The following is a 72,089-nucleotide window of genomic DNA, read 5'->3' as shown; positions in this document are numbered from 1 at the left end:
CAGTTTTCTTGTGAAGTTGATGTTTTGTTCTGCATGTCTCTGTCTTTGCTGTATATAAGTGAAACATTGCTTGTCTACATTCCACACATTGCAGGGAGGAGGTCAGGGACGGTGAGTCGACTGTAAACTGTAAACCACGTTTACTAAGGAGGCATTTGGAAAGTTGCTGTGATGTCTTGTTGAGAGCACATCTGAAAGCCATGGATGGAAGTTAATCTCACTGTAAGAAACCTCATTACAACATCTAGATCTATCCAGTATCACAATGGCTTGCTTTATGGCATGAGCACCCCTTCCCTAAAATTCATCGTAAAGGGAGTATCTGATTATGTCTGGGAAGGGCAGCAGGGTTTTCTATCATTTGACAGGAGATCAGATAGGCTCTGAGATCCTTCTCATTCAGCAGTCCTCTTGCATTAAGTAATGCAGTGCTGGGAGCCCATAAGATAGTTACGTTCTTTGAGCATGTTTTGTCAAATGGAAAAAACCTACTGTTATATTGACTTATTTGAACATACAAACTGTTTGATCTACTTGTCTTTGTCTTTCTCAGATGCTTATAAATTTAAACGGAGAGAATATTGAGTCAGAATAGGTGTCAGGATATCTTCATCACACTTGGATTTGAGATACATTTCTGACTATAGAGCATGCTTATATTCGATGTTTTAATAGGCTCCTAGATGTCAAACTTAGTTTAGAAATACTTCTTTTTAATCACCTGGCAAGTGGTACTGCAATGTTATTACTATAGGTTAGGTCAGCATCATTCTTCATCAGTGGACTCTACAACTTAAATCATAAAGTTCTGTCAGTAAAAAAAAAATCTTGGCTGTACTATCAATGTAAATATCCATAAATTATATGCACATACTTCCATTGTAATTATAAAGCAGTCACAGGATGAGATGAAAAACATTCTAATATTTTCTTTTTGCATCCTAGTGGATCAACTTACATTACCACCTGGGACACACACACCTCACTTTAAACCATTGCTCTTTGTCGTAGAACCTGTCATAAAAACCTTGTTTTTAAGCTAAAAGGTTTTTTAGCAGCTCACAGATACATAGATCTTTATAAGTCAATTAAAGCAAATGAAATGTAGTAAGGGTCCATGCTGTGTAAAAAAATACTCTGCAAAGCATGTAAAAAGTGTACCCTTTCTGCACTCAGATGTTTAATAGATGTGTGTTAACCTGTTGAGTTTCATATCCTGCCACCTTTAAAGTACTGAAAAAGCACACTGGTAAAGGGCACATGGCAACATATTTTGAACACAGCATATGTAGTTTGGAACATGATACTGAGACTGGAGAAGTCAGGACTGGAGTGATTTGTATAAAGGTGAAGTCTTAGGAACATACCTTTAAGGCTGTATGTAGTGAAAAGAATAAACAAACCAAAGTTAAAACATTGGAAAGCCCTCACTAAGGGATAGGTAGAGAAGGAGCTAGGAGAAGTAACTGAAAGAATAGTCAGAAGAGGTAGGAGGAGCACCAGGGTCATATAGGTTCTCAGACATGAGAAGAGTTTGGGTTTGAGGCTGGGTTGTCAGGGTCATGAACTACCATCCGTTCACTGAGTGTCTGCTTTGTACCAGTGTGTGGATTAAATACATTCTCAACAGTGGTAGTCAGCATCCCAAATGCTTCCCTAAGGTCAAGAGAGTATGGTTTGGGGAAAATAGGAGTGGAAGCTGAGGGGCAAGGAAGGAGCAGATACAGACCCCTGACTTGAATCAAGTAGTGTCACACAGGGAATGGCCATATATATGGGGTCAACGCTTCCTTCCAAGAGGCCTAAAGCACTGATTACCAATTAATAAACCTATTGTTTAGCAGACATGCTCACAGCTTAAAATGTACTGTGATGGTGTTAATTTTTTTAGGCACAATAAGCTCAATTTATATTTAAAACATTGACATAAGATACTTAAAAATCATTATGCCATATTTACATATAACATCTTAACCTATGATCATCAGTGTTGTAACCCTAAGTGATTCTATTACATGTTTACATATTATACAGTCATGCCTTGCTTACCCATGGAGATATGTTCTGAGAAATGCGTTTTTAGGCAGTTTTGTCATTGTATGAACATCATAGAATGTCTTACATAAACGTAGATGGTATAGCCTACTGCAGACTGAGGCTATATTGCTCTTGGGCCACAAACCTGTACAGACTGTTATTGTACTGAATGCTGTAGGCAGTTGTAACACAATGCTAAGTATTTTTGTATCTAAATACAAAAAAAGGTACAGTAAAAATACAGTGTAGACCAGAAGCGGTGGCTCACGCCTGTAATCCTAACACTTTGGGAGGCCGAGGCAGGCGGATCACCTTAGGTCAGGGGTTCGTGACCAGCCTGGTCAACATGGCGAAACCCCGTCTCTACTAAAAATACAAAAAAAATTAGCCGGGTGTGGTGGCAGGTGCCTGTAGACTCAAATACTTGGGAGTCTGAGGGGGGAGAATTGCTTGAACCCAGGAGTCGGAGGTTGCAGTGAGCTGAGATTGCACCACTGCACTCCAGCCTGGGTGACAGAGCGGGACTCTTGTCTCAAGAAAAAAAAATGCAGTGTAAAAAATACAAAATGTTAGACCTGTATTGGGCACATACCATGAATGAAGCTTGCAGAACTGGGTATTTGCTCTGGATGAATCTGAGTGGTGAGTGAATGTGAAGGCCCAGGACATTCCTGTATACCACTGTAGACTTTATAAACACTGTACACTTAGGGTACAAATATTTTTCTTTAATAGTAAATTAACCTTAGCTTACTGTAACTTTTTTTTGAAGTTGTGTAAGTTTGGGTTTTTTTGTGTGTGTTTTTTTTGTTGGTTTTTTTTTTTTTTTTTTTTGAGGCAGAGTCTCGCTGTGTTGGCCAGGCTGGAGTACAGTGGTACGATCTCAACTCACTGCAACCTCCATCTCCCGGGTTCAAGCGATTCTCCTGCCTCAGCCTCCCCAGTAGCTGGGCTTGCAGGTGCTCACCACCATGCCTGGCTAATTGTTGTATTTTTAGTAGAGATGGAGTTTTACCATGTTAGCCAGGCTAGTCTTGAACTGACCTCAGTGATCAATTCCCTTGGCCTCCCAAAATGCTGGGATTTCAAGCATAAGCCACAATGCCCAGGCTTAACTTTTTTACTTAATAAACTTTTTATTTTTACTTTTTGACTCTTGTAATAAAACACAAACACATTGTACAGACAGCTATACAAAAATATTTATATCTTTATTCTCTGTTTTTTTTCTATTTTTAACATTATTTATTTTTAAACTTTTTTGTTAAAACTAACACACAAGCACACATTAGCATAGACGTACAGAGAGTCAGGATCATCAGTATCACTGTCTTCGTGTCCCACTGGAGGGACTCCAGGGGAAATAACAAACACAGAGCTGTCATCTGTGATAACTTAAATGATGCCTTCTTTCGGAATACCTTCTGAAGAACCTCCCTGAGGCTGTTTTACAGTTAACATTTTTTTTTAATAAGGAGATGAGTACACTCTAAAATAATGAAAAGTGTATAGTATAGTAAGTACATAAACCAGTAACAATTGTTTATTATCATTATCAAGTATTACATACTGTATATAACTGCACGTGCTGTGCTTTTATGACTGGCAGCTGAGTAGATTTGTTAATACCTGCATCACCACAAACGCCAGTAACACATTGCACTACAATATTACAAAGACTGCAATATCACTAGATTATAGGAATTTTTCAGCTCCATTATAATCTTAATGGGACTACCATTCTGTATGTAGTCTATCATTGACCAAAATATCATTATGCAGTTTATGACTCATTATGTATAAAATGTAACTTTATATATAAATTATATAAAATGCATGTAAACATGAAGTAATATTTTAAAAATAATTTATAAAATTATAAAATAAAGGTATAAATTATGTTAATATATATAAATGCACTGGATTTTATTGGTAGCATGAAAATAGAACTCACCTTGAGCCACTTACTCACTGTTGGTTGAACAGGAAAATAATACTGACCTTGTGATAACCTTTCTGATCAACAGTTTAAACCCTGAGATCCATTTTATTCTTTTCAGTCAAAAAAAGTGATCGTGGTTATTTTCTTGGGAGAATTCATAGACATGAACTGTCTGGGTTAAAAGTATGCACAAAAGCTTCTACACTGGTAGAAGTAGGTTGGAAGGCCAGGTGTCTGTGGGAAAGGTTTTTGTATGGGGAAGTGATAGAGGAGCCATTCAGAAGCTGTCATTCAGTTTGTCGGCAAGTGGCTAAAGCCTCAAAGGCCTAGGTTTCTTAGCTTTAAAGCAGTATCTTCTCCCATCTCACGGCACTGTGAGGAGGACTTTTTTTTTTTTAAGTTTGGAAAAGTGCTTTTGTAAAGTGTAAAACCCTTTGAGGTGTGGTGCAGTAGTTCTTCAAGGAGGTGTGCCGTGCACTGATGTGTGGCTTCTAGCTATGGAAAGAAGTTATCTTTTTTTTTTTCTTTTTTTTGAGGCGGAGTCTCTTTCTGTCACCCAGGCTGGAGTGCAGTGGCTCGATCTCGGCTCACTGCAAGCTCTGCCTCCCAGGTTCACACCATTCTCCTGCCTCAGCCTCCCAAGTAGCTGGGACTACAGGCGCCCGCCATCACACCCGGCTAATTTTTTGTACATTTAGTAGAGACGGGGTTTCACCATGTTAGCCAGGATGGTCTCAATCTCCTGACCTCATAATCCACCCGCCTCAGCCTCCCAAAGTGCTGGGATTACAGGCATGAGCCACCGCGCCTAGCCCACGCCTGGCTAATTTTTTTGTATTTTTAATAGAGATGGGGTTTCACCGTGTTAGCCAGATGGTCTTGATCTCCTGACCTCGTGATCCGCCCGCCTTAGCCTCCCAAGGAAAGAAGTTACCTAATGATCATTTTAAATTACTGAAGTGTATAGACTTATAAGAATGGGTTCAAGGTTATCTCTATAAGAATTAATTCAGTAGCATTTCAGTGTACTTTCTTGAGAGGGGAAAACAGAGTTTGAGTTGCAGCCAGCAAGTTGAGAATCCTATGTGTGACCCTAGATACACCTTCCTGTGTGTCAGTAGCAGGAAGAAGATATTTTAGAGTCACGGAGGTAGAGAAAATAGCATGGACTTTCTCAGCCAGGTACACTTAGGTTCAAATTCATCTTTGGCATTTAGAATTTGAGTGACCTGGAGGAGTAAACTCACTTCATGTCTCCAAATCACATTGTTCTCATCTCTGAAATGAACTGCTTTACTGAGTAGTTGTGAGCATTTAGCTCTATAGCTGCACATAATAGAAACTTTTTATTTTAAAAAAAGCTCATTAGTTATCTAAAAGGTAATACTCTCTGGAAGGGGTGGTTATGAAAATACGTTGCTGCATCGGGGTGTCCAGTCTGGAGAGGTATAAGTGTTCAAAATACTTGAGGTTTCTTATATTTTGAATTAATAGCTATGGGAAATGCCTTTCTTAGCTTGTAAATACTCTGGAACTTTTCTTCATAGTATCTCATTCTTGAGTAGTCATGTTGGGGGTAGTTTTTACTTATAAAAGTAATACATGCCTGCACTTCAGCCTGGGCGACAGAGCGAGACTCCGTCTCAAAAAAAAAAAAAGTAATACATGCTTCATGGTTAACAATTCAAACTATGCAGACAACTATCAAATAAGTAAAAGTCCCTTATGTTTCCATTCATACCGTGAAACTGGTTTTCCGTTTGTTTTGATTTTGATTGGTTTGTTATCTGGTGGGTTGATTAGTTTGAGTTTTGGTTTTCAAATTCAAACTGCCTTCATTTTTTTTTTCAATGATTTCTTGCATCATCCAAAAGGAAAAATTCCTATGACCAGTGACCATCCTACTGACAGAGATTGCTTCGCAACTAAACTAAGCTTCTGTGATTTGAGACAGCTTAAAAGCTCTAACTAGAAAGCTCACCAACTCAATATAAAACCAGGTTTTAATTGACTTGGGTTATGAAAGGCTCTAATAATAGAGCCTGCCACTTTAAGAAAATGCCATAGCCCACTGGCATATGCAGAAGCTCCTTGTGCAAGGGAGGCGTGCCTACAGCTGATGTCATAGCCCAGCCTTCTAATGCCATTTGCATAAAGAGTATTCGATTGCATGATTATATAAAGTGAGGTTTACTGGTATTTTCTTGTTTAGTTCTTGAAAGTCTAATTATAGACCTAAGGGAATAAATCTACCACTTGAAGAGGATTGTTGTGGCTACTGTCAGATTCCAGGGAGAAGACAGATTAAAAGCAAAAATTTGAATTTCAAAGAAAATACTTTAATGCACCAACACAATGAAGTGAACTTTATGTCAAAATATAGAGGTTTGCCTTTCTTGTATTCTAAACTGGTTCTTCATTAAAATAACTTTATCTAAAGAAAAACGAATGCCAGCCACAGTGGTTCATGCCTGTAATCCCAGCACTTAGGAGGCCAGGCGGGTGGATCACCTGAGGTCAGGAGTTTGAGATCAGCCTGATCAACATGGTGAAACCCCGTCTCTACTAAATATACAAAAAATTTAGCCAGGCATGGTGGTACATGTCTGTAATCCCAACTACTCAGGAAGCTGAGGCAGGAGAATTACTTGAACCTGGGAGGCGAAGGTTGCAGTGAGCCAAGATTGCACCATTGCACTCTAGCCTGGGCAACAAGAGCGAAGATCCATCTCAAAAAATAAAGAAAAATGAAGGCTCACTGTCAAACATTTTCACTTAAAGCGTTGAAATTAGTGCCTAGTTAACCTGTATCCAGAGCTGATTTTTAGCTACAGAAAGCACTATGATTGTGCCAGTGACCGTGTGGAAATACTTCTACCCAGATGGGAATAAGATCACAGGCTTGACCCCAGTGGTTACTCCCTCAGCCACCCTGTCCCCTATTTCACCCCTTCGAAATCCAACAACTGAAGGGGTGACACTTGGCAGAGCAGGACGGTAGCTGGATTGTGCACCAGCACAGGGTGCAGGATCTACTCTGATTGGCCTGCGCCCTGCTGATAGTGAAATACCGTGTTTTGAATGTTCATCTCTATCCATGTTAACTTAGCTAAAGGCACCTCAGTGGATAATCCAAAAACCCACATTTGGCTTTTTTTTTGTTGTTTCTTTTTTTTTTTTGAGACAGAGCCTTACTCTGTCGCCCATTCTGGAGTGCAGTGGCGCAATCTTGACTGCAACCTCCACCTCCTGGGTTCAAGCAATTCTGCCACCTCAGCTTCCCAAGTAGCTGGAATTACAGGCATCCGCCACCACACCCGGCTATTTTTTTTTTGTATTTTTAGTAGATACGGGGTTTCACTGTGCTGGCTAGGCTGGTCTCAAACTCCTGACTTCGGGTGATCTGCCCACCTTGGCCTCCCAAAGTGCTGAGATTGCAAGCATGGGCCATCGTGGCTGGCCTTTTTTTTTTTTTTTAGTCACAGGTATGTGACATATGAATTAAGTGGTCAAATGTAAAACTAATGGGGACACCAAGCCTCAGGAAGAACATCCCATGTTTCTGTTTAACTCTCTTATGTGTTATACTACCTTCCCTTTCTCTTTCTTATACACATAGATTTTCCTTAATTGCAGCCCAAGAGGACACTGCCCCATTTTGTTTTGTTCTTTTGTCATTGGGACTTAAAGTGGGTGCCTCAAGTCTTTGGTAACAGTTTTAACAGAACACTGACAATGACTGGATATCAGTCAGTGTTGCTCTCCTTCCCAAGCTACTGTCTGAACACTAAGATCCTTTTTTTTTTCTTTTAATGAAAGGTAAAATAAATTCTGCTCTGTGATCTATACTTCTACCAGATTTGTTTTATTGACCTTTCATTAGTCTCTCAAAGATGATACACCGTTTTTCTTTGTTAAATGTTTGGGCCAGTCACGGTGGCTCACGCCTATAATCCCAGCACTTTGGGAGGCCAAGGCCAGCGGATGGCTTGAGGTCATGAGTTTGAGACCAGCCTCGTAGCAAAACTCTGGGTCTACTAAAAATACAAAAATTAGCTGGGCCTCATAGTGCAGACCTGTAATCCCAGCTACTCAGGAGGCTGAAGCAGGAGGATCACTTGAACCTGGGAGATGGAGGTCTCAGTGAGCTGAGATTGCATCACTGCACTCCAGCCTGGGCAACAAAATGAGACTCCATCACTGTCAAAAAAAAAAAAAAAAAAGTTTGTAGGAGGAATGATTGTTTCCTATTGTTGGAAAAAAAGCCAAACGGAGTGAGAATTTAGAGCATGAACTTTGAATGAGTCCTATATTGTAGTTTCAGCCTTACCCCTTCCCTGTATGGCCTTAGGCAAGTCACTCTACCTGTCCAAATCTGTTTCATCATCTGTAAAGTAGGGGTGGTAGTAATAGTTAACTCTCTCTCAAATGTGATAAAAATATTAAGTGCTTAGAGCAGGGTTCACCCTACTGGTCCTTGGCCTGTTAGGAACCAGGCTGCACAGCAGGAGGTGAGGGGTGGGCAGGTGAGCGAGCAAGCGAAGCTTCATCTGTATTTACAGACACTCCCCATGGCTTGCGTTACTGCTTGAGCTCCATTAATCCAGTGGCAGCATTAGATTGTCATAGGAGCGCAAATCCTGTTGTGCACTGTGCATGCAAGGGATCTAGGTGGTGCACTCCTTATGAGAATCTAATGCCTGATGATCTGTCACTGTCTCCCATCACCCGTAGATGGGACTGTCTAGTTGCAGGAAAAAAAGCTCAGGTTTCCCACTGATTCTGTAATACATTATGGTGAGTTTTATAATTATTTCATTATATATTACAATGTAATAATAATATAAAGTGCACAATAAATGTAATGTGCTTGAATTACCCTGAAACCATACCCCCCCAACCCTGTCCATGGAAAAACTGTCTTCCACAAAACCCATCCCTGTTGCCAAAAACACTGGGGACCACTGGCTTAGAGTATTCAACAAATGTTAACCAAACAGTTAGCAACTGAATTTTCTGACCCTGTCAGACATGCTCCTGGAATATTTGGTGTCTGAATTATTGGAGAGTACCAAGTGACCTTGGAAAAGTCACTTGATCTTTCTGAGTTCCAGTAAAATGAAGATAATACATATACCTCCCAGGGTTGTTTGAGGCTAAAATGAGATAATATGAAAGCATCTATTTGATAATTTGCTCAACAAATAATTATGGAGTGCATTCCATGGGTTATAATGGTGAACAAAATAGACAATGGCCTTGGTATTCATGGCACTAAGGCAGAGCAGGAATAAATACTGATTTTCAATCAGAGAAGGGGGAGAAGTGCCACATCGTACAAGTTACAAATTAGAATGCAGTTCTCCCTCTGATGAAGAGAGCAGGTTTTATTCTCCACAAAATTAATGAAGCTCTCTAGTCACCAGCAGTTGCAAGATTATGTCACTAGTACCAAGACAACTGGTAGTGGTTGATGACTCACTGTTTATAAACCCTGAGTATGAACTTGAGGCTGTCTTTCTGGAGCATGGGCCTGAGAATTGCCAGAATGTGCTGTCTGCCCGTGGTTACCCATTCTGCTGACTCCGGTGGGAACACATGTTAAATGAATTCTGGAATGTATCTCGAGTGATCAGAGCCCTGGGTGGTAAACCAAAGGCTCTGGGGCACAAGTGTTTTTTGTGTTTTGTTTGTTTGTTTGTTTGTTTTAATCCCTTCCAGTTGAAGGTCATGTCTGGAAGAGGTATGGGAAATGAACAGATGGTTTTATACATACTATCAAATAAAAGTTAGCTTTTCTGGACCATGTTTTATGGTATTGATATTTCAAGGTTCTAAAGCACCCCTGGGAAGCTGTTGCCTCAACTGGATTAGAAATGTGATAGATTAGGGGACACTTTTGAAAGATAAAGGGGGAGACAGCAGGAGTAGGCCAGGATAGCTTTCACACCCTTGTTGTAGTTCTCACACCTGTGAGGGGAGAAAGAGAGAAAGAAGGAGGGGCTGGGTGGGAAAAGCCTCAGATTGCAGCACAGTTCTGAGAAAGCCACTGATGGGCCCCTGGTGTCCCCATGCAAAAGTTGCCCAAGAGAAGAATCCTTGCAGGGCAGGGATGGGCCAATAATATACCCTCAGTGCTAGGTCAGCAGCTGGGGAGAGGGCAGGGACCTGGACGGAAAATGTGGCCTTAACATGAAGACAGTGGTGGGTCTGAAGGGGCCAGCCTCCACAGCTGGCCATCACATTGAAGGAGAGCTAAACAGCATACTGAGTGGTGCAGACCCCAATTTGAATACCATTTTTGGGAACTGTGGCATATGAAGGTAGATCCTTAGGAATCCAATGTACAAAAACACCCACAACTAGATATTCTTTCAGTACTGATCACCTAGGTGCCAGGTACTGGGGATGCAACCCTGAGCATGATAGAAGGGCCCTGCCTCATGCAGTGTATAGTCTGCGAGGGCAGGCGCAGGGCACCAAGGAAGAGCCCAGCAGGTGTATCCTACTCTACACAGGGTGGTCATCACATTCCTCTTAGGAGGCTTGGTAACCTGAGCTCTGTAGGCATTAGGAAAGCAAGGACAGAGGCCTTGAGGCAGGAAAGAGGGCCCAAGTGCCAGAGTGAAGGGAACACTCCAGGGGACCAGATGGCATGGGATGAGGTTTGGAGCAGAGCAGGAGCCAAATGCGGCAAGACTTTGTCAGTTATGGTGAGGCTTTTGGACTCTATTTTAAATGTGATGGGAAGAGCGGCAAATGTCCTGAGCAAGGGAGCAGCGTGGTCAGATTTACATTCTGTGAAGAGCACTCTCCCTGCTGTGCGAGGATCATTTGGAAGGTGGCGAGTGTGTGCGGTGGGAGACAGATGAGGAGTAATCTGTAATAACAGTAATCCAAGTGGAAGATGTTGGAGAATTGGACCTGCTGATGGCTTCTGTGTAGGGGATGAAAGAAAAAGAGGAATCAAAGATGCCTCTCAGGTCTCTGGCTTAATCAGCTGGTAAGGCCATATACTGAGATGATAGAGAACATGGGAGAAGGAACAGATTTGGGAGGAATGTGCTAGGAAATTAAGAACTCAGTTTTGGATATAAGTTTGGAATGCCCATTAGCCAAGTGGCAGTGTCAGGTGCATTGTACTTGAAACACAGATGTCCAGAGGCATATATGATTCTGAGAGGGAGGTTAGGCTGGAGATAATGAATTCCAGAGTTGCCACCGTGTAGAAAGTATTTAAAGCTTTAGGATTGACGGTGATCACTTGGGAAAGGATTATAGATAGAAAACTGAGGGCCCAAGACCAAGCCCTGAGGAGCCCCTACGTTCAGAGGTTGAGTAGAGGAATAGGAGGCAAGAAAGGAGAGAAGAAGCAGGGGAAGGGTGTTTCTGGGGGAGCACTCAGTTAAATGACCCCAAGAGGAGGGCAAGCGAGATGAGAGAAAAGTCTCGGTAACCTGAGGGCATAGTGGGAACCTGAGAACATTTGCAAATGACTGGGGAGGATGCATGCCAGATTAGTGGGTTAAAGAAGGCATGGAAGATGGGAAGGTAGAAACAGCATGTATAGACCTCTCTTTTCAAAAGTTTTGTTGTGAAAGGCAACTGAGAGATGGATTAATTGCTGGAGGCGGAAGTGATCACTGGAAGGGAATCTTAAATTTTCATTTATTTGTTCGTTCATTTGTTTAAGAAAGAAGTTGTTATAAAAAGCACATTAGCACTAATAATTTTCATCCCACTTTGCCAGGATTAGACTCTCACACAAAAAGGAAGAACAAAAGCTATTCCCAGCCTCAGGAGTGGAGAAAGCCCAGGTCAGCAGGGTTTCCTCCTCAGTCAGGACGTTGAGTGACTGACTGGGAGACAGGTTTTCCATCAGCACATGGAAACCCTTGGAGGTTGGACCTGGGTGGTGTGTCACTTAGATGTCTTCTGACCTAGATCGGAGGTAATGAATCCAAAGTTCCTGTAAGAATGCTGAATGATAACCTGACCTAAACAAGGCCAGCCTTTGAGGAGGTCAATAAGAGAACCATTACAGTAGGAGGAAGAGGACTTCTCCCCACTCAGTCAATGATGGCCACAGCTACAGGGAAGACAAGGTCAGCAGTTAGGCCTCAGGGACATTAAGACCAACACTGAAACAATGTCTGTTTCTGGGTTACTGCCTCACCATTTACTGCCAATTAAAGCATCCTGACTGTGGGGCAGAAAGGCTTACTGGGTATTAGGAGCACAAAATGTCAGGAGCTAAAAATAAACTATTGTCATTTCTTTTGTAAGGGTTTCCCAAACTCTCGATTGCCTCTTGCAAGCAGATGACCTGGGAGCAAATGTTATGGCAGAACGATGGACTCCTAGCAAGGGCCGAAGCGTGCCCTGTGAAGACTGGAAAGAATATATGCTTGTCAGAGATTTGGTAAACCTCAAGACCTTAAACTGCAATTTAAGAGGGTGGAAAAATTACTCAAGTGAAACTATAAGCCCTGTTATTCGTAAGAAAACGTGTGACACAGAGCAGTTGGACAATCTCTTAATTTATAACAGGAGGAAAAAGTAAGGAATGTTACATCTGATTTCAAGTGTGAATATGAAGCAAAGGCACTTGAGATGTTAACACCTGAAAGAAATCAAGATTTCCTAGATACCCCTGAAACACAGGGCTCAGGACTAGAATATGGAAGCCCTGAGAGAACAGATAGCAGAGGAGCAGTATATGTCCAAAATGTCTGAAAGTGCACAGAAAGCCAGAAGCCTGCACGAAGAGGCGGGATGGAGAATATTTGTGTGGAGATGAAAGGAGAGAGACTCAAGTGATTCCACCATGGGAGCAGTTTAAAACCAGGGACCACAAGCCACTACCATCCATAGGCCATGTTTCCTAACCCCAGTTTCAAACTGCGAGAGGCAAGATGTAGTAAAAATGTTTTTCAGCTCTCTAGGCCTTTACTAGAATGTTTATTCTGCTCAGTGCATTCGGTAAATTATTGATTTGACAATTTCATATGTAAGAAAATGAATGAAAAAAAATGAGGGTCTACTATCTAATTCTCACCAAGAAGGAAAATTATATCATTGTTGAGTTTACAATTACATGTAAAAGAGGTATTGTGACTAGTAAAAAAGTGGTGTGAAAACTCAAAAAAGAGCAAAAGCTATACCCAGGTTCTAGCAGGGAGACCCTGGGTAATCAGGCAACTCACTCCAAGGTAGAATGGAGTCAGGCACTGGGGTCCAGGAGACTTAACTTTAATGAGATAGATAGTGAACAGTTCAGAAAATTATAGGTATGATTCTATGGCCAGAAACCAGAAGGGAATATGGTGCAAGAGGAATGGAGCCCTAAAAAACAGTTCTGTCGCACGATCACATATAATTGTCATGAGAAAGAAGTAGCTCAGGTACCTAGCAAGGCCTGGGATTGCATTGAGTTCTCCAACAGACAAGAGGCACTTGCAGGGTACCTGAACAGCACCAGCTGCTGGGAATTGGCTGGAAGGCCAACTCCTGAAAAGCTGAGGCTTTCAAATGAGTACAGGTCAAGATAAAGAGAAGTTATGTTTGGAGATCACAAATTTAAAAAGGAGTAATGTAAAGATGACAGCTGACAAGAAATGAACAAAACACTGCATTTGTGAGGGATTGGTAAAGAAAGACCTCAGAAATGCTGGGAACCTCAGAAAACACAGCTTTGTCAGCATCTGTTTTTCTGACCCAGGATAAGATCTTCCTTTTAGATCTGCTGGTCAAGGGACAGAGCTGAACTCTAAGCCAGCCCTGGTCTGCGAGGTTCTTGCCCATTCATGCCTAAGACTGAAAAGCTTTACTTTGAATATACTAAATCTTGCTCAAGGTGTAGTCCCCCATGCTTCTCAAGGCTGTGTGTCCCATTGGGTAAGGCTGTGGTCTTCAGAGTGGGACAGCAGCATTAGAACTGCTTGGCCTGCCTGCCTGTTACAAATGCAGGTGCTGGTACCCCTCCCATTACCTCCGTTCCCAAGCAATTTAGAACCTTAAGGAGGACAGCAAGGGAGCTTCAGAAATCAGCGTTTTCAATACATTCCTCAAGTGATGCTATCCAAAATTAGACTTTCAGAACCACTGAGCTAAGTCAGCCAACACCTCTTGTTGCTCAGAGCTTCCATGAGTATATGGGCTTACAGCCTGAAAATCCCTTTTTATCAAAGCTTTGCTGCATCCTAACTCATGGGACAACAGACAAGATTTCCTATGGAAATCAGGCGTTTAAAAAAAGAAATGTTATACTCTTCTAATGGTTAGATTTGCAGTAATTCTCAACTCTGCATGTTAGAATCTCCTGGAGAACTTTTAAAAACGCGTGTCCGTGCCCCACCCCAGACCAATTAAATCAGGAACTCTGGAGTGGGGATCAGGCATGATTGTTTGCTTGTTTGTTTTTGTCTTGTTTTAAGCTTTCCAGGTGGTTCTGATGTGTGGCCAGGGTTGAGAACTACTGTTGTTTAAACTTTAGAAAAGCGTAACACTTTTAAAAGCTTCTATTCCATGTGATACCTCTTATCCTTTCACATCAACAAATAACCCCTACTTTCCATTTCTTCTTCATGAAAGATAGTGTTCTCATTTCTCAAAATTAGAAGGGATGAAACAAACATGGTTAAAAGAGAACACAATATAGTAGCTATACAAAATATATATCTAGGCCCTAAAAATTTGCTTTTGGGGCACTGAAAAGATATGCAGATAAAATTGCGTAGCCATAAATTCTTAAAGCTTATGATAAATGAGAGTGGCCAAAAGACAGGAATTGAGGAAATGTCAACCCAGTTGTCCAAAAGGTGACTCATGGATAATAAATACCAGCTGATAAAATCGAAGCTGTTTCCTGGGAAAAAATTATAGAATGCTTAATTAAAAAGATAATTTGTGAGACTTTAAAAAGGAATCAGGAAAAGTAGACTATTCCTCTTTGGGTACATTGAGGGGTGCTGGCAATGGAGTTTAACCCTACATCTGACAAAATCACTCCAAAATCCTCACATTATATGATGGATATGGTGGAGAAATGTAGACTGGGTTGTTACTCTGTTTAGGTGAATATACAGCTGCTTGAGCAACCACATTCAAACCTCATCGATAGTGGAATGATGTTTAACCTGGAGAGAGATCTCTTGTTCTCTTTCTTGTTCTGATATTCTTTGAAACCTATAATTGTGAACCTCTTTATTCTGGAAGTGAATTTTAATGTAAAGAATTTTGTCCAAAGTAATGTTATACTCCAGCTCAGGAATGTACATATACATACACACAGGGGACTTCAAAAAGTTTGTAGAAAAATTGAAATAAAAGATAAAAATACGAAATAAAAATTTCTCAACATAAGCTCCATCAAGTTCAAGACACTCTTGTGAGCGATGATACTAGCCATCATTTAGTCCATCCCTAAAGAACTGAGGGACCTGGGAATTTAACCATGTCAGTGCAACCATTTCTTTCTTTTTCTTTTTTTTTTTTTTTTTTGCATTATTACTGAAGAAAAATGGGTGCCCTGTAAAGATTTGTTAAGAAATAAAAAGAAGTCAGAAGGTGCCAAATCAGGACTGTAAGGTGGATGCCTAACATGAAAACTCTCATAAAATTGCTCTTGTTTGATGAGAGGAATGAACAGGAGCATTGTCATGGTGGAGGAGGATTCTCAGGTGAAGGTTTCCTGGGTGTTTTTCTGCTAAGTCTTTGGCTAATGTTTTCAAAACACTCTCATAATAAGCAGATGTTATCATTCGTTGGCCCTACAGAAAAACAACAAGCAAAATGCTTTGACCATCCCAAAAAACTGTTGCCATGATCTTAGCTTTTGACTAGTATACTTTTGCTTTGACTGGAGCACTTACACCTCTTGGTAGCCATTGCTTTGATTGTGCTTTGTCTTCAGGATTGTACTGGTAAAGCCATATTTCATCTCTTGTTACTTCAAAGAAATGCTTCAGGATCTTGATGTTACTTGTTTCCAATTTTCATTGAAAGCTCTGTTTTTGTCTGCAGATGATCTAGAAGCAATGGTTTTGGCATACATTGTGGGAAAGTTTGCTCAACTTTGATTTTTTCAGTCAGAATTGTGTAAGCTGAATCAATTGAGTTGTCTGTGATGTTGACTATTGTTTCTGCTGTTAATTATCAGTCCTCTTTAGGGCATGAAAAAGATGAATTTTTTCCTCACAAATTGATGTGGATGGCTTGCCACTATGGGCTTCATCTTCAACATCATCTCATCCCTTCTTAAAACGAGTTACCCATTTGTAAATTGCTGATTTCTTTGGGACATTATACTCCTAAAGTTTTCATAAAGCATCAGTGGTTTCACCATTCTTTCACTCAAGTGTCACCGTAAACTTGACACATTTGTTCTTGCTTCAATTTTAGCAAAATTCATGTTCCTCTCATAGGGGCTGTTTTCAAGCTGATGTCTTACCCTTCTGGGAGCCTCACACTAGATTCTATTCAGACATGTTATAACAAGTTAGTATGAGTTTATCTGGCAAAAAAAAAAAAAATTTGAAATACATGCATAGTTTTCTCATAATATATATTTTCCATGAACTTTTGAAAACTTCTTGAGATATACACACAAGCCCAACATAGATTCTTCCACATTACTCTTTTCTAAAGCCTCTTTATCCCCATAATTCCATAAAATAATATATAACAGACTTGGCTTTGGCTTATTGGACTCTTAGTCCAACTTAGTTGTTTTTCAGCTTTAACTTTGGTGACTCATTTGTGCTCAGTTCTGATTCAGACAATGGAAAACTATTTTAGCAAGAGCTGAACTGATTTTTATTCCCCTGTTGATGTCCAAAGCTCAGCCCACCGTCATGCACTGTGCATTCACATTCTCTGTTTCTGCAAGCTTTGCTGGCCAAGTTCACCAACGAACGTTGAATTGACCAAACGTACTAAGTGCATTCTGCAGACATAATGGAAGACTAAATTTTGGAGATCTTTGCTTCCCAAAGAATCCCCTGAAAAAAAAAATTTTTTTTTTTACTTCTACTAAGTAGCCCAGTTTTCCAATCACATGAATTTTCTGGAATATTTTTGGAGAGAAGCAGATTTATTGAAGAGCTGTTCTTTTTTACCCCAGATATAGACAAAGTTAAATTTATTCTCTGAATATAAATCATCAGAGTAAGAAGGTAAGATTTAGTCAAGAAGATACTTTGTTGGACTATGGGTTCATCTGTGTGCAACAGAGACCTAAAGTTTCAATGGCTTAAGCAGTATTGAGGTTTATTTATCTTCCATGACAGCGTGAGAGTTTGCAGCCAAAGACTAGTATGGCGGGTCCATGGTGTCAAGGACTGCCAGGTATTTCCCATCTTATTGCTTCATTATCTCTAGGGGATGGCCCTCATCTGCATGGTCCAGGCAGGAAAGAGGAGGATAGGAATAACCCCACCCCAGAGGCTGCACCCAGCACTTCCCCTTACATACACACACACACACACACACACACACACACACACACACACAGACACACACACACACACACATTCCAGCTGCAAGGAAGGCTGGGAAATGTCTTTATTTTGTACAATCAGTAAAAACTGAGATTCTATCAATAGAGAAGGAGGGCAGACATTGGAGAAAAACTAGTAGACCTTCCAACATATTCCTGAAAAATTTTAAATTTCAGAAGGGGCTATAGGTGGGCCAGGCAGGGAAGAATCATTATCTCACCCAAAGAATGACATCGGGCTTCAAGTATCTAAGCCACCATCAAAAAGGCTGGTGCTCTTCCAGGTTTTTCTTTAAAGGGCATCTGTCAGGCTGGGGAGAACACTTCTCTAGGTGGCCTTGAGCCAGTATTATTGGCCCACTCAATCAGAGCTGCCCTGCAGCCTCGTTAGCACATCACGAGAACCCAGAGTGGAATTCTGGGATGGAAGAGCTGGACAGAAAGTGGAGAGAGAAGGTCCTCCCAGCGGCAAAGCTAATTAAAAGGAGAAACCTGTTTTCCACATGCACTCCTCAATATGCACACATGCTGCTTTCTTGTCATTACATGCCTCACTTGTCACCAAAGCATTTTCAATCAATTTCTGGGTGTTGTTCTTGTATCTTTAGATTTAGCACATTCTTTCTTTAGTGCTCCTCCCTTTTATTCATCCAGCTGCTTAGAACAGTTTTCTTCAGCATTTAAACAAACCCACATACATTCCCCTCCCCCCATTTTCTTTTTTAAACAAAGCAAATGCTGCTTTCTTTTAACCGAAATAAAAGAGCCATAGACAATTCCATCTTTTAGGTCCACATGGCAGATCTCAAGTCAAGCATTCGTTTTCTACCTGTGTGGAACTTTAATTAGTTTAAGTGGGAGGTCTGTGCCAAGAAACAGGCACCACATCACAGTTGGAATCTGTAGAGCAGATTTTTTTCTCTTAATAATGCTCTTTCAAACTCAATCCCGCTTGCAGTTTTGATACCAAAAACGTGTGTTAAACAGCTACGAGTCGTTTCCGGGTCATTCGCATTAACCATGAGCTCTCCTGACAGTCTTGCCCCATAACAGCAGACCTCTGTGTTTGAAGTGCTGTATGATTTACAAAGGACTGCACACACATCGTCGCATGTCAGCTGCACACTTAGCCTGCTAGGAAATAATATCGCCCCCATTTTGGTGATGAAAAAATTGAGTCGTGGAATGGTTAAGTGACAGAATGAACTGAAACTGGATCCAGTCTGTCTGTGTTGCTAATGTAAGATGTTAAAGAACTGTCTACGGTTAAAAGAGAATGAGTATCTATTTTTAACAATGTGCTAAATGTTCTTTTCTTCTTTCCATGGTCCAAGATTGTCCTAAACTTTGACTTGATATAATTATTTTCCACAATTCTCTAAGTCAGGCTTTGAAATTCTTCTCTGCCTCTGGGTCTTAGTTTGCTTTGAGGTAAGGATGGCCAGTGTGGATCTTTCTTATATAATCTCTAGGTCTTATATTTTAGTTTCCTACCTGAAAATTTGTGATGCCACTTTGAATCTACGACGGTAAAGGAAAACAATTTCTCTTATATGCTATTTAAGAGTTAGGTATTTAAGATTAAAGGAACTATGTATAAATATCACTTATCTAGAAGTCTTCTGAATATTTCATTTCTCATGGAAATGCTGGATGTTTTTAAGCAACATTATCCATTATAAAACAATTCGAAAAGGGGGAAGAAAATCCTACAAAGATAACAAAAACTGTGAGTTTTTTTTTTGTATGAAGTAGCCAATTTTCACAAAAAGTGCTGTTAGCAGTTTATAACACTGCTAGAAAATGTATTTTATATTAAAAATCGCTAACAGCACAGTCATTGTTTTAAAGATGCTTTAGAATGGGAAGAAATGTTCAATCTTTTTAACATGTATCGGCATGTATAGGGTGTACTCTTTTAAAGAAAAATTTCAAGTATTATAAAATCTAAGAAACTTTAAAACTATGTCATTTATAATGTAAAATTAATGCAGCTGAGATTCAGTGGTTGACTCATAGCTCCCACATTCATCTTCAGTTCTCTTTAGCTCATATGGTTTTCTTTAAAAATTAGTGATATCAGCTAAATGGAACTATTTTCCACTCCTACCCACAGAGAAAGGTGCTTTTGTGAACATGTCAGCTCTGTTCCATCATTACATGCCATCATGCAGTGCAACAGAAGCAGGCTGGCTGTGCATACTTGATAACCAATATCAGTACAGATTTGAGAGCAAAATCCAAAGAAGATAATACTGTATTTCCATCTATTTATTTTATGCACATAAGCCACCTTTTTAGAACCAAGGAATTTTATAGCTAGACAACATCTTGGAAGTCTTCCAATCTAGCCTCTTTATTTTGTACATACGGAAACTGAGGCACAAAGAGGTTCAGCAACTTCCCCAAGGTCACATAGCTGGTAGAGGTAGGCTGGGACTAGAACCCAGGTCTGTGTGACTCCAAAGTCTGTGCTCCTCCCACTATACTGCTTCACAGATAGGAGCTGATCTGCCTCAAATCTTCTGCCCCTTGGCCTTTCCACAACTCTGCATTGCTGCCATCTAACAGTGCCTTCCACTGGTGCCATGCTAAAGCTCCTTAGGAGGCAACTTAACATTGTTCTGTAAAAGCTCTACAGATGTAGGACGCTAGCTATCTGTTCTCCCCGGAAATCTTTTCAATTCAATTCTGCAAATAACTTAGGCTTTCCCAGACTAAGCAGTTCCTTCTCTCATTCCTGCAATTTGCTTTCCAGTTACCTTCCTCTGGACACATTCATTTCCAGTGCCCCTTCTGTTAAAATGGGCCCCACTAGAATCTCTGTTGCTGGGCACGATGGCTCACGCCTGTAATCCCGGCACTTTGGGAGGCTGAGGCGGGTGGATCACCTGAGGTGGGGAGTTCAAGACCAGCCTGACCAACATGAAGAAACCCCATCTCTACTAAAAATACAAAATTAGGCAGACATGGTGGCACGTGCTTGTAATCCCACCTACTTGGGAGGCTAAGGCAGGAGAATCGCTTGAACCCGGGAAGCTGAGGTTGTGGTGAGCCAAGATCGCTTCATTGCACTCTAGCCTGGACAACAAGAGTGAAACTCCATCTCAAAAAGAAAAAAAAAAATTGGCCCCACTCAAAATGGTACTCCTCCAAGTTGCTTTTCATCCTTGTATTCCCCATGGCCATTCATCCCACTGCTGTCCTTCTGTCTCCAAGTCCTCTTTGCCTTGCTTCCTTCCCTCTCAACCCACAGCATCAGAGCAGTTTCTCCCCCAGCTGACCCTCTTTCCACTTTCAGTGCTCAATATTTTTTACCTTGCCTGTGGAAATGGTCTCTTAACTGGTTTCCTTAAGTCCCTCCAGAAATGTTTTTCTAATCTCCAACAACTGTGCAAGGTCTAATTGCCATTGGTTTATCACCCACTGGACCCAGAAGCACCATCCTGGATTCTGCTTCTGCATACCCCTGTCAGCTCTGTGTCTTTAGGGACATCATTTAAACCTTCAGCTTCACTTTCTCCACTTATAAAATGAAGATGAGGAACAAGAACATCAATCTTTGAAATGATGCCAAGTCCAAGCCTCTGTGTGTGTGTCTCCCCACTCCAATTTGTCCAACAGACTGCTTCCAAAGAAATCTTCCTAAAACACTGACCATCTTTTTTTTTTTTTTTTTTTTTTTTTTTTGGCTGCAAACTCTTTCATTTCCTCATCCCCTCACATAACTTCCAATCTTCTTGGCCTGGCACTAAGGACCTACTACAGACTGGCACTGAAATATCTTCCCTACCTTATCATTCCTTGTGCTTCTCCACGAGCCCACTCTTCCCCTTCATCATACATGTGCCGACCTTTCCTGTCTCTTACTTTGCAGCACCAAATGCTTTCTACTTTGTGGTCTAGGAGGAACACATGTCACTTTTGTAAGCTGCTCGAAAGCAGGGGCCACACCTTCATCCTTGTTTTCCACACAACACCAAGCACTTAGTAGACACCCAATAAATCATTGCTGAATGAATGTATTCAGCCTGGAATTGCACTAGGATTTTTTGGCCAACACATTGTATTCTTAACTGATACCGGACTTCCAATCAAATAAAATTCTTAAGCCTTTTTCATAGTATTTAATTAAACTACTTCTCTTCCATTATTTCCCTTTGCCTACTTTTGAACTGATATTCAGAACTTTTCTGTTAATGTTTAATTTTCATCCATTATTCTTGTCTGTACAGATCTTTTTGATTTTTGACTCTCTTATCTAGTTTTTTTGATCTTTTTGATTTTTGACTCTCTTATCTAGTTTTTTTTTTTTTTTTTTTTGGCTTCCCGTTGTGTTATCCACAGGCACAATGGGTATATTGACTATCGTTCATTGAAGTTGTTGATACAAATGTTGAACAGGAGAAAAACCAGTAGCTTGCCAACTTGGCACCTCATTCTCTAGCTTGACAGTAATCTCTTATCTAGTAGTTTTTAGATATGGTTATTTAATCAAATATCACTAGCTTCTAATTTTGTTATAATTCATTGATGTTTACAGACAATGAAGAATCATCTTCTCTTCATTCAACACAGTTATTGGGAACCAATCATTGTCCAAGGCAATATGCTAGGCATTGTGTAATAGAAAGCGATTAAGATTTTACCCCTGTCCTCTTTGGCCTGCAAAGAGCAGTTAGATTCATGCACAGACAAATGTAGTACCAGGTAAATAGTGAGGCCAAACACAAGAGGCAGGTCAAAGGGCTTTGGATTCAGAGGATGGAGAAGCTCTTTCTAGGCTGGTGAAATATTTGCAGAATGAGTAGGCTCATAAGTGGAGGTGAGGTACAGGCTAAGCTGCTGTAAGAAACAGTCCAAAATGCAAAGGATTTACCACAATGCAGTTAATTTTTCTCACAACGGTCGAGGTAGGCAGGTGGTCCAAGTCCAGTTAATCAGCCCTCCTCAACACAAGGCTTCCACTTGTAAGCTCAGGATGACCGCTCCAGTTCTCATCATCTCCCAGGCAGAAAAATGGGAGAAAGAGAACTAGACGTACCACCCAGTCATTTTAAGGACATAGCCAGGCCAGGTGCAATGACTCACATCTGTAATCCAAGCACTTTGGGAGGTCGAGGCTGGAGGATAGGTTGAAGCCAGGAGTTTGAGACCAGCTTGGATAAGAAAGCAAGACCCTGTCTCTACAAAAAATTTAAAAATTAACCATGTGTGGTGGTGTGCACCTACAGTCCCAGCTACTCAGGAGGCTGAGGTGGGAGGATCACTTGAGCACAGGAGTTGGAGGATACAGTGAGCCATGATCACACCACCTCACTCCAGCCTGGGCAACATAGTGAGACCCCATCTCTTTAAAAAACAAAACAAAAAAACATCGCCAGGAAGTTGCTTACATGTCTTCTATTCCTATAACATCGGCCTGAGCTTAGTCACATGGCCATACCCAGCAGAAAGAACGTCTAGGAAATGTGGTCTTATGCTAGGTAACCCCAAACCCAGCTAAAACTGTTGCTTTTGAAGAAGGGTGAAACAGACAATGTGGAAGAGAATTACCAGTCTGCCACAAAGAGAAAGAATTCTATGTGAGGAAAACGCTTGAGAAGAGGGAGCTGATTAATTAATTATATCTCAGCCGAGAGGATGTTATGAGAAACACAGATTTGGGTTTAATAGAAAAACTTAGAACCCTTCAAGAAGGAATGGGCGGACTTGAGAGTGTCCTCTGCTTCTGAAAATGATCAAGAAAAATGGTAAGAATGTACACCTCAAGGGTGGATGGTAAAGGTCAGCCTTTAAGCCTCAATGGCGGTGTGGTTGTAGGTGGGGTGGGGGTGGAGGCCCCGAAGACAGGCAGACTACCACAGTAGCCCCGATGGAAGCAGTGAGAATGAACTGGAAGGAGCGGCTGTGGGAGCGACAACGTGATGAGAATAAACCCGGCTTGGCTCTGCCCTGTGGACACACAGGTGAGCTGTGTGCTCCCGGATGTGTCAGCTGGTATATGCGTCTCTCAGAAGGCAGCTGGGGAGCACTGTTAGCTCAGAGACTGAGAGGCAGACCCAGGAAGCCCTTCTTTGCATTGGTCAGGGTTTGCTGCATTTTCCCAAGCCCAGGAAATGGAACCCAGTTCTTTTTCTTTCTGTGTAAAATAATAAGCATCACAATAGGCTGTGCTCATGAGAACGCATTTTGTTTCCACAGAAATGTTTTTTCTCACTCTGTCCTGATTTTGATTTCTGTTAAACTCAGTAAACACATTACCAAATTTTAAAATAAGGTGACTTGTTTTCCCCAACTCACAGTTCACCAAAGGTATTTCATCTGTTTGTTCTGAAAATGCAGCTGCTGTCTAGATTTATGTGTGCTCTGATAAGAAATGTTTTGTGTAACAATAAAAATCATTTCCTTTGATGAATACTGTTGTTGCTTTGTGTTCTAAGAATGATATTTCATGTCTGTTCCATAGTAGCATTGCCCCCACTAAGCAAATTCTACAGGAGACCAGTTTGTGTTCCAGACCAAGGGAGCTGAAGCTTCTAACTCCTAACAGCCATTCAGGGCCTTGTCTAAAGAATCAGAGTCATAGGCAGCCATCTTTGTCAAGCAGATACCTTGGTGGGGGGCAAACAGGAGGAGGCATGACTGGAGGTCCTCCAGTGGTGGCGCCCTCGCCCACATCCCTCTGTTGCACTCCTTAAATGCCTGGATGCTGCATAAAGGCTTTGGCCCTTCCTCTCAGGCCTTGTAAGCCACAAAATGATGTCACAGTGGGGAAGATGCTGAGGACATCAGTGAGAACCAGGAGCAGGCAGAGCCTGAACCCCGGCCCGGAAGGAAGGGGGAGGGAACAGAATACAGCTTTCTAGAAAGAGAGGAGAGGCTGAAGGCACAGCTAGGGAATACGCATGCAGTTCCTTGGGCCTCAAGTGGGCCAGACTCGCGCCCATGGAAGCTGTGTGATGGGGAGCAAAGAACACAGGCTTCGGAGGCAAGTCTCCCGAGTTCACTCTAGCTGTATGACCTTGGCCAAGGTTGTTAGCCTTTCTGTGCCTCAGTTTCCCTATATTCAAAATGAGCGTAAGAATAGTATCTATCTGCAGGCATTGTCTGGAGGATTAAGTGACTGGATATATCTGAGACAGAGGCTGTCAGTAATCCTACACTACCCTCTTCCTTCTTTTTCTATAGTAATAGACTCCCAGTTTTCAGCTGTGCCAATGGCTGCCCAGGATAAAGACTCTACTTCCCAGCCTCCCTTGCAACTATGTGTGGCTGTGTAACTGTGCCTGGCCAATGAATTATAAGCAGATGCTATCTGGCAGCTACCTGGGAAGGGCAGCTGGCATGTACTCTTTTTTTTTTTTTTTTTTTTTGAGACAGTCTTGCTTGTCACCCAGGCTAGAGTGCAGTGGCACAGTCTCAGCTCACTGCAACCTCTGCCTCCTGGGTTCAAGCGATTCTTATGCCTCAGTCTCCTGAATAGCTGGGCTTACATGCATGTGCCACCACGCCCTGCTAATTTTTGTATTTTCAGTAGAGACAGGGTTTCACCATCTTGGCCAGGCTGGTTTCGAACTCCTGACCTTAAGTGATCTGCCCACCTCGGCCTCCCAAAGTGCTGGGATTACAGGCGTGAGCCGCCACACCAGTTTGGTATATACTCTACTCCCTTTTTTTCTTTGCACCGTCTAGTCTGCTGTCTGGAAGGTGGATGTGATGTCTGATGTTCTAGTTGCTTTTTTGGCCTGTGGGGATGAGGACAACACCCTAAGAATGAGGAACTGTGTCCCTGAAGAAGGAACGTGTGTCCCTGAAGACTTTATGAGCAAAGCCACCATACCAGTCCTTGGCTACTTATTTCTGTGCTTTTACATGAGAGAGAGAAAATAGCTATCTTATTTAAGCCACTGTTATTTGGGCTCCTTATTACTCATGGTTGAACCTAATCTTAACCTACACCATGTGCAGAACACTTAAAGTGATGGCTGGCACACAATAAGCAATTCCATAAGTGTTGGATAAGTGTTGTTATTTTGTGTCAAATAATGGATAAGGTGAAGCCAAATTATGAAAGGGCTTGCAAATCAAGGAGAAAAGTTTGCCCTTGATGCAAGGCAAAGCTTCTATCTGTTACTTCTAAAATATGATTTGAGAAAAATTAAAGTGACCCGTAATCACTAGGACCATCCCAAAAAGATAAAAGGCAAGAGCTATGAAAAGCAGGGGAAATAATTTTACCTGACCCTAGGCTAAGAATAGTTATTACAATTGTGCATAAAATATAGCTCTGGGCCGGTCACAGTGGCTCACGCCTGTAATCCCAGCACTTTGGGAGGCCAAGGCAGGCAGATCCCCTGAGGTTGGGAGTTTGAGACCAGCCTGACCTACATGGAGAAACCCCGTCTCTATTAAAAATACAAAATTAGCCAGGCGTGGTGGCACATGCGTGTAATCCCAGCTACTTGGGAGGCTGAGGCAAGAGAATTACTTGAACCCAGGAGGCAGAGGTTGTGGTGAGCTAACACCATTGCACTCCAGCCTGGGCAACAAGAGCTGAAACTCTTCTTTTGAAACTCCATCTCAAAAAAAAAAAAAAAATATATATATATATATATATATATATAGCTCTGAATTGCTTGGCTGTTTTGGCTCTAAAAGATGGAAGCATTTTCAGGCTTTCAAGCAGAGTTTTCCTGTTGTGCAAGGACTTTGTAAGGCAGTTCATGCTAGCACTTCTGTGTAGAAAAGATTGGATGGGGAAGAAATAAGATTCCATTAAGGAAGCCATTGCAAGAACCCAACTATGAAGTGGTGAAGGGTGATGATGGCGGAATGGAAATCAGGGAAGAGATACGGAAGACGATTCAAAGGAGCTTCAGAGGACCTGACAAGGATTAGCGATGGGGATAAAGGAAATGCAAATGTAAAAAGTGATTACAGTTTCACATGTGAGCAATTATCATAGTCAGATGTCCACTACTATAATGCTATGTAACAATCACATAATCTCAGTCCATTACTACAATAAATATTTATTGCTTATGGGTGTGCAGGTTGGCTGTGACTCTCTTGGGTGGCTGGAACCAGATAGACTTGACTCCAGGCTACTAGTTGTGTTTAGGTTTATTCCAAGTGTCGCCTCATTCTGGGACCAGAGGCTATTCAGGTAGATTCATCTTGTGGCAGATGGCAGAAGTGCAAGAGGCAAAGCCAAGCCCCAAAAGCACATTTAAAGCCTCTGCTCACATCACTTCTACTAATGTTTCTATGAGTCGAAGTGAGTTACATGGTTTGAGAATATAAGGATCAACAAAATCAGTTGCTCCTATACTCTCATTCAACAATAAACACAGAAGACTTCTGTGACCTCTGGTCACCAAGAAGTATGTGGGGATTTCTTCCCACCAGCAACCAATGTATCAGTTCTGCAGCAGACACCAGCAGAGTTTTCTAATTCAATTCAATTCTGATCCTATCTACTTGGAGATAGCATCAGATACCACAGGGTGAGGGTTCAGCCTCACAAGACTACCAGTCGCAAGTAATAGGTTGTCTCCTATACTTCTCTCCAATTGGCTGTAAATTGAGGCTTCTATGACCTCCTCCTTGCACTTGATTAATTTGTTAGTATTGCTCACAGAACTTGGGAAAAATTCTTGTAGTTACTGCTGTAAACCAAAAATAAAATTCTAAGGCCCCTCAACCATCTGAATGGGCCTCCTCCTCTAGGCCAGAGCACTCCAAATTTAACCTGAAAGACTGGTTCAAGCCATGACTGGAGGGAGGTCGAACATGCCTCATTATGACCTCCTCCCTTTTGGAATTCAGGAAAAGCCAACCAGCTTAACATCAACACAGACCTTAAGTCTGACAAGAAACATTTACAGTCTATTCTTAAAGCCTGCTACCTGGAGCCTTCATCTCCATGATAAAACTTTAGTCTCTATGACCTCTCATCTTAAGCCAGATATTCCTTTTTATTGGTAATAACTCTTTCAACCAATTGCCAATCAGAAAAATTTTAAATCTACGTATAACCTCAAACCCCACCTCCTTTGAGTTGTCTCACCTTTCTGAACTGGACCAATATATATCTTAAATGTATTTGATTGATGTTTCATGTCTCCCTGAAATGTATAAAAAAATTAAGCTGCATCCTGACCACCACGGACACATGGGTTCTCAGAGTCTCCAGAGGGCTTTGTCATGGGCCATTGGTCACTCATGCTTGGCTCAGAATGTCTCACATGCGTCCGTGTGAAGAGACCACCAAACAGGCTTTGTTGTGAGCAACAAGGCTGTTTATTTCACCTGGGTGCAGGTGGGCTGAGTCCGAAAAGAGAGTCAGCAAAGGGTGGTGGATTGTCATTAGTTCTTATAGGTTTTGGGATAGGTGGTGGAGTTAGGAGCAATGTTTTGTGGGCAGGGGGTGGATCTCACAAAGTACATTCTCAAGGGTGGGGAGAATTACAAAGAACCTTCTTAAGGATGGGAGAGATTACAAAGTACATTGATCAGTTAGGGTGGGGCAGAAACGAATTACAATGGTGGAATAGTTAAGGCTATTTTCACTTCTGTGGATCTTCAGTTGCTTCAGGTGATCTGGATGTATACATGCAGGTCACAGGGGATATGACGGCTTAGCTTGGGCTCAGAGGCCTGACACAGAATAAATCTCTTCAAATATTTCATAGAGTTTGACTCTTTTTGTCAACACTGGTTTATTATAAAGGATATTACAAAAGATATAGATGAACACTCAGATGGAAGTGATACATAAAGCAAGTGTGTGGGAAGGGACATGGAGCTTCCATGCCCTCTCTGGGTGTACCACCCTCCATGAACCTTCACGTGTTCAGCTGTCTGGAAGCTCCCCAGAAACCCTGTCCTGGCCAGGTGCGGTAGCTCACGCCCGTAACCCCAGCACTTTGGGAAGTCAAGGCGAGTGGATCATCTGAGGTCAGGAGTTCGAGACCAGCCTGGCCAACATGGTGAAACCCCATCTTTACTAAAAATACAAAAATTTGGGCCAGGCGTGGTGGCTCATGCCTATAATCCCAGCACTCTGGGAGGCCAAGGTGGGTAGATCACGAGGTCAGGAGGTCGAGACCACCCTGGCTAACATGGTGAAACTCCGTCTCTATTAAAATACAAAAAATGAGCCAGGTATGGTGGTGGGCAGCTGTAGTCCCAGCTATTTGGGAGGCAGAGGCAGGAGAATGGCGTGAACCCAGGAGGCAGAGCTTGCAATGAGCCAAGATCGCGCCACTGCACTCCAGCCTGGGCAACACAGCGAGACTCCGTCTCAAAAAAAAATAATAATAATTAGCCAGGCATGGTGTGGGCACCTGTAATCCCAGCTACTCAGGAGGCTAAGGCAGGAGAATCACTTGAACCCAGGAGGCGGAGGTTGCATTGAGCCGAGATCACGCCACTGCACTCCAGCCTGGGTGATACAGCAAAACTCCAGAAAGAGAGAGAGAGAGCGAGAGAGAGAGCGAGCAAGAGAGAGAGAGACAGAGAGAGAGAAACCCTGTCCTATGGGTTGTTACGGAGGCTTTATTACATAGGCACAATTAATTGGCTACTGGCGACAACTTAACCTTCAGCTCCTCTTCTCTCCCAGGAGGTTGAGGGTTGGGGCTGAAAGTTCCACCCCTGTAATCCTGACTTGGTCTCTCCAGTGACCAGCCCCCATCCCAAAGCTACCTAGGGGCTGCCAGCCATAATCAGCTTGTTAGCATACAAGACACATCACTTTGAAAATTCGAAGTATTTTAGGAGTTGTATGCCAGGAAATGGGACGAAGACCAAATATACCAAATATGTATATTTCACAATATCACACATGGTTAAGTCCAAAGACAAAGGGGCAAAAAAGTATTGGCCAACTCTACCAGAAGACATTGCAAAATCACATAAAGGAAGAGTAAAGAATAGCGAATAATAATCCAATCTACCACAGCAACTCATATAAGAGTGATAGCCTAGACATGGAAATGTAGAGTGGAATGGACTAGGATGTCAGGTTTCTTAAACATCTACACCTGTAATATGACAGACACCTGTCTGATGATGCAAAGAGTTCTGATCCTAGGATCAGGAGATCTGGGTTCCAGATCTAACTCTGGGGCATACCCAGGCTTTCTCTTGTTGCTATTTTCTGCCATAGATGTTAAAACTAGACCATCAGCACTTTGGGAGGCTGAAGCAGGCAGATCACCTGAGGTCAGGAGTTCAAGACCAGCCTGGCCAACACGGCAAAACCCCATCTCTACTAAAAAATACAAAAAATTAGCCGGGTATGGTGGCAGGCTCCTGTAATCCCAGTTACTCGGGAGGCTGACGCAGGGAGAATTCCTTGAACTCGAGAGGCAGAGGTTGCAGTGAGCCGAGATTGAGCCACTGCACTCCAGCCTGGGCGACAGAGCAAGACTCTGTCATAAATAAATAAATAAATAAATAAATAAATAAATAAATAAATAAAATAAAACTAGACCATTCAGATTGATTTTTCTTCTTCTTCTGTCACCCTCTGCCCTTCCCTTCCCTGTTGTACAGTAGCTCCTGAGGCCAGCCTTGCAATTGACCTTAGTGGTGCTGCCATGAAAACAGCTGTCAAAATTGGATGTGCTACTTGACGAAAAGCCTAGAAGGAAATATTCCAAAATGTTATTACTAGTAGTGGGACTTCAGGCTATTTTTATGTCTTCCTGTGTTTTCCAAACTTTCTGCAATGAGCAAATATAAATTTTATAATATCAATACATTTTTAATAATTTTTAAAAAAACTTGTCTTAGTTCAACTGTATTTTCATCCATCCTTTGCCAATAAATATATCTATGAAACATTAATCAGCACAAGGAAGCAGCCAAGCTAAGCCTTCCTTTTTTGGAGACAGGATCTTGCTCCATCGCCCAGGCTGGAGTGCAGTGGTGCGTTCACGGCTCACTGCAGCCTCAACATCCTGGGCTCAGGTGATCCTCCCACCTCAGCCTCCCGATTAGCCGCGACTACAACCACGAGCCATCATGCCCGGCTAATTTTTTACGTTTTTGTCAAGACAGGGTCTTGCCATGTTGCTCAGGCTGGTCTCAAACTCATGGACTCAAGCAATCTGCCCCGCCCATAATCCCAAAGTGCTGGGATTACAGGCGTGAGCTACCATGCCCAGCCAGGAATATATTCTCGTACTCTAACCTAAGAGCAGTTATTGTCCTTTTTAATACTAATTTCTGAGACATTTGTTTTTTCCTGAATTTTGGGGTGGGGAGGGGATTTTTAACTTGAATACAAAAGAACAAACACAATTTGTCCTCTTTTTCTTCACTTAGTTATTGTTATTGTTTTGCTTTTGTCCTGTCTAGAAACTAGGTCAGGCATGAGTAGCACAAGAAATCTACCAGCTGATATACTTCCAAAATTCTCATCAGCCCCTCCCACCCCCCAGCACTTAGTCATGATGCATCTGACAGCAGGCAAAATTCCCACCTGGGAAAGAGTGCTCTGTGTGGTTGGGGTTATCGTTACCATTCAAGTCCTGATTCACTCAAACCACACGGTAGTAGGTTTTGGGTGGAAGGCTTCTGCATCTGGCTAATCCTTACTGCAGTTACTAACACAAGCCCTCCCTTGATCCCACCTCCCCCCAGGACTGTCTTGTCTCTTTCATCTCTCATTTAAAACTGCCCAGACCCACTCCCTCCAATTCCTCGCCTCCCACCTCCCATGCACGTTGCCACCTCACACAGCCTGGCTTCCATCTTCCTCCCTTTGGTGAGATGGCCCCATGAGTCATCAACAAACTACTTTTCAAGTCCAAAGTTCAGCCCCTAGTTTACTTTAGCCTCTCGGCTATATGTAAAATCTTCAACTGTTCATTCTTCAAACTCTTACTTTCTTGGTTTCTAGGAAATCCTGCTCTCCTGGTTCTCCTTGGCCTCTCTGGCCATTTAATTTCCTGTTTCTCCTGTTTTCTTCCCCTCAGCTTTTACTTGTTCTCCTGGACTCCACCCTCTGCCCACTGCTATTCTCTCTCTTGGTGGTCTGATGCTTTCCTAGTTTCAACCATGATTCATATGCTGATAACTCCAGCCCAGACCTTTCCTCTGTGATTCATACTTCCTGGAGCTGCTGGTCATCACAGGGATGTCACATGGGCCTGAAGCTCATCAGATCCAGAACTGAACTCTTCATCTGTCCACTAGGAGTCTTTGGTTGCAAGCAACAGGAACTGATCCCAACTAGCTTATTAATTGGAAGGACTGCAGGGTGGTTCCTAGAATCAAGGGGATCACTGAATAACCTGGTGACTGTTGGGTGAGAACCAGGTCACTGTATAGATTCAAGCTCCCAGGAGTGAATTTGACAGGCCTGGCTTGGATCATGACCCCACTTCTTGGGGTCCATTATCAAAGTGGGGCCATAAGTGCACAAGGTCCCAGATAGACAAGACAAGAGCCACCACACCTCCCAAATCTGCTTTTTCTTCTACATTCTCCATCTCAGTTGGTAGCCTACCATCCATCCATCATCTGCATACACTGGGGGCGGGCAAGGAGTATTATTCTCTTTCTTTCATATCCCAAAGCCAATCAATTATTAAGTCCTGAGATTTTACCCCTCAGAGTATTTCTTCAAACAGTTGCCTCTTCCCTATCACTTAGACCCTTGACCTTGTTGGGGACTTTCTTGTCAACAGTTTGATGACTATTAAGCCTCCCCAGAAGTTGGGAGTTTTGCCTACTTTAAATTTGTCCTTCACATAATAGCTGGAGGAATCCATCTAAAACCCAAATCTGACTGTGTTTCTCCCCTGTGTAAACTCCTCACTGCAGTCCAGGTTTCTTGATACAAGAGACAAATTCTGCCAGGGTCCAGCCTCTGTGTGCACCTCACAGTCACACTCCCTGCTCTCCTGGTTGTTCTGCAGCTACGTTCTTCTTTGCTATGGGATCCCCTCAGCCCAAGAGGCTCCCCTGCCTCTCTACCATCCTATCCCCAATCTGGCTGTTACCAACTCACCTTTCAAACTCAGTGGACACCTCACCTACCCAAGGGAAAAGATTGCTCAGTATCCTCTGTTTCACTGTGAGTCTTTCCTCTTGGAGCTCTATGAGAGAATGGGGCCACATCTATATTATTCATTGCCAAATCATTTGCACATGGCAGGTGCTTAATATATTTTCTTAGGATAAATAAATACATAACTTCTGTGTATGCTTCTTCACCCTTCATTTGCACCTTCAGTGAACTTAATGGATTTTTTTCTCTTTTTCCCATTATACAAATCACGACTTCATTAATGAATATGCTCGTTTCCCTTGGAAGCCAGCCAAAACTGCGGAGAGAATGGAGGTGGGGCTACTGGACAAACTACCCTGCCAAACACAGTGTTTGCTGGCCACACTGTAGCCCTGCAGAGGGCGTTTGCAAATGCACTGGGAAAGAGGGCTAATCCCCCTTCCACGTGCTAGCTACATGGAGCACCTGCCTTACACGTATTCACTCATTTCATTGTCACAATAGTCCTAGGAAGCAGGTCCTATGTCCTGCTGTATCAGGCAGGGTCCCATCAGGTAGCCAATGAGCACACTTCAGCTAGGTAATGGAGGAGAGTTTAGTAAGGGGACATTTATAAAAGTATAAGCAAGGTAAGAAACTTTGCAAGGGATACATGATACCCCAGGGCTAGCAACAGCTGGAAGTCCTTATCACTGAAGGGCAGCCAACCCTAGCCACCCAGGAGAGAGGGAACCGGGAGAATAATACCCTGGCCTCACTTTTCTCCTGCCAAGGCTCCCCATCACCCAAATGCAACCAGAAAACAAAGAGCAAGGAGGCTCGTTGATGTGGTCCAGGGGATGAGCCCACCAGGCCATAAAAGGACAAGAAGAGTCTAGAGTGACTCTGCAAGGGCACATGTGACCAGTATAGTGAGATTAGACAATCCGAGGGGATGGAACCAGGGTGCCCCAGCTTTTCACCTGCTGACTCTGCTTCTCTGCCTCGACAATGGTGTCACAAGACTCCGTTTTTCTGGCTTTGCACACTCACTAACAGCACTTCTGTTCCCACCATCAAAACCAGGTCAGACACAAAATTCTTGGCTGAGCTAGAAGTTCTCCATGAAGACCATAAGAGATGGTCATGTTAGCATGGGACAAATCAGTGACCCTAAAATAAGGAAGCAAGGCAGCCTCCTGTTTATAAACAACACACGCACACACACACACACCATATTGCTCTATGAGCTCCCAGGAAACCACCTGGTAACTGCCCTCCAACAGCACAGAGAATGTTTCCAATGAAATGGCCCCAGCACAATATTCCAGCAGCAGGTTAACAACCTAGACTTGGGAATCAGACTAGCCAGGAGCTGGATCCTGATTCTGTCACTGGCTACGTGAACTTGAGTGTCATCTGTGAAATGTAAATCAATGACACCCATGGAAGTGTTGTGAAGATGAAATGAAATACACAATTGGCTTTGCACTCATTAAATGTTAGCTGAAAACCACATAGTGGTAACTTCTGTAGCTTGGCACTACTGTAACTTTTTGACCTAATTACTTATTTGTTCCAACTTTTTGAATCCTTTAGAAATGGATACTTCCACAGCTAAAAGAAGGATAATGATATTTTGTAGTGATTATAGTTTTGAAGTACTTTCCTTTTAATTTCTATATGGTAGTACTTTCTCCATATTATCAAATATGATTGTTATCAAAACCCAGAGAGAACGGCTACCCAAAAATCACTCTGCCTATTTTAAAGATGGGGAAACTGACACCCAAAGAGACTAAGTGACTTGTTCAAGGTCACACAGAAGGCACATGGCTGAGTCAGGAATGGCATTCTCCTACAAAGGCAGCACCTGACTGGCTTGTCTCTGTGAAGGCAGATTGATGGGCAGCTCGGAGGGCCCGCTGTGCGTGCTCAGACATTATTCCGCAGCAGTCATTTGTCTGCTGGCTGCTGGATCACTTAACAACGGGTGTTTCGCCAAATTATAATTATGCCCTTCGCTTGCAACAAAGAATATCTGAGCCACTTCCTCTAGCTCTGCCTGAGAGCCGTAGAGTGGCGGTGCCTGCAGTTGGGTGGGCGTGCACCCCCGCTCACTGCTGTTCAGTCTTCCTAGCACAGACCACTTCTCTGTGGCTTCTCATGGCAGACAGCAGTGTGTGAACCCAGTGGCTGTCACGAGTGCTTTCTCTTGTGGTCAGAGAGCAGAACTTGCTACCAGGTTTAAGTTACTGGAGGTGGAGGTTTTTACAATCAAAAAGCCAGTCTTTGAAAGCACAGAAAGTGCATTAGCATCCTCTCCCTTGGAGAGAGCTATTTTTGTCTTTCGTCTTCACAGACTGTGCTCCAAAATAGGGGAGACGAGTAGCAGGAGGGGAACAAAACAATATCCACAATGTCTCCAGCTCAGAAAGAGCAAATCACTGCCATTTCCTCAACAACAACAATTGCCACAGCAGTAATGGAGAACAGACTGAGTTGGAGGCAAGCTGCCCTTGGGTAAAGCACAACACGGATCTCTTTCTGTGGGATTGCTCTCCATATACTTCATGAAACAAGGTTTGTTGCTATGGTTACTAGCAAATCACATGATAGCCTGGCTACCTAAAAGTGTGGGAGAACAGCCCAGATCAGAATGTGATGGGGGTAGGGGATACCTTCCTTCCCAGCTCGGCTGCATTTCCCTAGCAGACTTGGATGACCTCAGAGGTCTTCCTCATTTCCAACCAGCCCACACCTGGGGTTAAGGGCCAGCCATTCTTTGGGCACCAAGAGATTCCTTTCATAACGAGATCATCACAAGTTTGCCTCAAGGGCCTCTCCCTCTGGTTCCAGGAGCCCCTCTCCGCCTCCCCAGCCCCTTCCTTCCCTGGCCCCTCTGCCACACACAGGTGCTGTAATTCAATCGCTGGATTGAGTGGGAGGGGGTGGAGTGTGCAGCCTACACCACTTGAATAAGCTCTTTTCTAAAATCGAGGATGGCATGAGTCAGGGAATTCTGAAGCTGTGATACAATCAGGACACTGGTGCCTCATGGGGGAGAAGGGAGGGAGGATGGACTCGCCCAGATCCTAAAGAGACAGGCAGGGTCTGGTTTCCCAGGTACATTCTCAGTGGGGTTTGGCAGACCCTCAGCCTCAGAGTGATGGAACTGGGTCCATCCTGACAATCTCTGAGGTAATGTGATGGATATGACCTCACAGGCATTGGCTTCCAGGGAAGAGAAAGGCAAGACCTGGAGAAAGCTTTCAGACAACCCAGCTCTCTGCCTCTTCCCCCTCCCTCACTCCTTCCCTGCAGAGCCCCATGGAGCTAGCAGAGTCATGTGCTCAGAGAAGTGGGTTTGTGAGTGGGTGCACCTTAGCAGCAGCAGCACGGGCTGGAAGTGCACATCTGTTTCTCTGACAATTACAAATTGCCCACTTCTTCAGGTTCAGATCGTATCTCATCTTCTCAATTCCTTTAGTTTCTTGTCTTCTTCCTCCACAGCAAAAGCAAGATATGGATGACAGAAAAAGACCCAGAAGAGTAAGCAAAAGACAAGGACTGAGGGGGCTTCTGCCCTAGATGTGCTAGGTGATTCAGAGAACTTCCTTCAGGGCTCCTGCCTCAGAGAGCACAGTGTATTCGGAGGAGAGGAGACGCACAGCCACACAAATGTCACTAACCCTATTGGGCACCACAGAGCAAGGGCTGACACCCAGCCCAGCACTTTGGGAGGCCGAGGCAGGCAGATCACCTGAGGTTGGGAGTTTGAGACCAGCCTGGCCAACATGGAGAAACCCCATCTCTACTGAAAATACAAAATTAGCTGGGTGTGGTGGCGCATGCCTGTAATCCCAGCTACTCGGGAGGCTGAGGCAGGAGAATCACTTGAACCCAGGAGGCAGAGGTTGCGGTGAGCAGAGATTGTGCCATTGCACTCCAGCCTGAGCAACAAGAGTGAAACTCCATCTCAAAAAATAAAATAAAATAAAAGGAGTCTGGTGGTATGCTGCCCAGAGCTAGCAAGATGTCTTCTCTGGTTGCTCCAAGATGTTCAACATGTGGCTTTCACTTCATTATCCAGGGTTGTTGCTCATGATCCAGCCATCACGTTCACTTTCTAGGCAGCAGGAAGGAAAAAAGGAGGGAAGAACTGCATGCTCTCTCATTAAGCACACTTCCTGGAAAAGCACCCCGCCCCCCACTTCTGACATTTCACTGGATAAAATCTAGTCACATGGCCACACCTAGCTGCAAGGGGTCCTGGGAAATGTAGTCTATTCTAAGATGCCACATGCCCATCAGGGAATGCTATACTAAGGAAGTAGGAAAGGATGGACCTCTGGGCACAACTAGTAGTCTGTGGCACGGAAATATATTAGTAGAGTAGCACATGTGCGTACTTACAAAGAAATAAACGTGCTCATTGGGGGCATAGTCAAAATTGGGGAGTTTGAAGACAGCTGCTATGGATCATAGACTCTAGGAGTACATATAATTGATTGAGAGAAGAAATATGAGTTGTTTTTTTAAACCAACTTACAGTCATTCATCCTTCTCCTGGTCAAACAGTATAGAGAATTTTCTGTAGGGACTCATCCCTCCCTCACTCCCAGCCACACAGTTGCGGGGGTGGGCTGAGGGGGAGCTTCTAATAGTCTTAGTGAACAAATTCTCCTGTCCCACCACTGGGATTGGTGCAGGTCACTGAGAGGCAGCACAGCACTTGCATTTGACTCTTACAGGGGAGACGGTGGACTTAAAGCTGAGAATAAATGAAGGAGGGAGCTGCCCAAACCTTCTTGCAATCATGGTGGACGAGCCTGTCTGAGGGTGCGGAGGAGATTCTCATTCAGAGGATGAGGGAGCCGCGCTGAGAGAGGACCAGGTCCTGGAGATATCGTTTAAGTGTCCGTATCAGGCTGCATCTGAACACAGCATGAGTTGTGATGAGGAGTCATCTTGGACTGTCTGGATGGGGTCAGCCCCCTAGAACTGGCAGAGCAATGAAGTGGACAGAGCCTGGCACTGCATGACTTCCTGGAGCAGAGCCACGATACCTGGCTGGAGGGCTGCATGAGAGAGAAATCAATTTTCATCTTGGTGCAGTCCTACCTATTTAAGGGTCTTTGTCTTAGCAGCCAGCCTATAATCTAACCAGGACACATGAAGTAATGATCTCATTTAATTACCCAATGCCTGGAGAGTGAGCACAGGGCAAGACTGACTCAGGAACCCAGGATGCTGGCTCCCACGTTCAGCACGATTCAGGCGTCCCTGGGTGGAGTTCCTTTCCTACATGCTGGATGGAGTCATGGCCCTTCATTTCCTCTTTGTACCTAAGTACTTTTGGGACTATACCCCTGTGCACGGCCCAGGTCTGGGCTGGGGCTTCATTCTCGATAGACATTGACCAAATAAATGAATAATAAATGGTCTTTCTGAGTTTCAGAATATCCAGAAGGCTAGTGGAGGATCAAATGAGATCATGTTTGAGAAAATCTTTTGGAAACTACAAATCAATATGTACGCTTTGGTTGTAGTTATCCTCATTAGGAAATTCTCTAAATTTAGGGCAAGAATATGGCTGTGCTATGAATATATATAGAGATATATATATTCATATTCACACACACACACACACACACACACACACACACACACACGAATTCTGTCCTGAAGAATATGTCCCTGTAGTCTGGTTCTGTCTCTTGGTGCCTTTCTCCATGAGACAGTTCTTCCAGTCACACCACTCTTAGAGTTGGAGGATAGTTAGGGGCTGTACAGATACCACTCCCAGTGCACTCTACCCCCACCCCAGGCAAAATTCCCCTTCATGATGTTCCCACTAAATGATCAGTTGGTCAGTGGCCCTCCTAACAACTGGGCACAGAGATCAAAATGTGACTCAACAGTGTAGGATGGGAAGAGTCCCATGCTGGTCCTTAGACACTCATGTGTTCTCCCTGTCTCTATACACGGGCACCTTTCCCAACAGCCCAGAATCCTCTTTCAAGGTCAGGTTCAAAGTAACCAGCTCTGCAGAAGTCTTCCGAGTCTGGCAGGGGCAGCTAGGTAGTCCCTTTTTGTTGCTATGTCACTTTGTAGTTAACTCTATTATAAGGCGTGTCAACTTTCTACTTCCAACCACTATCTCGACCCTTCAGAAGTGAGGTTTTCAAGGCCAGAGACTGTGTCTTACTCATTGGATTCTCCAGCACTTACTTCAGTGCCTGGCATTTGTTGATAATTTAACGAAGCTTGTTGAATGGATGAGTGAGTAAAACACAGGAGCAGAACAGAGGGGCATTGAGCCCTTGCTCTCTGACATGAGACAAGCTTGGGCCCAAATCCCATTATTGAATTACATTCTTTCCTGCATGCACTCATTCATCCATTCAAATATTTTATTGAGCTTCTATTATATTCTGGACACCCTGCTAGACACCAACATAGGACAAACAGGAGGGACAAGGTCCCTGTCCTCACCAAGCTTATGTCTGAATAGTAGAGACTGAAAATAAGCCAGTGAATAAGTAAATAAAATACCTTGGCTCATGCCTGTAATCCCAGCACCTTGGGAGGTCAAGGTGGGAAAACTGGAGCTCAGGACTTTGAGACCAGCCTAGGCAATATAGTAAAACCTTGTCTCTACAATTTTTTTTTTTTAAATTAGCGGGGCATTATGGCTCACACCTGTGGTCCTAGCTACTTGGGATGCTGAGGTGGGAGGACTGCTTCAGCCCCAGAGTTCAAGGCTGCAGTAAGCTGTGATCATGCCACTGCATTCCAGCCTGGGCAACAGAGCAAGACCCCATATCTTTAAAAAAATTTCTTTTAAGATGTCTGCAGATTCTAATATGTCCTATGAAGGAGATGGACATGGGTGAGTGTTGCCAGGGCCATGGAGTCAGCAGTGGGCTACTGGATAGGTGGGCAAGGAAAGCCTCACCAACGACCTTGAACTGAGTCCTGAAGAATGAGAACGAGCCAGGCTTTTAAAGAACAGAAAGAACAGGGACAAACAGAAACGCAGGTGCTTCTGTTTCCAAGGCTTAGTTTCTTCATCTATAAATAGAAGTAATAACAGCACCCACCTCACAATTTGTTGTGAAGCTTAAATGCTTGGAAACACTTAGCATAGTGCCAGGCACATAGAAAGCACTTCATATATATTAGCTCTTATAATCAATTACAGGGTCACGCTGGAGAAAGGAAATGAGAGTGAAGCCATGGCAGCCCTCTGTAATGACCACTTCCGTCTCCAATCTGTCCCAAACCATCTGTTAAATAATCCACTGAAGAAGGTTCTTAGGCACCAACCTCAGTCTCTCCCATCTAAGGTCTCTAGAATCTCTTTAGAATAAGTGTAAATACCTTGTATGATTTAGCACATCAAGCCAGGCATGTTGGCACACACCTGTAGTTCCAGCTACTCAGGAGCTGAGGCAGGAGAATCGCTTGAGCCTAGGAGGTCAAGGCTGCAGTAAGCTATGATTGCACCACTGTACTCCAGCCTGGGTGACAGAGTGAGACCCTGTTTAAAAATAAAAATTAAAAAAGATTGAGTAAATCCAATGGGATAATGCAATGGAAAGCCTTATACAATTATAATTATTACTCCTGTTGTTTCTTCATTGTTTCTGGACATCTCTCTCACATGTTGCCCATTCTAGCCAGCATGCCGCCCAGTTTGCCAAGGACCTTCTTAAAATGAGGCCCCTGAAACTGAACATGGAAATTTAAGCAAGCTCTAGCAGAGCTGGGACTGTGCCTAAGGCCCACTGACCCAACACAGCCTAACAACTGGGTCATAAGTTAGCAACCTAAGCAAGAGTAAAATCCGAGCCTGCTGCCTTCCAATCCTGGGCCTCACTGGCCAACAAGGTGCATCGACAGCACCCAGTGTCTGGCAGTGAGATGAGGTCTGTCTGGTACTCCCGAGCACAAGGCAGCCTTCAAGGAATTGCAAAGCACTCACAGTCGTGTTTTATCTACTGGGCAGATGGGAGGGTCTTGCATTTTAACGGAGAAAACAGAAAGAGGCAAAAGCTTTTCCACAGTTCAAAGTCCTCTGAACCTGAGGTTTTTCTGATAAGGGATGTGTGTGTGTCTGTATATGCGCATGTACACATACGCACATGCGTGTATTCAAGAGAGGAAAAACAGCACTGCCTTTATCCTCTCTGCCACTGACTCTTGCAGATATGATGATTTTATGTGTTCATGTGAAGTCTGGCCTTAAACGGCAGCATAAGCAGAGAAATGCCAAGGGGAGTGGTGGAACACACAAGGGCATAATTACAGTGAGCTTTGTCCAGCGAACACACCAATAATTTGCCTCACGGAATGATTCAGCAATAACCCTGCCAGAGTTCCCAAAGAAACTCCATATCTGGGATGATGTAATGTCTCTCCACCTCTGATACCGCCTCTCTCCACACCCACCGCCACACGCTCACCATCTCGTCTCGAGAGCCACAATTCCATCTGTGAACCTTCAGTTGCCATCTGCATTGTGACAAATATGTATCTTATTATTCAAATTGTATTACAATGTACAGTGTTGTCAATCTAGCCCTTTACACTTGATAATTCAATAGAAAAATTAAGACCTGGAAAAAATGCTAACCTCTGGTGAGTTATATAGGAACAAAAAATCGTGAGCTATGTCTGCAGAATGCCTCTAGTATCTCAAATTAGATATTTGGTCCCTGCTTCCCATGAATATTCATACTTTCAGGCAAAGTGATTGATTTCATTTATCACTGGAAGTGGAGGTGACTGTCTAGACTTGCTACGTGAGAAGCATTGCAGAGAAAGGGACCCTGGCCCTCCTGAGATGCACCTTGTGTGTGGCTGGAAGATACTTTTGCTTGCCTACCCCAAATCCAGATCCATCAATCTCCCCTTCTGCCTGACCAGTAGAATCAGAGAGATGCTCATGGAAGGTGCTCTTAGCATAGTCTAAACTAATTTTGCTTTAGACTAATTTTGATTTGCCACTCCTGACTAGGCATGTAATTCATTTGATTTCACTTTGTATCAAAGAACAATATAGAAGATCTGGGGGTAGGGAGAGTTCTGGGAAAGATTTCTTTGCTGATAAATAGAGACTCAAAGAATATATAGCTTCTTTTTTCTATGGATGTTGTTATGACGCAAGGAAGTCCTACAGCCATTTGGCAAACAGGAGAGGAGGTAGCTAGAAAGACAACAGAGATAGCAAAAATCTGGGTCCTTGATGCTGTTGGTAAACTGTTAATAGGACAAAAGAGGTAGATCTAAGAAAAAAAATTGCTAATAAACCAAACTTAGAGCTGCCTTATCTCCAGACTTTGCATTATGTAAGATAATACATTCTTTGTTATTTAAGCTGGTTGGATCAAGGCTTTCTGTTATATAAAAGCTGAAAACATCACTACTACTTGCAGCAGTGACTTTCAAGCTTTTTGATCATAAACCAAAGAGGGAAATATGTTTATGTGTAATGTACTCTAAAGTGTTCTATTCTACTCTATTCTATTTCATTTTTTAAAATTCAGGTCACAACCCACTAAAGTGATTTCAAAGCTCACTAATGGGTCATGACCCACATTTCAGAGAACATTAAAGTCACAAGGTATATAAGCTACTGTGATATAATAGAAAGCATAATGTGGTGTCATCAAAGACGTACCACTGAAGTGCTGTCATAGGAGGGAATGATCACTTCGAGTTGGGGGAAACAGGAAAGGTTTGAAGGAAGAGCTGGACATTGAAGAGTAGTTCCATTTCCAGCAAGAGGAGTGGGTGGAGAATTGCGGGGTGGGGGGATTTGGTTAGGGAATGACAGGAGCAAAGATAAGATGGTGAGAAATACAAATATGTTACCCACCAGGGGGTGAACCTGGCTAAAGATGGTGTATGGTTTCGAGAGTAGTGAGAAGAAAGGTGTGATTTGGATTAGGTAATGTGCAGCCTCGAATGCCAGGCAAATGGGAGGCCCTATGAAGGCTGTGTAAAGCTGTGTCTAAGAAAATCTAAAGCGGTAGCAGCTGCAAGCTGGGCTGGGCCCATGTCACATCAATAGCTGAAAGTGGCAGAACTTAAGGCCAGAGGCAAATAAGAAAAGCCTGTGCTCTTGGAGGTCTGCTTCTGCCACGTCACCTCCTTCTGCCTGCAATTCCTGCAAACCCATTCTCCACAAGGGTGGGGCTCCTGATCAGTGAGCTGCTCTTCTATGATGAACAAAGAGTAAGCTGGCCTTTCTAAAAATCTTGCCTGGCAGCCCACAATGTAAACTAACAGTACTGATGTGATTCTTCTAAATGACACCATCAGAGAGTGGGCAAGATTGGCCGATTTTCAATCTCAGAAGGCCGACAACCCCCAGCTTCTCATTGTTCATCTTCTTGCTCCCACCTGCTTGCCTGCCGATGTGTTCACATTTTGTTAGATCCAGCCTCCAAAGGTGGGCTGAGCCTTGCTACTTGACACCTCTAATAAGAAAAATTCAGTGGAGGAGGATTTGAAATTGCTAGTTACACTGGGTGTTTGTGCTATCTGTGGATTTTAATTACCCATGCCATTCCTTCCCTAATCTCTCCCTGAAAAGCAAGAATTGACTCTTATGATGGAAATTAATCGGAACTAATCTGCAGCTTCTCTTTTACTATAACCCACAGACCTAAGGGGTTGGCAAATCAGAGTGGAATTTTCCTGGGAATCCATATACTGAAGAATAGAACCAGATTTTAATAACTTTAAAGCGGCGCCAAGTTTATGCTTGCCCTGTCTCTTCAAATAAGTGAGGTTTTGAATATTTAAGACTGAATGATCAGATTTCTGGAATACTGTTTCTGTCCTGACAGTTGATACTCTTTGTGGTTTGGGCAGAGGCCCCTACATGTCTGGCCCACTGCCTCCCTATGGAAAATTACAACTAAGACCTATCCTTTGGGAATGCAAAGTAAGTTAATTGCTTGGGGTGGGTGGGCATATTGATGATGAAAAGCACCAGCTAGCCACATGTGACCCCAGAGCATATGGAATCAAGTGAGGAGTTAGCATAATTACTGTTGATTCAGCCTTGGTATCTTCTTCAAGGGGGTTTATTTGGATTTTTCTTTGTAGAAACTTTCAATGCCTCATGTATTAGAACCTAAGATTGGAGTTAATAAGCTGAATAAAAATAAGTGAAGGAAAGAGCAGACAGGTAGGGATTACCTTCTCAACGTGTCTAAAGCCACCATCGCCATCTCTTCCTAGTGCTGCATCTGCTCTTAGCTGTCCCTTCTGCGTACATGGCACCAGCATCTCCCCAGCCACCTGGAATCTTGGTGTCATCTCCAGTGTTCCTGCTCCTTGCCACCCACATGTGGTTGATTGCCAGATCCTTTAAATGCCTTGTCCTCTCTGTTTCTACCCTTCTTAATTCAAGTTCTCAGTGCATCCCCACTGGCCTCCTGGGTTAGCCTTCTTGACTGGCCCTACTACTTCCCACCTCTCTTCCCATCTCAATTCACCCCTTACTTGGCTACTGCAGTAATTTCCTAAATAACAGCTTTCAATAAGTCACTCACTTCCTTGCACTAAATTCCTCAGGGGCTCCCCCATCTAAAGGTTCACAGGTTCAAAGGCTAAACCTATAAACATGTTATCAAGAACCTTCAATACTGTCGGCCCTTTAACCTATCATCCCAAGTGTTTTCTCCCACGACGTCTGGTTCATAGCCCAGAGTGTAGGGCAGAGAAGGCACTCCTTGTACTTAATCTGGAAGCATTTATCATATTGTATGGAATTACCTGGAACCTGAAACACCCACTAGACAATAAGCTTCATGAAGACAGGGTGGGGTTTTTACTACTGGTGTCTACCATGGGACCAGGCAAATAATTTGAACTCAATAAACATTAGTTGGAAGGCTGGGACTGGTGGCTCACACCCATAATCACAGCACCTTAGGAGGCCAACACAGGAGGATCACTTGAGGCCAGGAGTTCAAGAGCCACCTGGTCAAAGTAGCGAGGCCCTAACTCTACAAAATAAAATAATTAGCTGGGTGTGGAGGCATATGCCTGTAGTCCCTGCTACTCAGGAGGCTGAGGTGGGAGGACAGGTTGAGCCCAGGAATTTTCAAGGCTGCAGTGAGTTATGATCGTGGCACTGCACCCTAGTCTGGCTGACAGAGTGAGACCTTCAAAAAAATATGTATATATGTATATATATATATATACACACATATATATGTATATATGTATATATACATATATGTATATATATAAACACATCTATATATGTATATATATACACACACATCTATATATATGTGTATATATATTAGTTGGATGAATCAATGAATGAATAAGTATGTAATAGGTCAGGGATTCTGGTTTTAAATTGAATCTGCTTATCAGTACCTACTATAACCTTTGTCAACTTTCTACTAAAATACCTATTTAGAATGCATGAAGAGTAAAAGCATGTAACCCCACCAGAAGTTAAAACAACTGGAAAATCCACTGCCCAAATATGGAAGAAATGTAGACAAATTCTAAGTTCTATAAGGCAAACTTCAAAATCAAACTAAGAAAGAGTACATGTTCCATCATCTCAAAAGAGGAGGCCTATCATGCCAAGAAGGAAGACATCTTATTTCTCTCTAGATTTTTTTTTACCTCTGGCTTAGAAGCCCAGGGTCTGGATCAACCAAAAGAATTGGGAATCCATCCCTCAATTGCTTGGGTTCTGTGTTTCAAAGCAGCACTCCATTCTCCTCTTCTTGACCTTACCAACAATTCCCCTCTTTCTGCATTTATTTAGAAATTGCAAGTCCCCATTTAATAAATAAATTCTAAGAAAACAAAAGTGCAGAAAGTTGGGTACATATGTGCATGGCGGTGGAGGTGGTCAGGCATAGGCTGGCAATAGGTCAATTGTTGGAGGAAGCATAGTTCCAACAAAAGTGAGGTTTTGGGCGATGACAGAACCAGGAAAAGCCCTGGGAACAGTATATTCTGGCGGCCAGATGTTTGTGTGTGTGTGTGTACACGCGCGCGTGCGCACGCACATGCACTTTTTATTTATTCAGAGTGTCAACTAGACAGATATTAGTTGTAGGAGAAGATTTTGGCTCAGTCCTACAAAGCTACGTAGGAATGGAATGAAAGGAATACGTGCTCTGTAGTCACTGGAAATTGCACCAAGCTCTGCACACTACACTATCTTACAGTTGTCTATCTAAGAATGAGATTCCACAAACGTCCAAATGGACAGTGAGTGGAGTCAAGAGAGTCACAATGTGTCTTTTAGCAACCAGTAGATCTGAACAGATTTTCCTTCTTGCAGAATAAGCTCTGCAGTACTGCAGATTAAAGAAAATGGAATGTCATTCAGAAGTCTAGAGGAAGGTCCTATTTCTGAAAGTGATGTATTCCATGAACCAGAAGAGAATTCTAAACTACTGTTTTGCGTCTTCGTTAGGACATAAGAAGACATGGCTTTTATGAAGTAGGAGTGAAAAATTATGAAGAAAGAGCAGGTAGCAGTGGAAGGAGAGCAGAATGAAATAAAGAACTATTGTGAGGAATGCAAGGACACATGGTGATGTGATGAAAAGAAGACCAGCTGTGGTCACACAACACCTAAAAGTTATTGATGTTGCCAAGAAAAGAGCAAAGGCAATTGGAACAGATGCAAGAACCAAAGATGTCATCTTTCATCATAGATGCATAAAGCAAACTCTCACACTTTCATCAAAGATGTGTAATTACCAGGTTCTCACATCCATGAAGCTTTGCCCGAACACTGTTTGTTCAGTAACGGAGTAAGAGCCTACTGTGTAACAGACTCTGTGTTGTGGACCAAGATAAAATGGTCATCTCTCTCCTGTGGTCCCTTCCACACCCAGTCCCCAACTCTACCATGCCACCTACAACATTCTGCTGTTTGTAACCATTAACATATCTGCCCTGCAACAGAAATGTGGGGTCCTAGAGGGCAGGATGGTAACTTGCCCATCTCTATGTTCTCAGAATCTAATACAAAAAAGTTTCTTGACTGAATAATGAAGTGCATGAATAAAACATCACCAGATTGACCAACAGTTACAGTTCTCCTATGATTTCTTTGACAATAACAGTTCACAATCAATTCTTCTAGGACCATCTGGTGTTGATTCTCTGACCACACCTCCTGAGGCCTCATCAGAGTACAGAGTCCACTGCACTTGCGGATGTGTAATTAGCTGGTATTTCCTTATCACGTTTCTATTTCCTCGTGGATATTTATTCAAAAACAATTTCTAATAACATTCTTTAATAACCTTTTTCCTAATTTTCAAAGCAATGCAAGCCCATTTGTACACAGAAAAGCATAAAGCAAACTCTCACACTTATAAGAGGTATTTCTGAGGTCTATCCAGTCCTTCAGGGCAGGGCTTTCTGCTTTGATCACAGCCAGCCCCATCTAGAGCACTTGGAACAGCTCAGCATACCGTAGGCACTCAATAATGAGTATTTGTCAGATGAATGTTCTTGAGCAGGTACCTGGTCTCCGCAGCCTCAGCTGCTTGCTGGGTGAGGGAAGGAGCTTCCCCGGTACCACCAAGACCCCTGAGCTCCTGGGCATGCCCTGGTGGCCGCCACTGTCCTGGGAATTAGTGCCATCTCTGTCTCCCAGTACTGCACACCCCTCTGGGCCCTGTGGCTACTAGGCATTTCTTCTGCATTTGGGGTCCCAGGCCCTGGGGTTTGCTGGGGCCACAGACCGTTTCTGAGCTTAAGAGGCCTGGTTTTCCAGCATTCTCCATGCATGCTCCCTTCAGAACTGGACAGGAAATCGCCCCCTCCCTTTTTTATGAAGGGTGGAAAGCCGGTGGCCTGACCTACTGATGACCTGGTATTAGTGAAAGCTCTTTATGTCTTTAATATTTTGATGCTTGCTTTAACTGTTCCCCCATGGACCATTTAACTGTGGCTTAGCCTGACTTCGTTCCTCTTCACTTTTAAGATGCAAAAGAAAAATGATTAGGAAAGAGCCTGATATGGTTTGGATGTTTGTCCCCTCCAAATCTCATGTTGGAATGTGACCTCCAGCGGTGGAGGTGGGCCTAGTGGGAGGTGTTAGGGTTGCGGGGGCATAACCCTTATGAATATCTTAGTGCTGTCCTCATGATGATGAGTGAGCACTCACTCTGAGTTCACAGGAGATCTGGTTGTTTAAGAAGAGCCTGGCACCTCCTCCCTCTCTTGCTTTCAGTCTCTCCACGTAATACTCTGGCTCCCCTTTGCCTTCTGCCATGATTGGAAACTTCCTGAGGCCTCACCAGAAAGAAGCAGGTGCTGGGCCTATGCTTTGTGCACAGCCTGCAGAACCACGAGCCAAATAAGCCTCCTTTCTTTATAAATTACCCAGTCTCAGGCATTCTTTTAAAGCAACGCACACGGACTAATACAGAGCCTAACCAGGAAAGCCTGCTCACAGCCCTTCTACCTCCGCAGTGGATACAGGGGCCCCACCTGGGTGCACCCCCAGGCGTGGCACTGAGGGGAATCAAGTCCCTGAGTAGGAGCTTCTGTGTGGGTGGCTCCCTCTATCACCTCCAGGGAGGAACTGGGAGATGGCAGAGGCCAAGACTTCATCCTGTGACTCAGAGAGAGGACAAAAGCGGTCAGAGCCTGTCCATCTTCAAGAAGCCCTCGCCCACCACAGGGAGAGGCTTTCAGGATGCACGGGAGCTGTCTCCCGGCCTCCCATCCCCAGCCCCCAGGTAGCACGGCTTCCCTTTAACTGGCTCTGCAGAGTGGGCATTTGTATGACATTTCATTTTCTTTTCGGAGGTTACACAGCCAGAAGTTTGAAAGCCCCTGCCATCCAGGGAAGCCAGCAGTTACCCAGGAAGGGCCTTTTCTGGTGGCAGCACCTGGAGGTGGTCTTTTTCCACTTCAGCTTTGCAAGTCCCAGAACTCCACTTTGTCAGGACACCAAGAATAGGTCAGTTCTGAGCTACTGACTTAACCAGATCCATAGAGAATAAAGAATTGATCAGAGCACCAGTACATCTGTTCACAACTGAGAATGCCCCTTCTCAGGGATCAGAACATTAATGACCAGCATTGGGAGCCACCTGGCTAATTCTTCCTAGTATCAAAGCAGCCAGGGCCAGGTGCAGTGGCTCATACCTGTAATCCCAACACTTTGGAAGACCAAGGTTGGCAAATCACTTCAGGTCAGGAGTTCGAGACCAGCCTGGCCAGCATGGTGAAACCCTGTCTCTACAACAAATACAAAAATTAGCTGGGTGTGGTGGCACACACCTGTACTCTCAGCTACTTGGGAGGCTGAGACAGGAAAATATCTTGAACCCAGGAGGCAGAGGTTGCAGTGAGCCGAGATTGCACCACTGCACTCCAGCCTGGGCAGCAGAGCAAGACTCTGTCTCAAAAAAAAAAAAAAAAATTGTAGCCAGGATGTTACATTAGTAATCAGAAGACTGTTCTGTGGAGCTAGAATAAAAAGCAAGGAAGGTGGATTCAGTCAATGGCATTTTATCCAGGCCATGGTGGACCTGATGATTTGTGTCTTTCTCAACACCAAACTCCTCTCTCCTGCCTGGAAAGCTGCAGCTACCGAATCCAGGTAGCTCCTGGATGGCGCTGAATAGAACCTGCCTGGAGCAGACAATGTTCTTGCTACCCCCTGGCCAATTCTCACTTCTTGCTTCCCCAAAGAACCCTGCCTCTCCTGGTACTTATCCTCCTCGGCCTAGGTAGAGGCTTCAGGGAGGTTAGTCCCATCTGAGGACCCAGGAGATGAATCTTCACTGGTCCAAACAGTGGCTCTCCTCCCTGTTGGACCCAGTACCCTCTTTTTATAACAAATATTTTTATATTTTTTTGCCTCAAACTCCTGGGCTCAAATGATCCTCCCAGCTCAGCCTCCTGAGTAGCTGGGACTATAGGCACACACCGCCAGGCTCAGCGAATTTTCTTTTTTTAATTTTTTGTAAGGACAGGGTCTTGCTATGTTGCCGAGGCTAGTCTTGAACTCCTGGGCTCAAATAATCCTACCACCTCAGCCTCCCAAAGTGTTGGGATTATAGGCATGAGCCACTGCACCCAGCCCTACAAATATTTTATAATGTCCCTTTTACTACACTGAAATGAAATTTGTATACAACATAAACTATCTGTACACATAATTTTAAAAATTAAATAACTATTATGAAGTAGAATTAAAAGAGAAATAATGTACAATAAAACAACATGTATTTCAACATGCAAATTCTTGGCAGAACTGTGCTAAAAGAAATAACATTGCAGGTGCCTGGATCCATACCTAGAATCACAGCCAATGTGGCAGCCACTGGGGCAGGCCCATCGGGTGTATTGTACTGGAGGCTCAAATTCCATGAGTAATGTTGACATTGCTAATGTGATTTTCCAAAACAGTGAACAACTCCTGGAAAAGTTCTAAACAAAACAAAGCAAGGTCTTCTCTCGATGTGCACAGCAATTGCTTTCCTGGAAAATACTGTGTGTTTTTTAAATACTTTGGGTTTATATATGAGAGTTTGGTTTTAGCTCAGATCACTTTGAAGATTTTTCATTTGTGCAAATGTTCAATGGGACATTCAAAAATCATGCAGGTCACAGAGTGTGACCATGACCATCCCACACATTGCAGGTTGTCTACCATCTCTAGCCTCTGCCCACTGCATGGTCATAGCCCTCCTTGAATTATTGTGCCAGCCAAAAATGACCCCCTTCACATTTTCACAATGCCCCATGGACCCAAGTGAATCCTGGTGCTCCCATTCCCCCTTTCCTATAATGAAACACAAGGGGAATTCCACTGGAGGCCTTTTGCACAAGATGTTTCTTTAATACCTGGTAAGAAGAGACACAGGTGAATAAACAGCACCTTTCTCTGCCTGTGGTTGTTGCATGAGAATGCGATGTTTGGGGTCTGCAGCCCCCTTGCTAGCTGGGGGCAACCAGCCTGAGAAAGAGGCCAGCACACTGGACAGGGCAGAGCAGAAAGGGGGAAGGAAGCTGGAGACCAGATGGCTTCAAATGAGCCACTGCAACAGCCAGTCCCGGAACTGCCCCACCTCCAGATATTAAATAAGTGTGCAAGTTGGTAGAGTTGGAACTTTCTGTTCTTACAGCCAAAAGCTTCTTCCTGATAAAAAATATTCATAGCTGGGTGTGTTGGCTCATGCCTGTAATCCCAGCATATTGGGAGGCCAAGGCAAGAGGATCGTCTGAGGCCAGGAATTTGAGAGCCAGCCTGGGCAATGTAGTGAGACCCCATCTCTATAAAAGAGAAAAAAATTTAAATTATTTTTATACAGCAATTATATTATGGCTATTTGAAGACTCCATTTTGGAGTTTAATGCAGAGAATCTGCCTCCTTACTTGGTTTTACCTTGAGAGACAGTGAGGTGATTTGGTTAAGGACAATTTCTGGTTCACATTCCAGGTCAGCTTTCGTAGGCAGTGTAAATTTTAGCAAGTCACTTAATCTTTTGATGTCTCATTTCCTCACCTGTAAAATAGGGACAATAATGGCTTTCAAATTATAGGGATGCTGTAAGAATTAAATTAAACAAGTTACTGCAAGTAAGCACTTCAAACAGTGCCTTGCACATCACTGAGGCTGAATCAATGTTAGCTATGATTACAGAGTATTTTTAGTTTCTTAGTTAGACTTCTTTTGGCCGCAAATAACAGAAATTCAACTCAAACTAAATTAAGCAAAAAAAAAAAAAAAGAGAGAGAGAGAGAGAGAAGTTATTGACAACTGAGGATACCAAGATGGGTTACAGAACAAGAAAGAACAGCTGGAATTTGTGCCCCGGGCTCAAATGTGACCTGGTGCTTCAAGACAAGTGGTTTCTATCCTCAGCTGCTTGTAAGAATCACCAAGAAAGCTTTTAAAAGTCCCAAGGCCTAGGCAGCACCAAAAACCAACCAAATGAAAATTTCTGGGGCTGGGATCCAGGCACCAGTATTTTTTCAAGCTCCGCAGTTGATTCCAATGTTTAGCCAAGGTTGGAAACCACTACTGTTGAATCTCTGTCTGCCTCTCCTCTCTGCTTCTCTTTTCTTCCTTTCATGCTACAGAAAGCTCTTCCCACCACAGCCTCAGATGTATATACTTCCATTATAAAAATCTCGATAGAAAAAACAAACAACAAAAAAAAAGTGTTTTCATCCCACCATCCGTATATAAATGGATTTGGCCTATTAGATCTTGCATTCACCCTTTTTATTCTGATCACTGTTGCTGGGGCATGGGGGAATGAACCCACTCCTGCAGCCAGGAAACTTGATGACTCACCAGAAATACTTGGAATGGACACAGAGCAATTCCTTCAAAGATCTAAGAAAACTGAACAGGAAAAATCCAGATACATCATCTAAATAAAGTAAAACTACTTAGACTTCACCTTGGTTGATATAATGTATTGTCAGCATTATTAGATTCAGCTATTTTTGTAACCAATAAGATTTGGGCTTGATGGTGTCTTGTCTTCGCATCTTTTAGCCACTGCAAGTGACGGAGGCTGTCGCTTTGCTAGGATGATTCCTGGGTCTGTCTCTCAACTATCTTGACGGAATTGCAGGCTGTTGATTCTCTAAAACTGCTTATTCACTGACTCCTTGTCATGCCTACGGTTGACTGATCTCATATGTTACCCTCTTGATTTCTCTCCATTTCACTTGGGGATAAAGTCAACTTTAGGTAGGACTCTACTTAGTATTTCAGCTCAAACTGAAATCCATTTTCTCAAACTTTTGGCCCTTCTCCTCCATTTTACTTGGTGATCTCCAGGTTGGAGTAGCTCTTATGGAAATGCTTTCAGTTAATTTTTTTTTAACTAAAAGATGATTGAAATTATACATGGAATCTTCAATTGTACTTATCCACTTGTTCTGAAGCACATGTAACAGATCCTTCTTTAAGACTGGATATTATCAAGAGCTTGTTTGGAGGTTCTAGCAGGGGAGCGCAGCTACTCTATACCCTTAACTGAAGACCAGTCGTCCTCTATCGGAGATGGTCGTCCTCTTCCGCTGAGCATGCGGCTTCGGGAGGGTGCACATGGAGCAGCAAGGGAGGAAGGAGACACCCGCCTAGCCAGCCAGAGCAGCTGAATCAACCCTGGCAATCAATGGGATGACAGATGTCTCAGCCAGATCGCCCTCACACCCAAAACTGGATATTATTGAAAACGATAAAACACATTCCCAACCCTCCAGAAAGTGGGGACTTTTTGATCACTTGGAGGGAAGTGCATTTGAGGAGAGAAGCCACAGTAAATACCCGCACAGGATTAACATAATTCCCAGTGGAAGCAAATGGCCCCTGTGGAGCATATCCGTGTCCCCAAGGAGCCTGTTCCCTTCGCTCTGTCTCTGTGGCCTTGTCATCGCACATTTTCTGAATTCAGCTTACTGTGGGTTTCACAAGACTCTGGTTGCACACTGAGCAGTTAATTTGGATCTCTGGGTTTCCCAACTGGCTAAAGCCACTGCTGCAGCACCATGGAGGGCCGACGGGCAAGCTGGGGAGACACTGCCGCTAGAGGATCACAGAGGGCCTTTGCCATTCTGTGCACTACCGCCAGCAGCTTGGAGTGGGAAGGAGTCTTGATCTTTTGGTTGGTTCTTACGTAGACACCTGATAGGCCTCTTCCTGTTTTGTTCACTCTTTGCATAGTTTCAGACGAAGCGAAAAAGGGCCCCCGAAGGAGCTTTGCTTACCACTAGAGGGAGGAACACCCCAGGCCCGTGACGCCTGGAGGACAAGGGCCCGCAGCACAGGAAAAGATTTACCACACTTCCCCCCAGCAACCCTCCTCCCTCCAGCTGGGCAGGAAGCCACCTGCCACAGCAACGGTCACTGCTGGGGTCATACTCTTCGTGTGCATTACATTTCCAGATCTGATTTCTGCGTGAAGCCGCAGCATCCTCCTTGGTGTTCTTTGAAAGCTCTGTGTTTTTCCAGCTGTTCCACAAACCTTTGTTGGCCCAGGCTGCTTTGCACATAGCTTCCCAAAATTACTGAGGCTATAGACATTCTTTCCACCAGCAGTATCCGCACTGACCCCTCCACCATTTGTGAATGCAAATCCTTACCCCATCTTATGAGTTTGTCTCACTTCCGGGTATCAAAAAAGCTGTGTGCGTCATTCTCAGCCCGCAGGTAGCACTAGAAAGGGGTCACTAGGCACAGCCGGGTTAACTTCCTCTATTCTGGAATTTCATAGAAATAGAATCACACAAGATGTCCTTCTTTTTCTGCGCGGCTGTGTTTGGCCAACATATTGTCTGTGAAATTCGCCCATGTGATTGTGTGTATCACTTAAGTCATTCTTAAATGTGGTCATTCTTAAATATGGTCAGCAATATTTCACTTATAAACAGACCACAGCTCGTTTATTTCCTTATTGATGAATGCTTGGGTTATTTCCAGTTTTTTGTTTGTTTGTTTGTTTGTTTGTTTTTGAGACAGAGTCTGTCGCCCAGGCTGGAGTGCAGTGGCGCGATCTTGGCTCACTGCAAGCTCCGCCTCCCGGGTTCACGCCATTCTCCTGCCTCACTCTCCCAAGTAGCTGGGACTACAGGCGCCCGCCACCATGCCCGGCTAATTTTTTGTATTTTTAGTAGAGACGAGGTTTCACCATGTTAGCCAGGATGGTCTCGATCTCCTGACCTTATGATCCGCCCGCCTCGGCCTCTCAAAGTGCTGGGATTACAGGCATGAGCCACCGTGCCTGGCCTCCAGTTTTTCACTATTTTGAATCAGGCTGCTATGGCCATTCTTGTGCAAAGCCTCCTCTGGATGTGTGTGTTCATTTATCTTGTGTATATTCCTAGGAGTAGAATGCTTTTCCTGTAAGTGTATGCTTCACTTTATTAGAAACAGCCAGTTTTGACTGGGCATGGTGGTTCACTTCTGTAATCCCAGTACTCTGTGAGACCGAGGTGGGCAGGTCACTTGAGGTCAGGAGTTTGAGACCAGCCTGGCCGGCATGGTGAAACCCCGTCTCAACTAAAAATACAAAAATTAGCCAGGCGTGGTGCTACACGCCTGCAGTCCCAGCTCCTTGGAGGCTGAGGCAGGAGAATCGCTTGAACTCAGAGGTGGAGGTTGCAGTGAGCTGAGATTATGCCACTGCACTCCAGCCTGGGCAATGCAGCAAGACTTCATCTCAAAAAAAAAAAAAAAAAAGGAAACAGCTAGTTTTCTAAAGCAGTGTTTTAATATATATTTAATCTTAACAACAACCTTAAGTGCACATCAGTCAGCTCACAATTGCTTATTGAGCACCTATTAAGTGCCATGCACTATTCTGGGTGCTAGGATAGAGCAACGAATAAGACAGGCAAGGTCCCTGTCAGTAAGACACATTCTCATGGGGCAAGATGGGCAATTCAACCTAAATAAACACTGACAATTAGGCCAGGCGCATTTGTTCACACCTGTAATCCCAGCACTTTGGGAGGCCGAGGCAGGTGGATCACTAGAGCTCAGGAGTTCGAGACCAGCCTGGACAACATCGCACCCCGTCTCAACCAAAAATATGAAGAGTTAGGTGCGGTGGCACCCCCCTGTAGTCCCAGCTACTCAGGAAGCTGAGGTGGGAGCCTGAGGGGCGGAGGTTGCAGTAAGCCGAGATTGCACCACTGCACTCCAGCCTGGGTGACAGAATGAGACCCTTGTCTCAAAAAAAAAAAAAAAAAAAAAAAAAAACCTGAAAACCTGAAGATTATTTCAGGTGCTCATACGTCGTGCTATGGGAAATGGAGTGATATGCTGGAGCACTGTGGAAGGGTGCTATTCTGCTTCGATGTTCAGGGATGGTCTCTTTGAGGAGCTCACAACTGAGTTAAGACCTGAGAGACAGGGAAGATGTGGCCCTGCAGAGCTTCGGGAAGAGACTAGAGGCAGAAGGAACAGTAGGTGCAACTGCCCTGGGACAGGAAAAAAGTGTGGTGGTGGCCAGGCGCAGTGGCTCACACCTGTAATCCCAGTACTTTGGGAAGCCGAGGCAGGTAGATCACCTGAGGTCAGGAGTTTGAGACCAGCCTGGCCAACATGGTGAAACCCCATTTCTACTAAAAATACAAAAGATTAGCCAGGTGTGGTGGCACGTGCCTGTAATCCCAGCTACTTGGGAGATTGAGGTGTGAGAATCACTTGAACCCAGGAGGTGGAGGTTGCAGTGAGCTGAGATCGCGCCACTGCACTCCAGCCTGGGCAACAAGAGGAGCAAAACACTGTCTAAAATGGTGTCAGGCACCATTCTAGGCTCTGAGGATCCAGCAGTGAACAAAATAGACAAACATCCTGCCGTCAGGGAACAAGGAGAGAGCAGGTAGGAGGGCATGGAGGAGGAAGAAGAGACCAGGTGAAGTAGGACCATGTAGACCATGGAAAGGAGTTTGGATTTTTGCCTGGAGCAGCAGGAAGCCATGGAGGGGTTTTAAGCAGAGATGTGAAGATGATGTAATTGACAGCAAGGATGGAGGCAGGGAAACCCATTAGAAGGTCATGTAGTGATTAAGGCTGGAGATCGTAGGCTGGGATGACAGCTATGACTGGAAACAGTGAAGGTGATCTGCATTCAGGAATATTTTAGGGGTTAGCCAAGAGGATTTAACAAAAGATTGATTATGGGGTGAGCAAAAAGAGAAATTCAATTATAATTCTAGGCTCTTCACCTGAGCAACTGGGTAGATGCTGGTACCACGCACTGAGATTGGGATGATGGGGAGGAAAGACTTAGGTAAGGAAAAGCAGTAGCTCCCTTTTGCCAGCTGTACAATGCAAATGGATGTTCCAGCAGAAATGATCAAGTGGCTAAAAGAATTAGGGGTTCATGGGGGAGAGTGAGCCTGAAGATCCAACATTGCAAATCATTAGTATATAGGCAGCTTTTAAAGCTACAAGATGGAAGGAGATGACCTAGGAGGAGAAAGTAGGCCAAGAAGAGGACAGAGAATGCCTGGAATACACTAAGAATGTGAAGTTCCATTTTGCAGATGAGGAGACAAGGCTCAGAGAAATTACACCATCGCCCAAGGTCAAACAGTATGATGAAGCTGGTCTGACTCCAGGGTCTGTATACTTACCTACTTCACTCTAATCCCTGAGGTTTCTGAGCTCTGCCATTTAGATGTCATATGACCTCAGCAAATGACTTAGCCTCTCACAGTTTTCTTGTCTGTAAAGTGGGGATAACAATAATTATACATTCCACATAAGGCAATGTGAGTAAAATACATTAATACAATTTAAGTGCTTAGAACAATGCATGGCTCACGGTGATATCAGCTAGTATTGTTACGTAAGCCACAGGGTCAGAACATGCAGGCCTCAGAGGGAAGAGGAATAAACATTTCTGAATCTACACAACCAGGTGAGCTGGCTCCAGATGTCACAGTCAGGGATCTGTGGCATCAACCGGTGGCTGAAGAGAGTAGGTCTGTCTCAGACAGGAACTCTTACACCTGCGGCCACGGCAACAATTGGTCGCAGGGTGTGGACATACCTTCGACTCCCTCCTTATGCAGGTGAACTGTGGCACATTGGGATCCAGTCAGTAACGGAGAGGTCAGGGCTTCAGGTGGAGGACACAGTGGCTCAGGCCAGAAATGAAACCAAGTGAGGAATGGACTTTTTCCCAAAGTGTACACAGAAATGCCTCCTACTCTACTCTTGCTGGCATTTGCTGTTTGGCCGTGACTCAGGATTCCACCACATAGCATCTATTCCATAAAATCCACATCTGAAAGAAGAGAAGAGAAAGATCTAGTCAATATTGAATGTAGTTTATGCACATGAGGCAAACACTTGCTTTTTTGTGAGCACAGTTTCTTTTGCCTCCACTTCCTTAAAGTTACTGCCCGACCCACTCCCTATGTGGCTCACAGACTGCAACTCCCTGTCCTCAGAGGTGGTCCAAATGATAAATGCATGATCCAAGCTGCAGCAACGCGAAATTTTCCTCTTAGGTTTTACAGTAGATATTGGGAAAACAACCTCTTTTTCCTTGGGGGTTGCAAAGTTGTAAGGACATCCTCGCGGAGCTGTGCCTCCTTAGTCGCCTTTGCCCATCAGCCATGAGTGAGAACAGAGCCTGCAGAGAGAGGTAAAAACCAAGAGATGGAAAGCTCTGATGGCTTCATTTGAGCCCCTCGCTCACTGTTCACTGTTGTCTGGGCCCACCCATTATGAAACTTTTAAAGATTCGTATTAGTTTCCACTACTGGCAATTGTCACAGCCTTAGCTAAGACTCTCCTGAAAGTAATTCAGTATTGTCAGTTAGCTTTACGAATAATGAACCTAGCAGGTTAAAAGTTCCAATGCGGCTGGGGGCAGTGGCTCACACCTGTAATCCCAGCACTTTGGGAGGCCAAGGCGGGCAGTTCATGAGGTCAGGAGATCAAGACCATCCTGGCTAACATGGTGAAACCCCGTCTCTACTAAAAATACAAAAAATTAGCTGGGCGTGGTGGCAGGCACCTCCAGTCCCAGCTACTCGGGAGGCTGAGGCAGGAGAATTGCTTGAACCCAGGAGGCGCAGCTTGCAGTGAGCCGAGACTGTGCCACTGCTCTCCAGCCTGGGCAACAGAGCGAGACTCAGTCTCAAAAAACAAAACAACAAAAAAAGTTCCAATGCAAGGTCTCGTGGCATTTAAATGAACTGACCACCCGAGCTTATGTGGTCTATTTTTACTTGATCATCCTCCCTGTAGGGTACCTATCGGCTCATGTGTCTTTTAAAGCCTCCTTCAAAGAAAAACCGCCAGCTCATGTGGCCAGAGTGTTTAGAGTCAAGGAGACACCAGATGGGTAGCATTTTGCTTGGGGAGCTAGAACATCTCTAGACAAGGAGACCAAAGACGCCGAATTAAAATCACGCTGGACCAGATCAAGCTACCCTTTGGGCTTGAGTCTTTACAATTCTAGACCCAGTGAAAAGGTCTGCTTGAATCACGAGTGCCTGAAGGGTTTAGTGCATTTCTAGACTCTCATGGATTCAAGCCTTCCTGGACAGAGTAAATCACTGGGTGGCATTCGTTTCATTCACATGTATGTGCATATGTATATATATATGTGTGTGTGCATACATATGGTGTATATATGCATGTGTGTATATATGTATGCAGCATATGTCTATGCACACACACACATACACACACACACACGCACATGTTCCAGCCTCACACACTTATTCAGGAAAACTGAATCAAAGAGGTGGTAAAAAAAAAAAAAATCAGCATTTCTTAAAACTTCTTCGAAAATCATCTCCTGGCCTTCATCTCATTTTCTCCTGTGACATTTTCATCTCAAAGCTCTGAATTCTTTTCATAGCCCCTGAGTAGGTGACAGCCACTTGAGAACAGTCTTGTATTGTCTTGCTTTCCTTTGGAAAACAAGGTGGGCAGGTGATTTGAGGAGTTGGAAGAGGGGAGGGTACATTTTTCCTGCACCTCAAATCTGACAGTCCCAGGTCTTAGAAGCTCTAGAAAATGTAGCACTTGATTAGGCTGGGAGAGAGGAGACCCAGGAGGCCCAGAACTAGAAGCAAATGTGGGTTTGAAGTGTTATTCTCGTCTCCTCTAGGCCAGTCTCTTCTCATTGTTCTCACTGCCTGAAACAGCTATTTTCTAAAGAGTAACTCTCTCCTTGCTGAAGCAGAGCTTTCGTCTGACTATTACATTCCTGTATAGGAGTGAGGAAATTGGGAGAGAGGACCAAGTTCCCATGCAGCCGCCTCGCTGCCAGAGCAGGCGGACGCTGTGGGCATGTGTGGGTGGTGGTGCCCCTGTCTTCATCGTTGTGCTGGTGACTACAATCAGCCTCTTAGAAGATGGTAATAAGATTCTTGTAGAAAGCTACAAAATCATCTGTGGCAGATGGTAGAAGGATAGGTTCTGATTTTTCTTATTCCACTATTATTTTTCTTGAGAAATGTGCTCATCAACATCCCGCTTTCTTGTGCTTTATTTTGACAAAGCCAGAAATTAATTTTTAATCCTTTTTATCTGACCTTCTTTTAATCATAAATTCAAGGAGGATTATTACCTTTTAGAAACAAAAGTAAGTCATTATCCAGCCTCTTCCCTCTGCCCCTCCCACGCAATTTTTTTTAACACTGAAAAAAATCCTTTAAATTTCTCTGAACCTACAGAGATGATATTTACCATTGCTATGAGTGCCCTGGTGATGTGCGATTTCATTTTCTTATTGGCTGGGGGGCAGGGTTGGGCTATTGTGTTTTGGTTATTTTTTACTCCCTCTCTAGACAGACATAAAAGCAAAAAATATTATAGGCTCCAACAAAAAGAGGGGCTAACATTCATTAAATGCCCTCAACATGCAAGCACCATGCTAAACAATGTACTGACATTATCTTACTAAATCCTCACATTAATGCTGTAAGTAGGTACTATTATTACCCTATTTTACAGATAAGCAGACTGAGACTTGTAGAAAGAAACTTGTCGTCCAAGATCAGATGGCCAGGGTGAGGCAGAACTGGAACTCAAAGCCAGGGAGCTCCACTCCAAAGCCAGTGCTTTGAAATGGCACATTCTTCTATTTTCCCTGATGAATTCTAGTTCTATTAGTGGTAGTTTCTGGGCTTTAGGGGAGTTTTTTCCTAATTTCAAACTCTTGTTTGGGGCCAGATGTTAAAACGCTCATTTATGGAAAGAGAGCTGGACATGAGTTACGGAGGCACTGGCCTGACCTTAAAGATGCAAGGTAGACCCACCATTTTGCAAATGAAGAAATTAGAGTATGGTGTTTCTGTTAACGATTGCTATCTAGCAAACCACCCTAAAATTTGGTGGCTTAAACCACAAAACCATCTGTATTGCTCCCAATACTGTGGGGCAGGACTTTGGGCAGAGCCCAGAAGTACCATTTGGGAATGATTCCATGTGGCATGGGCCAGGCTGGCCTGACTATGACTAGGGCATCTCTCTATGACTAGGGCCTCTCTCATACTTGGGGCCCTGGGGTTGGCTGCAGGTCCTCTGCCCAGCAGGACAACCTGGACTTTATATGGTGGCACAGGGTGGCAAGAGAGGGAAAATAGAAGCTGCCAAGCCAGTAAGTCTAGGCCTAGAACTGGAACAGCGCCCCTCTGTGTCATTCTTTGGGCCAAAGCCAGTCACAAGCAGGAGCAGCGTAGTTTCAAGGGGAGGGGCACTGACTCCACCCTGTGATGAGAGGAATAGCATGTGAATACAGGGATGGCCTGTTCATGGCCATCTCTGCAGACTATCACATAGTGACTTGTAGTGGCAGATAGCCAAGTGTTAAGCTAATATTACAGAAAATCCCACTATGGCTGCTTTCCTGGAAGGGAAAAGATTCCCTTTAGACAGTATGTTGTGTTTTGACTCTCTTAGCCTAACAATTAGGGAGGTATTTTAGCAGGGACAGGGGCTGGCATCACTCATCTTTTCCTGTGGGAGATGACAGTCTCGTGGGCCTATGTGACCTGTCGAGTCCAGTTGGGGGCGGGGAGCACCTTCCCTTAATCTAAACAGCCTGCACATTCTCTTTGCCAAGAGAGAAGCCCAGGCAAAGAAAACGGGGCAGAGGGTGGTCACTCCACTGAGGACACAGAGGCAATGAACCCAAGGATGTTATAGAGGCTGCCAAGGTGAGTGGGGAAGAGAAAACTGGTTCCACCCACCTAAAATGATCAGCCCAATCTACCTCTAGTGAAAAACAGACCAATGGCCTCTTCAAGAAGAATTTAATGATAAAGGAATTTCCGGCCTCAACTAGCAGAGCATTTATAATCATTTTATCAAGCTTGTCCACCCACCTGAGCAAGGAGCAAACCACAAATTCAAGGTCAAATGTAAAAATGTGTACCTGGGATGGAAAAGCAAGGTGGATTACATCCAGATGAAGAATAATTTAAATCAGAGAATCGTTAGAGTCAGAGGAAGCCTAGGAGATCCAATTTAGTCCAATCCCAAGTTCTGCATGAGAAGACTGAGGCCCAGAGAAATGAGGTGTCTGCCAGGTTCCATAGCTCTGTTATTCTTGCATTGATAATGAGCACTTAGTAAGCACTGACTAGATTAGGTGTCAGGCGTTCCGCTTGGTGATGAGAATTCAAGGTGGAATAGGACATAGTCCTTGCCTTCAAAGGGCTGACTGTCTAGGGGTGGGGAGAAGGACATGAAAAGCAATGATTCTAGAACAATGCGGGGTTACAGCATTCCAAGGGGACTTTGGGAACCCAAAGAGGTGGCCCTAGGACCAGAGCTCCACTTCTCAGCTCCAGGTCCCTTGCTCCATGTCCATGAGCTCCGAGTGGAAGAAAGTTTGTTTTTAAAAAAACCCTGCCTACTGAGCTGTTCATCAGAGCTACATTGTCATTTAAAAGAAAGTGTGGTCTTACAATCTCATGTGCATTAATAAGAAAAAATCCTAACTGTGCCTGGTATTTGGACAGATCCTAACAGAACCTTCGCACATCTTATATCACACACAATCTCATGACACGTGGCCCCACTACCAGTCCTGAGGAAGGCAGCTAGCTTTCATCCAGAGCCTCTGACTTCCAACCCCTTCACTGAGCCACTAAATGAGACATATTCTGGCTGGAGCTCAAGAGAACCAGACCAAGAATGGGCTTCGCCACCAGCATGCACGATCGGCCCTATGCCAACTCAGAATATTGGTTAAAAGGTGTGTCCAGATCTAATGAGAGCCTAAGAGGCACTTTTCCACCTGCATGACAGAGAGGCAAGCACAGACCTGGGTGTTACTTAAGCCCTCTGAGCCTTAGGTTGCCCATCTGTGCAATGGGAATCATCATCATCATCACCTATAGGAGGCTCACTGTGTGTCAGCTGCTGACTTGAGGGCTTTGCAAGATTGCCTTGTTTAGTCCTCACAGCATCCTGTGAGTTACCAGTGATAATAACTCTATTTTACAGATGGAGAAATTGAGGACCGGAGAGCTTAAGTCTCCTTGCCCAAGGCCACACAACTAGTGAGCAGGAGGGGTGAGACTCAGCCTCAGATGGCTTCCAGGAGATCGGTACAATTAATGCTCTGCTACAACATTTCCGAGGAGGAACTGAGACTCCCCACACACCGTCAGTCCCCTCTCCTACTTCCACCCCTTTTCCTTGTGTCCCCTGTGGTCCTGACCAGGTGGCCTCCTACTCTCTGGCCTTCTGTGGCTCTTAGCATCTGCCAGGTCCCCCTGTAACCCTCAGCGTCTGCCCCAGGAGACCTGTTTTCTCCGGGCTTCAGGCCCCCCCAGAATCCCACTAACCTCCTCAGGGATGCTCAGGGCTCTTGGTCCCCCATCCCTCTGCTCCCACACACAGCAATACCGCCCTTCCCTTCCAGCCCCCTGGGAGGCAGTGGAGTGTGATGGTTTTCAGCCTAGTTTTCCTATGAGAGGGGAGAGGAGGGGGCCTGGAAGGTTCCTTCCTCTGCTTCTGTCATTCCCTGGCCAACTCAGCCAAGAGGGCCACTAGAGAGCAAAAGCATCCAATACAGCTGACCTTCACCAAGGACTCAGGGCACCAGGAATCTTCCAGGCAAAATCTCGCCTCCTCCTCACTAGAAACGTGCAGTGAGTGTTGCTCCCCACCCCCACCCCATTTTACACACAAAGAGCTGTGCCCAATTCCGCCTAACTAGCGAGTGGCAGAGGGGGAATTCAAACCCCTGTCCATCTGCTGCAGCGCCCACGCCCTCTCTATTTCCACACAAGAGGAGAGGTAAAGGGCCAGCGGGTGTTGAGTGGCTCCAAATGTCACCTTCAGCCCAGCAGCGGTAGCATCACCGGGGAGCTTGTTAGAAATACGCACTCTCAGGCCCCTCCCTAGACCTACTGAGTGGAGGCCTGCATTTTAACAAGATCCCAGGGGATTTCAAACCCATCAGCGTTTGGGAAGCCTAGGTCTGGGTCCGTAGTTCGCCACTCTGGCTGAACAGTGGAGTCACCTGGGGAACTTCACAAAATGCAAGTGGTGCCCGGGCTCCACCCCCGTGGCTCTGAGTTCATTGGTCTGGGCATCAGGAATTTTTACAGCTCCCAGTGATTCTAATGGACAGCCACCTCTGAGAAGCGTTAGGCAGCCCGAGAAGGGGAAATCCTGAAGGCAGTGGGGGGAGGTGGCCACCAGCGACTTGCCACCCCCTCCCGAGACAGAGCCAGCGCAGGAGGGTGTGACCAGCATCAGGGAGGCGGGGAGACACAGTGACAGGACGGTGACAGTTTGGGTGCCCTTTCCGCCCGTGCGCGCGACGGGACGGAGGGGCAGGGGTTTCCTCCTTGGGAACGCTGTCTGTCTGGCAGCCAAGGAAGGCCGCGACCTCTGGGGATCCCCGCCCGTATCGAGCGCGCCTTGCCGAGGGAACCTGGCTCGGCGAGCGGTGCGCGCAGGCTCGGAGGCGTGAGAGCTGGCCGGGCGGCGGCGCGGCCGGGAGCGGGTGACTCACCGGGCGGGGGCGGCTGGGGGCGGCTAGGGGCGGCCGCGGAGCCAACTGCAGCAGCAGCGGACCCAGCCCGCCCCGCAACAGCCAGTGCGGCTCCTGGAGGGAAAGGAGCAAGGCGGCCCCGCAGGTGTGGCGCGGCCCTGGGAGGGCGCGTGCGAGCGCTGCTTTGTTTGGTGCCCGCACAGCCCCGGGCTCCAGGCCTGAGCGCCAGCCTTCCCGAGTCACGGCTGTAGAGCCCGCGGGCGGCCATACGGCCCCGCCCGGAAGGATGAGGCCCTTTCCTGAAGCTGGCGAGTCCGATGCGGTGGCAGGGACAAAAGCCAGGGGAAGGTGGCTTCTATCCTACAAAGCCCTTTAGGGAAGGGGGGAGTCAGGCCGCCCTCACCCAGTGCAGGTCCGTCACGATGGTCACCCAGAGCACTCACGCAGAAAGACAGCTTGCAGCCGCCAGCCCTGAGGATGCCGCCCCCAAAGGGCTCATTGCTCTAATCACCCGTCCAGGGGCTTGAGGCAAAGCTCCAAGACAGACCTGTAGCAGCACGGCCCAAAAAGTTCCTCTGCTGCCCCAGTCCCATACCTGCCTGAGGTATGGGGGTTCAGGCTGAGTCGGCTGACCTGGAGTCATCTGGAAGCCTTGTCAGAAATGCAGATTCTGCAGTGCTGTTCCCAGAGGATGAGATTCAGCAGAACTGGGTAAAGCCATGAAACCTACATTTAATAAGTGCCCCTGGGGTTTTTTTCAGCAGGAGGTTGGTACACTTCACTTTGATTTTGTGGAAGATCGCATGAACACAGATGTGTTAACCACTGAATGACAGTAAGTTGAGGAATTTGCCCAAGAAGACACAGCTAGAAGTTGGCAAAGGTGGGAGTCAACCCAGAGTCACCAGGCCCCCAAGTCTGTGTTTCTAAGCACAGGCCAAACCTCTACAGCAGTCCCCTAGGAGCTTCTAAACTCTTCCTTTGTACTTTTGTGTTATCCAATACCACCCGAAATAAGCAGCATCAGCTGACACTCTTCTACCTTTTGATTGTATAGGGATGTTGTTATGGTATGTGGATCTGGATACGTTGTAACTTAAGCCTATCAGTCACTAATAGACATGAACACCCAGAAGGGTCTATTATGTCTAGATGGATGCCAACTCGAATGGATTTTTACATAATCTCTAGTTTAAAGGCTGCTAGTCTATCAACAGAGGATAGAGAAAAAAATACACTGAAAATTAGATTTAAGACAGATTTATCCCTTTGCTTGGCAAATGTCATCTTATCCTGTTAACAGCCCGCAAGGAAAAAAGTTAACAAAAAATAAATTACATTTTCAACAATTCGCTTGAAGTGCAGGCACAGATGTCTCTGGGGGCAGACTGCCTTGGCTCAAATCTCAGCATTTCTACTTCCTGTGCTGTGTGAACTTGGACAAGTTTGTAACCTCTGTGCCTCAGTTTTCCTGTCTGAAAAAATGTAAATGTAAATATTTGTCTTATACTTACTAGGTGTTGGATATTATATGAAGAGATTTGCAAGTGTTATTTTACGTAATTCGCACTTTACAAAGGAGGAAACTGCAGCGCAGGGGGCGAGGTACCAAGGTTGCCCCATCTCGGTCCAGGCCTGCTCCCTGCGAGCCACTCGCCCTTGACCACGCCTCCTCTCTCCTGACTGGCTGTCAGGCATGAGTCGTGAGTACCCCCATGGACGCTCAGAATGGCTAACATTCTTTTGAGCAATAACTATGTGTGCTATGAGCTAAACACTTTACTTGAATTCGTTCATTTAATTTTTGCTATCACCTCATGAGACGGGAATGATTATTTTCATCTCCAGCTCTCAGGGGAGGAAACGGAAGCATATATATATATGTATATATACACACACACACATATATATACACATATATATACACATATATATACACATATATACATACACACATATATACACACACACACATATGTGTGTATATATATGTGTGTACATATATGTGTGTGTATGTGTATATATATGTGGGTATATATATACACATATATGTGTGTATATATATGTGTGTGTGTATATATGTGTGTGTGTGTGTGTGTGTGTGTGTGTGTGTGTGTTTTGTTTGTTTGTTTTCCAAGACGGAGTCTCACTCTTTTGCCCAGGCTGGAGGGCAGTGGCATGATCTCGGCTCACTGCAACCTCCGCCTCCTCGGTTCAAGTGATTCTCCTGCCTCAGCCTCCCGAGTAGCTGGGATTACAGGTGTGCACCACCACGCCCGGCTAGTTTTTGTATGTTTAATAGAGATGGGGTTTCACTATGTTGGACAGGCTGGTCTTGAATTCCTGACCTCGTGATCTGCCCGCCTCGGCCTCCGAAAGTGCTGGGATTAGAGGCATGAGCCACCATGCCCGGCCAGAGGCATAGAGATATTCAGAAACCCAAGATCACACTGCTAGGAAGGGACAAAGCCAGAACCTACGCAGTGGCAGTCTGGCTCCCAGGCCTGGGTACCTAACTGCTACACTGTGCTGCTGATGTTATATAATCACATGTATTAATGTTATATAACAAGTGGGCTGGGCTCCCTACTCTCCTGACCCCTCAGAGCAGTGAGGCTGGGATTTTTCCTTCCTGTTAGCACTCTGCCTTTGGGTGCAAAGGCTTTCTCCTATTTATTAATTTAATGTAATTTTACTTTTTTGAGACAGGGTATCACTCTGTCACCCATGCTGGAGTGCAGTGGTGTGATCTCGGCGCACTACAACCTCTGCCTCCCAGGCTCAAGCCATCCTCCTACCTCAGCCTCCCAAGTAGCTCAGACTACAGGCATGCACCACCACGCAGCTAATTAAAAAAAAAAAATGTAGAGAAGAGGTTTTGCCGTGTTGCCCAGACAGGCCTTGAACTCCTGGGCTCAAGCAGTCCACTCACCTTGACCTCCCAAAGTACTGGGATTATAGGCATGAGCCACTGCCTCCAGCCCTATTTGTTTTTGAGGGAGTTTATGGCTTTCCTAGCCCTTGAAAATTAGTGTTTATATGGGACAGTTCAGAGGGGCTTAGGAAAAGCCTTGGGTGCAAGCAAGTATCTGATCCACAGGGTACACGCAGGCAGCCTTGCACAGAGGCATGTTCAGAGCCGGGGAAGTGCCATGAACTAGTGTAAACGCTTTACTTCAATTAATTCGATGTGGCTCCCCAGCCTGGGGCTAAGCAGCGCCCCCTGGAGGCAGGGGAATGGTTTGCAAGCATTGGCTCCTCCGGGAGGACGTGGGTTTAGTCTCCACACTGGCCTGGTATCTGGCTGGGAGCCTGACACTGGCCCACGTGTGTGGCAACTCTTCTCACACAGACTTGTTCCTCCTTGCCCCATCTCTCTCCCCTCTCCTCTCCTCCCCTCCACCTTCTACTCTGGTCTCTTGTCTCTAACCTTCTCCAAACTGTCTCCTCCCCACCCAACCCCACCCCACCCCTCCAGGTAACCCTCCCTGTCTTTGGGGCTGGAATATTTGTGGAGGCAGCAGCAGTAGTGGGGTGGGGAGGTGGGGAGGGCAGTGAAGTTTCATTCTTGTCTCGTCTTTCTAGTCTATTCTAGTCTATTGTTATGATAAAAAAAAAAAAAAAACTCCATACCATGCATCCCTCGAGCCTTCCCTTTTGATTCTTGCTATGGAGTGAACTGTGGCCCTTACTCCCTCCAAATTCATGTTTGAGTTCTAACCTCGGTGTGATAGTGTTTGGAGATGGGGCCTTTGGGAGGTAGTTAGGAGTAGGTGAGGTCATGAGGGTGGGGCCCTCATGATGGGATTAGTGCCTTTATCAGAATAGATCACAGAGCTTGGGCACTCTTTCTCTCTCTCTGTCCCCTCCCCTTCTTTCCCCTCCCCTGCCTTCCCCTCCCCTCCCCTTCCCTCCTCTCCTCTCCTTTCCTTTTCCTCTCCTGTCTCCTGTCTCTCTTCTTTCTATTCTCTCTCTCAGAGAAGGAAGCCATCTGCAGCCCAAGGAGAGAGCTCTTGCCAGACTCTGACCCTGCTGGCATCTTGATCTTGATTTTGGATTTTCTAGCCTCCAGATCCATGAAAAAATAAATTCCTTTCTTGATGTTTATAATATTTTGTTATGGCAGATTAAGCTCACTAAGACAATAATCAAAGACCTATAAAACCGTGAACTTCTTGAGACAATGAGGATGCCTCTAACAGACTTGGGAAGAAATCCTGCACAAAGAGCTGGGGAAAAAAGGGAAGAAAAGCACATAGAATACTCCTTCAAGGCAGGCATTGGCAGACCTTCCACCATGCACCAGGCTCTGTGCTAAGATTCACCCTGGAGTAACCCTGCCTCTGGGGATGAAGTTGCTATATCTGGCTGCGTTTTGGCCAGCCGACCCTCTAGGCAGCCCTTAATTCTTGCTTCTCAAACTTACTTCCAAGGACAGAGAAAGATGACCACTGCCCTCACCCCACTAAAGAAGCCCCAGCATTTAGCAAGCACTTATGGCCCAGAGCAGACTGTCTCTACTTCATTTCACTCTCCACACCCAGACTTGGACCACACTTGGAAAAGAACCAGCCAGTCCTGGAGGCTGCATATTGTGGATAGCAGGACTCCACTCACATCTCAAAGCTCCTCCCTGCCCATTCCCATGGTCCCTCCAGCCCTTGGGCAATGCTACCAATAAGAAGGAGAAATGAGCTGGATTTCACTTCCTTTGGAGCAGGTGTGAATAAACAGAATTGTCCCAAACTTGGGCAGCAGAAGTGGGGGAAAAGAAGAAAGGCAACCGGCCAGGCGCGGTGGCTCACGCCTGTAATCCCAGCATTTTGGGGGGCCCAGGCAGGTGGATCACCTGAGGTCAGGAGTTTGAGAACAACCTGGCCAACATGGTGAAACCCGTCTCTACTAAAAAAATACAAAAATTAGCCAGGCATGATAGCTACTTGGGAGGCTGAGGCAGGAGAATCTCTTGAACCCGAGAGGTGGAGTTTGCAGTGAGCTGAGATCATGCCACTGCACTCCAGCCTTGGTGACAGAGCGAGACTCCATCTCAAAAAAAAAAAAAAAAAAACAGAAGAGAGCAACCAATATTTATGAAGCCTCTGATAGGTACTCAAATGCCACCAGTAAACCCATGAGACGCACAGGCTGGGATTGGTAAGGCAACTTGCCCAAGGTCACCCAGCTAGAAAAGGCTAGAGGCAGGCGAGAGGGGAGCTCCAGAACCACCCCAAACACACTGCCTCCCCCACACCACTGCCTCCCCAACAGTGCCTTCAAGAAAGAGAAATTGAAGGACCTGGACAATTTGCAAGCTGACTGCTCAGCTTCTGGACTCATCCACCGCGTTTGTCAGAAGTCCCTGCAGATGCCCGGCCACTATGCCAGTACTCTCGTCTCGGGCTGCACTTGGAACTGGGTGGACAGCTGTAGAAGGACTACTAGTGCCTGGGCCCACCCCTTCTCCCCACCCCCAGTGCCTCATTTAACTGTCTGAGATTCAGCCTAAGCACTGGGCTTTTACAGTTCCCAGGTGACCGTTGCCCTCCGGGATCCATATTCTCTTCATCTGTAAGATGGAGCTAATGATGTCTCCCAAACAGGGTGGTTGTAAGGATGAAGTGTGCGGGCCTAGGAAGAGAGGCCTGGAAAGAGGGAAGAGGACTGCTCATCGCTGGGCTGAGGCTGCAGCCACCCTGTGCTAGGTGCTGTGCTACAGCCTGGGTCACTCTGCCAGGGCCTATAGGCTCCCTGCTTGGAGCATGGTGCCCTGACCCTCAGCTCACATCTGCCCAGATCCTTATAGCTGATGGAAACCTTTGCTCCAAGAGATGAGGTTGGCACACTGTGGTCTCAATAAATGTTTGTCGAATAAACAAATGAAGATGTCCTTTGATCTTCACAACAGTTTTGAGAAGCAAAATGAAAAAGGATTCTCCCTTGACCCAATAGAAAGGGAAGTTTGGACTCACCTCAAGGTGCTGTCACTAGCCATGTGTTCCAGAGCAGCAACATAACTTCTCAAAGCCTCTGTCCCTTCATTTGTAAAGCAGGACTTTGTCACTATTGCTAGGTTATAGGACTATCCTGAAGAGCTGCTGAGACAACATATGGGGGAAACATTTCTATAAATTATTTTTTGATGAGGGAATTGAGGTTTATAGGGGTTAAGTGACTTGCCCACAGTCAATCAGTAAATTGTGAAGCCAAAACTTAAACTCGGGACCAGAGACCTCCTGGGCGTGAGACAAACAAACGAACAAACAACAACAAAACCCCAAAACACTCAAATAATATGTGGTTGCAGAGAAGGGATGCAGATATTTGAAGAACAGACCTGAGGCTGTGTCAGCCCCCAAGGCACATCTGATGGGGAGTGTGTTGAGTTGAACTTTGCAGGAGGGAAGGGCTAGGCCTTTGGTAAAGTTTTTTTTTTTTTTTTTTTTTTTTGAGACAGGGTCTCCCTCTATCACCCAGGCTGGAGTGCAGTGGCACCATCACAGCTCACTGCAGCCTCGACCTCCTGGGTTCAGCCAGTCCTCCCACCTCAGCCTCCTGAGTAACTGGGATCACAGGCACATGCCACCACATACCTGACTAATTTTTTTTTTTTCTTAGTAGAGGTCTCACTGTGTTGCCCAGGATGGTCTCAAATTCCTGGGCTCAAGCAATCCTTCTGCCTAGGCCTCCCAAACTGCTGGGATTACCAACATGAGCCACTGCGCCTGCCAGTAAAGATGCTTTTTGATAGGAGGACCAGCCTAGGAGAAAATTCAGAGATGAATAAGCAACGTATTTTGTTTGTCCACAACAGAGAACCTGAGAGGGAAACTAAGAGGGAGGAAGCAGCTGTGAGGGAGGAACATTTGTCATTTCCAGAGGACACTGCTGCCAGGAGAGGGGCTCTCTGTAGTCCAGAGAGCCTTGGAGAGAGGGCTCCCCAGCTCACAGCACAGGAGGAGGGGAGTCAGAGCTGCTCTGCGCACAAGCTGCCCTGGAGGCACACTAGACAGGGAAGGGGCCGTGCATCACTGACCACCTGTCATGTCACCTGTGATCACAGTAGGATCGGGTGAAGGCCTCATACCCCCTGGTGTGATTGTCATTTTCCACCCCATTGTACAGGTGGGGCTCGGAGAGTTAGGTCACTGGCCACTTCCTAGAATCCCTCCACCCCAACACACCCTGGCTGCCCCCCTAGTGCATGCTGGGACTCCAGCCCCAGAATCCACATGTCTGCTCTCCCCAGTGAACTCCAGGGTAGCTCCATGCGGGGAGCCTGGCAGGCAGGCTGGCATTACCTAATTGCTGGCCGGCTTCTTTTATCCCTTCATTTTTTCAAGCTGCCTGGCTCTAAAAGTCTCAGACAGACAAATGAGACTCCAGCCTTGTTCTGTTCGAGCTCCAGCAAAAGGAGGAGATCACAGGCTGTCGCCTCAATGGGGCAACAGCCAGATCTAAAGGCACAAAGCACTGGGGGCAGCGGATGTCTTTAGCGAACGACAAAGCCTAGGCCAGTGCCCTACTTACGGCTGAGACTTTTCTTCTTGGGCTGTGTCTTGTGCTATGAGGTGCCTGGGGTCAGCACTGCTAGTGCCAGGACTTGATCATCAGCCAGCCTCCCTGGGGAGATGAGCCCTCGTTAGGGCCAAACCTCAGCATCCTAAAAGCCTCTCCTACCTCAACCAGGCAGGTGTTTCTGGGTTCAGGGGAGAAGAATTAGTCAGAGGAATGCATACTGCTGCATGGCCTCAAACAGGCCTTCAGGCTTGGGGACTGGAGCCGACTCCCCAGGGCAGAACTGGTACAGGCTGCCCAGCTGTAAAAGCAGGGCTCTGCCCCTCTGGGCTCCAGCTCCAAGGCTGTGGCACCTACCTGGGAAAGAAAAGTCCCTGGGGAGGCCGAGCAGATCTGGCCTCATCCTGTCCTTGTCCTGGCTGGTAGGTGGGGTGGATAGAGTGTCCCTGACTCCCTCCTTGAACTGTGAGCATCTCCAGGGCAGGAACTGTCCCCCATAGGACTTGCTATCTCCTGGCACATGTTAGCATTTACTGGGGCCAAGCACTGTTCTGAGTGTTTTAAGTATACTAATCCACTTAATCCTCACCTCAACCCTAGGAGGT

At 44.9% G+C, this 72,089-nt stretch overlaps 1 long non-coding RNA gene across 2 annotated transcripts; it reads right to left on the bottom strand.

The window, feature by feature from the left end:
- Positions 1-50,343: 50,343 nt before the first annotated feature.
- LOC129523991 (uncharacterized) lies at positions 50,344-61,675 on the bottom strand. Of its 2 annotated transcripts, none has more exons than XR_008667643.2 (6): positions 61,393-61,675; positions 57,423-57,630; positions 57,043-57,279; positions 56,624-56,715; positions 50,907-51,026; positions 50,344-50,793 (listed from the first exon to the last, which is right to left on the bottom strand). It is a non-coding gene; the product is annotated as an uncharacterized lncRNA (long non-coding RNA). The 2 variants fall into 2 exon arrangements; XR_008667642.2 differs by having other exon boundaries at positions 57,534-57,630.
- Between the last annotated feature and the right edge of the window lie 10,414 nt (positions 61,676-72,089).

Source organism: Gorilla gorilla, chromosome 7 (genome assembly GCF_029281585.2).
Source record: "Gorilla gorilla gorilla isolate KB3781 chromosome 7, NHGRI_mGorGor1-v2.1_pri, whole genome shotgun sequence".
NCBI lineage: Eukaryota > Metazoa > Chordata > Mammalia > Primates > Hominidae > Gorilla > Gorilla gorilla.
This window is presented reverse-complemented; position numbering and strand designations above follow the sequence as displayed.